This window comes from Hyperoodon ampullatus, assembly GCF_949752795.1.
Source record: "Hyperoodon ampullatus genome assembly, chromosome: 1".
NCBI lineage: Eukaryota > Metazoa > Chordata > Mammalia > Artiodactyla > Ziphiidae > Hyperoodon > Hyperoodon ampullatus.
In genome coordinates this window covers 134,609,598-134,681,686 of record NC_136914.1, presented here as the reverse complement: position 1 = coordinate 134,681,686, position 72,089 = coordinate 134,609,598, and the positions used below count along the sequence as shown (strand labels likewise).

Here is a 72,089-nt window from a genome sequence, read left to right as displayed (position 1 = left end):
GGATCCCGCGTGCCGCGGAGCAGCTAGGCCTGTGAGCCAGGGCTGCTGGGCCTGCGCGTCTGGAGCCTGTGCTCCACAGTGGGAGAGGCCACAACAATGAGAGGCCCGCGTACTGCAAAAAAAAAAAAAAAAAAGAGTGGACCCCGCTTACCACAACTAGAGAAAGCCTTCTCACAGAAATGAAGACCCAGCACAGCAAAAATTAATTAATTAATTAATAAACTCCTACCCCCAACATCTTCTTTAAAAAAAAAAAAAAAAAAAACAACTGGCAAAGACAAAATCAAAAAGAAAATTTATAGACTCATTTCACCTATGAACACTCGTGAGAAAACACTTAGCAAGTTTGTAAAGGTATCAACAGATGAATTATATAAAAAGGATAATACACCTAAATAGCTTGTATTTATACCAAGAAAGAAATGTTGCAAATTCATCTTTGTATTTTGCCATTTTAAGACACTAAAGGAGAAAAAAAAATCACATAAATATCTCAATACAGACAGGCAAATCACTTGTTAATGTTCAGTATTAATTCATTATAAAAATGTGAGAAAATTTTAAGAAAGAATTCCTTAAATCTAGAAGAATATCTAAAGTACTTTTGCATAGATACAATATTTAATTTTGAAAGTTTTCCCTTTGAAACTGGAAATAAGAAAACAATGCCCAATATAACTTCTAATGAACACTGTACTAGAATCTGCCATCAGTGTAGTAAGGTAAGAAGAAGTAATAAAATGTACACAAATTTTAAGAAAGATGATATGACTGTATTTAAAGAAAATGCCCAATAATTTATAGTTTAGTTATGTGAATCAGCAAGATTTTAGAATTGTGAATGAGAAAGAAAATAATTTTGTATATCATTAATATTAAAAGAAAATAAGGAACTGTCAAATTCCTAGTAATAAATCTAAAAACCATGGGTAAGATTTTAAAATTTTTATTAAGACACATGAAATAAGCAAATAAATCCAGATATACAGTATTTTAATGGACTAGAAAAAAGAATATTGTAGAAATGTCAATTCTCTCCCAAAAGTATAGACTGATTTAGTGCAGTCCTAAATTGAAATGTTAATAGTTTTTCGTGTGTGTAATGTGTGTGTGGACCCATATAATTAAAATATTTATGTGAAAATCAAAGAGGCAAGATATTTTAAAATAATCATAATACTGAGTAGTTTCTCTACCAGATATTAAGATGTATAATAAAGCCACAATAATTAAACAGTTTGGTTCTGGTAAAGAGATAGAAAAGGACCAAGGAAACAAAAATAGACCCATGCAGATATGGATATTTTACTTATGAAAAAGAGGCATTGTAGATTTGTGCGGAAAATATTGTAGGGAAATATCAGACTTTTCAAGAAATGGGATAATTAGATATCTACATGGAATAAACAAAATTGGACCATACCCATCACCCTAGGCAAAAAAATAACACCAGGTGGATTATAGACTTACATGTTAATACAAAACAAAACAACAACAAAAACCCTGCAAAGCTTTAATAGGATAACATAGTAACCTAGGAGAGTCTCTTTATAATCTTGGGGTTTTTTTTAAATAAAACACAAAAGCACTAACCATAAAGCAAAAACAAAACAAACCACAACAAACCAACAAAAAATCACAAAAAGCTCATGCACTTTAAAATGGTCATCAAAGATAACATGAAGAAAGTAAAGGAACATCACAGAATAGAAAAAGAGTTTGCAACATGTGAAACTGACAAAGGATTTATACTCAGAATACAAAATAAACTCCAAAATATCAATAAGAAAACACAGACAACACAATGAAGAAAAAAAAAAACTGGGCAAAACACCTGAATAGATACTTCACAGCAAGAAATATCCAAATGGCCTGTAAACATACAAACAACCCAAAGGCCCAAAATCAAATGGATTAATACACTGGAACATAATGCATATAGCGGGATTATTATGCAGTAATAAAAGGTAAAAGCTAAATCTACATGCAACAACCTGAACAAATTTTATAAGCATGTTATTTAGTGACAGTAACACCATACAAAATAATTCATACCACAAAATTCTGCCATGTAAAGTTCCTAAATAGGCAAAACCAAACCATATAGATTGTTTAGAGCTGCATACATAGATTTAAAAATTCTGAAAGCAGGAAAATTCTTCCCATTTCATGGGTGAATTTCAAGAAATGGAAACCAAGTAAAGGCAAAACTCTCTAAAAAAAAAAGGGAAAAAACCCAACAACAATGAATGCCTTGCATCACTTCCTCAATGATCACAACTACTTAATAACGTACCCAGGACTATCTGTGAGGGTAATAACTATTATAATTAATTTGTTTATAGTTTCTATCATATTTTTACCATGTGCTATAACAAAAAAATACTGTTATTTTTCTGAAATGAGTACCAAGACATGCATGGGTGCATGCTATCGTTTTCCTCCTCACACAAAAACTACCACAAAGCCTCCTACACTCATCTTTCTCAAGCAAATTAAAATGATAACTGGTATCTGAAATGAATTAACATGACGAGATGCTTTAAGATACAGTTATTATCATCTTAAAACCTTTTAAAGATTTCTACCAATGATGCAGATTTGACAGCTTTGTTGAAGCTGAAAGGAAAAGATTCTTTATGACTTTTCATAGCAATGTCACATAGGTTGAACAGAAAAGAACAACAAAAGAATCATGTCTGTTGGTAACCTCAAAGAGACCCAAGGTACTAGATGACCTAATATTTAAAATATTTAAACAATTTCCTTCATTGAAAGTATATGCAAAGGTCAGGCTACCTGGAATTCTTTCTTCTGTTTATCAAACATCTTAATTTGAGCATCACTTAAGCACCGTCTTGTGTATTCACTAGGACACTAATACCATTACTACGATCTTTTATGTCTATATGCATCATATTAACTACCCAAGTTTCTCCTTGGAGAAATAAAACTTGTGGTTTGTCACTGTTATGACAGCAACCTGATGAAGTCACTACCACTTGGTAACACTTGTTCTTTGATGGCAAAGAAATGGATTGTATCAGGAGAGGCCTTGCTTTCTCCTGCCTTTTTTCATAAATCTCAGGGATACAAGCATATCAGTAGACATGCGAGCAGGGCAAGGAGCATGATGATCACAGTAGTAAAACATCTGCCTTTCCTTCTAACTCGTATCACCCAGGGCCACGGCCCACAAGCTTACTTTTGGAATCTTCATATGAATCCTCCCTTTCCATATCCTCACATTCATCACTCCCTGTCTACAAGGGTAACAGTGCACCTCCTTCACCATTCGGAACTTTATATTTATGACATATGGATTGGATGTTGATTTTGAATCTCAGAAAATTTACTATTTAAAAATAAAAGGAAAATTACCCTGGAAATAACCTGTAAATACATTTCAAATCTTTCTTTTAGTTGAAACAAATGAAGTATATTTTTCATTCTTTGTCTGGTCTCAGTCAGTTGATATACAGAATAAATATAGCAAAGAAAGAAAATTACTAAAAGTGATGCTTCTTTTTTATTTGTCACCTAAGAAAAGCAACAGTCTCTGGGGGTTTCTCTCTTCTCTCTCCTTGGTTGCTTCTGTCAAATTTTATAATGAAATATATCACTAAAGTGAAAAACATATATTCTGTAAGAAAAGAAATACCTAAACTTTATGTTGTGTTTTGAGAATTACTTAGCTTGTATAATTTCTTTGACATTTAAGGAAAATAAGTACCCTGAAAATGTACTCTGAGATGATGCATAATTGCACATATTTTTACTTAATTTGATTTTAGAATTTGTTCGAGGGAACTTAGTAACCAAAAGGATTCCACCAACCACAAGGAATAAAGACTTTGATCCAAAGAACGTAGTGCTATTTTGTACCATTTTCTCTTCTATTCAATATATTTAGATTGCCTATTTGGACTCCTTCATTTTCCTATATTTTCACATAATCTCTCTATTTTAGTTTACTTTCAAAAACATGTTTGTTTCATTTTTCCTTCATTTCACATAGGGAGAATTTAGAAAAAAATCTGAAAAACCATAGGTTAGGGCTCAAAAACGTTCATTTTTTTAAATTAAAAAAAATAGAACATACTTCTTTAAAGGCACGACTTTGATATACAATTGATTTTTCTGTCCTTATATAATATATGCTGGTTTATAAACTTCACCAAGTGAGAGTTCATTCCAAAACTGACCTTTAATTTTGGCATTCTGTTAGTAATCCTATGCTTAAAAAATGAGCATTTTCCTGTTGGTTCAACTGTATGTATTTCAATACACTATTTAGCCACATTTTTCTTTTGGAGTTTAAAAGTGTACTCAGGCCTGCCATGAAGAGTGTCATTAGTCTGGGAATGGCAGAAAGGATTCATGAAACAAAATTTAGGACACTCCAAACACATTTCATCTGTGGGCAAACTGCTGTAGAATATTTTCCATTATAGACACATGCTGTCTTTAGTGAAAGACTGTTTTAAACTGACAGTATGTATTCATTCATGTGTGTACATTTTCCCCAAAAAAACATTGAAAGAGTGATTTATTATGTTATATCTTCAGCTGTAATAAAGAGCCTATAAATATTCAATTTACTTTAGGACATATTACAATTAAGGCATAAAGACTAAACTAATCAGGCCAGGCACAATTCACATCCAAAAGGGAATCAACCAGAATTTGGAACCACAGAATGCATTTTAAAGGCTTTGGCAGATTGCTTTGCATATTTTTTAAAGAATTACTATATTCATTTAAGATAATTAATTATGACCACACTAAAAAGAAATAATTATCTGGTATATTGAAAGGATATCTGTAAAAGAAAGCTTTATTGATATAACAAGAAAATAATTTATTATCCAAAAATTATAGAGCAAATCATATAATTTTATACTCACAATAGCTAGAGTTTTGGTGTTCAAATTCACTGTTTTCAAAATTATTAAAGATGCACCTTATGCATTTACTATACATTAACAATATATAGTAAGTATAATAAAATTATACTACTAAGCTATTAACCTTGAAGAATGTGTCATGTACTGGCATTCCATAAAGGAGTGAAGTCTTAGCCCTTACCTACCAAAGATGGGTTTAAGACTTCTAATCCCTTAAAGATGTTCTAGGAAATGTATTATTAGGCTACCTTCTATGTGAATTCTTAGAGCAATTCCTCAGGATTTCATTGGGAGAATAAAGCCAGAGTTCAGTTAAAATCCATGACTTTATGCTATTTAGGACTATGCACAAGGAAATTGAGGGGTTCTATGAATACACGGTGTGAACACAAAAGCAGCATAGGGAATTAATGACAAAGAGATGTACATATATAACCCACTCTGTACATTCACATATACACATGTATCATGTTTATAATGCTAAAAAATACTTTACAGTATTCAGAAACTAAAATTTAAAATGTATTTACAGGTGGAAATCATTGCAAAACACATTTCTGAAAGATCAGGTAGACTCTGCAGTGTAAAGAGAAAAACAAATGGTTGGGTTCACTTGAAACATCAACACACTTCTGAAGAACACCAAAATGAAGTGTGTGTGTGTATGTATATGTATGTGTGTGTGTGTGTGTATTTATATACTTCTTTTTTTTTTTTAATTTTTAAAGGGTTCCAGAGGTCCTCCTTATTCAGATTTCATTACTCAGAAACTCAGTCCTAAACAGTACCTACAGGTCTCCTGTAGGAACCAGAAGACCAAGGTTCTAATTGCCATTTTACCATTATTTCACTTTGTCACTTGAAACAAATCAATTAACCTGTCTAAATCTCAGCTACCTCCTTTTTAAAGTTAGGAACAAGATTAGATGATTTCTATGGTTGCCTCAATCTCTACCGGTCTATGATGCTGATTACATTCTGGCTGGAGACCAAAAATCTTTAGTGCAAGATAAGAGGCTACTGCTTAATGACACTGTGACCTTTATAAATGATATTCCCACAAATGTAAGAGGGACAAAAGCTTGAAGGCAGTAGGATGAAAGGCTTATTCTTCTCCAGGGAGCTACATGGTTCATCTCCTCGCTTCATTCAGGGCTCTGTTGAAATATCCTTTCATTAAAAAGGCCTTTTCTGAACACCCCATGTAACCATTCACCTACTGTTCTCTTCACATTACTATTTTTCATTTTTCTTTCTGGCAGCCCCGGACACCAAATATTTTACATTTTTAATATTCTCGATGTTTATAATCTCCCCACCAACATTAACTACAGGACAGCAGTTTTGTTTTGTATTTACTTTAATTCATGTTAGTGCTTCCAAGAGAATAGTGCCTAGTCTACCAAAGGTGCTCAATGAAAGTCTGTGATTGAATGATTTATACTTTCAACAGCGAGTACTTGGACATGACTGGATCACAGAGGCGCGTTGACACTGTGTAGAAGAAAATGACACTGGAAAAGTAAGCTGGAGCATGGCTATGGAAGGGTTAGTATAACGTTCTAAGGGAGAGCTGTCTAATAGAACTTTCTGTGATGATGTAAGTATTCTAGATGGCTGACATCCAATTCAGTAGTCACCATCAACGTGTGGCATTTAATTAATTTTACACTTAAGTGTAAATAGCCACATATGGCTAGTGGTTATTGTGTGGAGCTGTGTAGTTGCTAAGAAGTTTGAAACTTAACTCAAAAACAACAGGAATCAATGGAAGGTTTTCCAGCAGAAAAAATAATGGGATAAGAACTATATTTTTGAAAAATGATACTGAAAGTAACATTTAGAATGAACTGGAGGAGAGAGAAATTGGAAAGCAAAATGGCCAGATAGAAACCTGGAAAAATCTGGATGTTAGGAACTGAGGAAACCAGTTTGAACAGAAGGAGAAGAAATGACTGGGACATATCAAAGAGGCAAAATCAACAGGACTTCAGTGTTTTTAACTATGACCCCATGTTTGCAGTTATAGATGATTAGATGGATAACAATCCCACCAACAAAAGAATCCAGGTGGTGGAGAAAAACCGTACTTGTGCTAAGACACGTTCACTAACAAAAAATCAGCTCATTTTGAATATTTTTTAAATCCAGGTGCCTGCATCTCAATTATGGCCTGAAAAACATGCATCAGTCTTAAAAAGAAAAAAGAAAAATATTTGCTTGCTTTCCTAGTTTGCCAAAAAACAAGTCCAAAGAAAGTTCCTATCCCGTTTCATATTGGCACTAAATTGAAACTGTTTCTAACATTGAATATATATGTATGTGTGTTTGTATGTGTGTGCATATACATACATATATACACACACATACAAAATATACGTTTGTAGGCACATACATATATAGTTTGAAAAATAAATTAAGATCTAAGATGTTATCAAATAATCCACTTTGTTCCTCTTTCCTGTAGAAAGGCCACCTGGGACAAGCAGTGACATTTTTTTTTAATGGAGGAATACATTTTTTAGGGTCATGTCTCAACAGTGAATCCCTTTCTGTCACAACACAAGGAAGACTTCTCCCATATTGGTAACTGTTTTTATATGGTTGGCAGGTTTCAATGAGTCTAAGCATGAATAAAATCTAACCCCTCCACTGGATGAAAAGCTCATGAACTTCCACTTTTAAAGATGAAGTAGAAAATAACTGTCAGATATAAGAAAACCAAAGAGTGATTTATATTTCAAGAACAAAGAAGCCTTGACCCTTATCTGCACTATTAAAATCTTAATATAACAAAGTCATATAATGGGACAGTCAGAATTTAGAAGCAAATAAAGTTTCTTGGCAGATTAAGGATTTTTACCATCTGTATCTCAAAAGGAGAAGGAAACATACATTGTGTTCAGGCTCTGTAACAAGCATATGAAAGTCAAAGGTGTATCTGTATATCCCAAGCTAAGTAAAAATGAAAAGAAATGCCTGCAGGGCTCATGTTCTGAATAAAACTGTCTATATTTTGAGAAATTCCACTCTCTATGGACTTCTAATGATTACAACAGCAGGAGATGGAGCCAAAGAGACTCAAGGCAAACTGAGAAGCATGATTTTAAGAGAAACCCCCTAACACCCAGTAGAATGATAATACAGATTTACTCAGATTTCAATCTGTATCTAGTAGGAGACATATATTTGGACAAGAGCAGCATGACAGAATATAATTCATCTGAGAGACTGACACATACTGGCCACCTTTTCTATTTTTCTTCTTCTGAAAGAGATGTGATTATAATTATAAAGCACAAAAATTATTTTAAAGAAGTATATGTATGTAAACTAGGACTGCAAATCTAGGAACTACTAAAAATCTTCAAAATGAGAAATAATACTAAAAAATGACCATAGGTAGGAGAATGTACAGAAGATAGCTTATCACTTAGTAGGTTAATACAAGTCTGATGGATTCAATCTTATTTTGAATAATTAAATTTTCATTTAAATTCAGTATTCTATGGATAATATTATAATTGCTAAGAATTAAACAATAAATTGTTCATAGCCTTAGCTAGAAGGTAAATGGGAGTTAGAAAATCTCACAAGTCATCTGAAGGTATGTATTCATCTAGACATTGCATTTTCTTCAAAATTTATCAGCTCATTACTGTATTTTTATCTTTTTGTGATGAAAATATATCTTTGGCCAAAAGATCTATATTCCCACTTTTTTTAACACTTCCTTTGCCTATCTCATAACCTTAGACATGTAGCTCCCCTCACTGGTTTGGATCTAGTACAAAAGTTTGGAATCTGAGACTGTTTTTAAAGAAATATAAATCCAATAAAACTATGAAACTATTTTCAATATCACTGGTAATTAAGGGTACTTAAGTGAAAACTATCATGGATATGACTGCACACCTATGAAATCATCAGATAACTAAAATGTCAGCTGACACCATGAGCTATTAAACATGTGAGAGCAAAGGGAACTCACACAAACTGCTGATGAGGGTTATATTGCTACAACTGCCTTGAAAAACTGTCATCATCTAATAAGCATATATCTCATATAAAACTGCAGTTATACTAGAATATACAAAAATTTCATAACAACAGCATTTGTGATAGCCAATATATATATATATATATCACATATATGCAACAAAAGTAAAATGAATAACCAACTTGTAAAGAAAATGAACTAACTACAACCACTGTCAGTGATATATATGATTATTATAAGTATAATATTAATTAAAGGAAGCATAACATAAGATATATGTTTCATTTATATAAAATTCAAAAATATGTAAAACTGTATTATTTTACCACATGAGTACAATTTTAAAGAAAAGTGAGGAAGTGATTCCCATAAAGTCCAGATAATCCTAGTGAAGAGGGATGAGGAAATGATTATTAAAGGAAACAGTGCATTTTCAGAGTGCTGGGAATGTTCTTTGTCTCCATGCAGGTGGTGGTTACTCAGCTGATCACTTAATAATTATTAATTACATTGCATATTATGTATTTTTCTGTACTTTTCTTATATTTCATAATTTTAAAGCACTTTAAAAATTCATCCTTGACCACTGTAGTTGGTTAAATAGTGGTGCCCCAAAAGATATGTACACCCAGAAACTCATAATGTGATCTTATTTGGAATAAAGGGTTTTGTAAATATAATTAAGATAAGGATGTTGAGATGAGATCATCCTCGATTAGGGTGGGTCCTAAATCCAATGAGAAGAGTCTTTATAAGAGACAAAAAAAAGATGCAGACATAGAGTATGGACTTGAGGACAGGGGGAGGGGGAAGGGTAAGCTGGGATGAAGTGAGAGAGTGGCATGGACATATATACACTACCAAATGTAAAACAGATAGCTAGTGGGAAGCAGCCGCATAGCACAGGGAGATCAGGGGTGGGACAGGGAGGGTGGGAGGGAGGGAGGCGCAAGAGGGAAGAGATATGGGAACATATGTATATGTATAACTGATTCACTTTGTTCTAAAGCAGAAACTAACACAACATTGTAAAGCAATTATACTCCATTAAAGATGCTAAAAAAAAAAAAAAAAAAAAAAAAAAAAGAAGATCAAACTCCAAGTTTCTAAATCTAAACATTAATATGAAGCTGGGGACCAAAAATTTTCACAAAAAAAAAAAAAAGAGAGAGAGAAAAAGAAAAAAAAAAAGAGGAGAGACACAGAAACATAGGGAAGAAGGCCATCCAAAGATGTAGTTGGTAACTCGAGTTATGCTGGCAAAAGTCAAGGAAAACTGTAAGCCACCAGAAGCTGGAAAAGGCCAGAAGCCGTTAGAAGGAACCAACACCCTGATTTTGGACTTCTGGCCTCCACAACTGTGAGAGAACAAATTTTTGTTGTTTTAAGCCGCCAAGTCTGTGGTAATTTGTTAACAGCAGCCCTAGGAAACAAATATATGCATTCTGCAGACAACATTGTAGAGTGAGTCCTTTAGATTTCAGGCTGTGGAATTGGCCTTGGTTCCAATTCTGACTCAACCATTTACAAGCCTTGGACAATTCATAGTACCTTTTAACCTCAGTTTTCTCATCTGTATAATAAGAATATTATTATCAACTTGAAAATGTCACAGTAGGGCTTCCCTGTTGGTGCAGTGGTTGAGAGTCCACCTGCCAATGCAGGGGACATGGGTTCGTGCCCCAGTCCAGGAAGATCCCACACGCCGTGGAGCAGCTGGGCCCGTGAGCCATGGCTGCTGAGCCTGTGTGTCCGGAGCCTGTGCTCCGCAACGGGAGAGGCCACAACAGTGAGAGACCCGCGTACCGAAAAAAAAAAAAAAAAAAAGTCACAGTAAAGGGTAAATAAAAGTAATTTAAAAAGCTCAATACTGTCATATGTGCAGGGCCCACATAATTACACACATTTATACCCTCTCCTCACAATGAGCTACAAATAATGGACTGCTCTTGAGGTAAGACCATCGTATGAGGAGATGAACGCATTAGATAATTGTAGTGATGCTATAAAATTAAATTCAATTAACTTGCCTTAGACTCATTTCAGGAACACCAAACAACTGGTCCCAGCAGAGGCTTAACTCCATGAAATAAAAGGGCTTCTCTAGTCTAGTTTACACTTATTTGACCCTCTAGTGTAATAACATGGTTCTAAAGATTAAAACTGTCAGGTGGTTTTAATCTCTGCTCTGGTATTTAACAAATCTGTGTCTCAATTTAAGTTATTTAATATTTCTGGCCTAAGTTTATTCACCTAAAAAATGAAGATGGTAATAATGCCTACAGCAAATGGTTAGAGCATAGAAAAGCATTCAATTCAGCATCGACAGCATCACTTAACAAATATTAATTGGTCATCAGTCTTATCATGTCTTTCATTTTTGACTCACCTCAGCATTTTTTTTTTTTTTAGCTGAGTTTCAGTCTTGGAATTTATTTTTTAAACAAGAGAGGCATATTATATATTATAAGAAAACACAATATGTGAAAATTCAAAATTCCAAATTAAATATAGAGAAATACAGCATCTTACAAAAAGATTTGTTATAGAGCCTTTTTTTTTTTTTTTTTTTTTTTTTTGTGGTACGCAGGCCTCTCACTGTTGTGGCCTCTCCCGTTGTGGAGCACAGGCTCCGGACACACAGGCTCAGCAGCCATGGCTCACGGGCCCAGCTGCTCCACGGCGTGTGGGATCTTCCTGGACTGGGGCACGAACCCATGTCCCCTGCATTGGCAGGCAGACTCTCAACCACTGCGCTACCAGGGAAGTCCTGACTCACCTCTTTCTTTTCTTTTCTTTTTTTTTTTTTTTTTGTCTGCCTTCTTGGGTCTTCATTAGGGCAAGCAGGGGCCCCTCTTTGTTGCCGTGCACAGTCTTCTCACTGCAGTGGCTTTCTCTTGTTGAGGAGTACAGGTTTTAGGCACGTGGGCTCAGTAGTTGTGGCTTGTGGTCTCACAGAGCACAGGCTCAGTAGTCGTGGCACATGGACTTAGTTGCTCCATGGCATGTGGGATCTTCCCGGACCAGGAACCCATGTCCCCTGTATTGGCAGGCGGATTCTTAACCACTGCACCACCAGGGAAGTCCCGACTCACCTCTTTCTGAATTCACTTTACTGTCCTATCCCACAAAACCTAAACTTTGGGCCTACTGTCCTATCGCTCTCACCTTTCATCCAAGCTTCTTGAAGGATTTGTCTCTGTTTCTCTTTAGCGCCTCACCTATCATTCATTGCTCAATCCACAAAAATCTGACTTAAAAATAGGTTTTTAATACACATGCTGTGGTTCACACATATCCATATTTCCAAATGCCATCTATATATCAGTCACTTAATTTAGGACTGTGAGATGCATACTCCAGTCGCCATTCCCTTATTTTTATTTCAATATAGAAAGCCAATTTTTAGCCTTCCACATAACCACACAGAATAAAAGACCACATTTGCAGGGCTTCGTGGGAGCTTGATGAGATATGACTAAATTGTGGTGAAAGAGATGTAAACAGAATGGGTTTGAGGTTGACTAAGTCTCTTTCAAATGGAGGAGCTATGCTATCTTCCTCTCTTCCTGCATTTTGCTACTGGAGACACCACTGTGACAAAGCAACTACATCAGAAATGTTGGATTCTGTGGGAGGAATGCCACACCCTGGGATGGCAGAGTGAAGATCTCCTCAATGACGTTTTAGTGCTCATTTCAGCCTAAGGTGCCTTCCACCATGTTCTTCCACATGAGTGAAATAAATTTCTTATTTAAGCACCTGTGATATGGGAGTATTGCTGTTCTGTGTAGATAAGCTAATCCAGTCGATTCTATATATTTAGACCAAACCTCTGTGATGAGCTCCAGTCCTTTATTACAGGTTGCTATTTAATATTTCAAAAGAGCCTCAAGGTTAATGTATTTAAAACCAAATTCAACATTTGTCTCCTCCAAACTTCTTTCTTATATTTTATATCTCAATTAACCATGCCAAGATCTGCCTAATTCAAAGTCTGCATAGTCAAAGGGGAATTCCCCAGCCCATTTGTCTGCAAGAGATTAGAAGACTCTGCTCTATGAAAATTAGCCCAGGATAGATGATCTCTACACACTGATATTTAAGAATCCCCAATTAAATGACTCTCCATAATGTGAGGGAAGTACTCCATTCTCATGTTGACCTTTGCACACTGAGCATCCAGTCAGCCCTTTTATTCTGAGCATTAAATCAACATGTTAGTTTGGCATTTAAAACTGAATGGATGGAGACTTCCCTGGTGGTCCAGTGGTAAAGAATCCGCCTTACAATGCAGGGAACACAGGTTCCATCCCTGGTTAGGGAATTAAGATCCCACATGCCACTGGGCAACTAAGACCACACACCACAACTATGGAGCCTGTGCACCTCAACAAGAGAAGAGAAAACCTGCAGTCCACAACTAGAGAGAAGCCCATGTGGCAACAAAGAGCCCACATGCCAGAACTAAAGACCTGATGCAGCCAAAAATAAAAATAAATAAAAATCTTAAAAAAAAAAAAAACTAAATGAATGAGCATCACAGAAAAAATATCCCTCTCAAAGAAAAAGAGTGAACAAAATCAATAAACAGAAATCAAAGAGAAAAGCAAAGGGGATTTGGGGACAATGGATGATGATGAAAGAAAGTTCTCAATTGACAGCCATTGCAGAATGGAATAAGCAGCTGACAGTTTTAAAAAAAAAAAAACCTAGATTTCAATGTGTTCATACTAAGAGAATGTTATAGCACTTTTGGAGAATTTGGAGTGATAGGGATGTACAAATTAAACACATAATAAAACCAGTGATTAACTGCAGATAAAAAGAGTTGCATAAGAAAGCAATTATATTCATAGTATATAGCATTTAGCTCAGATAGAAACGAACTTACTTACTCATAATAATGTAACAACTGAATAATGTTTTAACCAAAAGTTATGATAAAAATCTAATGAAATAATGGAGGTAGAGAATATGTGTTTTTATAGGTATGAGCAGATTGTTAAAAAAGCTTCTACTCTGGGACATTAATGGATACATATAGTGTAAAACCGAGAAATCAAGAAATAGAAATATCAATAAGCCATTTAGATATATAAGTACAAATACCAAAAGAAAGAGCTTCCAGAGTTCAGATACTTGGCACTGATGATTGGGTATCTTGGGCGGGGAGAGTCGGAGCAGAAGAGCTCAATTTTTTGCACATTGTACTATTTGGTTAAGATGTATGCTAATTTATTACACTGAAAATATTAAATTAAAAAACAGTTATTTTTAAGAAACTGTAGTAACTTGAAATATGTTATCAAAAACAGACAACTATTTCTTAGGAAGATAAATGCTATAATTAATAAGTGAGCTGAAACTGTCATATCAAAGTGATTGAAAAATAATGCTTTGAACGTTTTCAACTATTTTTAAAACTTTGAAAACTGCTTGATCTCTAAGTGTGTATACTTTTCCTATCTAATTTTTTATGCTATTTATTTGTTTGGCATGCTTTTTTCCACTGTGTCACAAAAGTTCAATGTTAGACTCACATTTTCAGAAATTCTAAATTAATCAAGTGTGAATTAATTTATGATACATGCTAGACAGCATAATTCCAAATGCTGGCGTAAATTCTGCCTTTGAAACAATCACAACTGTAAAGTAGCAAAACTGAAAATAATCTCCGTAAAAGTCCAATGTTCTACAACATAAAACAATCACTATTAAGACAAAAAATAGTCTTCACTATCTATCTGAGGTTGAGGTAGGAAACACATAAACAAAATGTTCCCTCACTCTATCACTTATGCATTATCAAGAGACTTCAATTCTGCAATTTATATACCCCCAGTTGTGTGTTAATTTTACAAAGTTACTCTGGTTTTTACTAAAGTGAAAGGGAAATGAAAACCTTTCCGGGACTGGCCTAGTATAATGCATTTGTAAAGGTGAAACCTTAAAGTGAAGTGGAATGGGGCACAGGAAATCAAATGAGTTTAAGGATTTAACTATAACCAGGGAATAAAAGGTTACTCATTTCTGCAAAACTCAAAGTAGTCTCTGACGAGTCTAAGAGTCTAATTAATGAATAAAATTCTTGTTTCTTTTACAATAGACCTTTAAACTATTTCTACTCAGCAGTCTCAAAATAATTTCACTAGGAGGTACCAGAGTTATTGAGCTGAAATGGCAGCTGCTGTTTTTCTCAGTTTCCTTTATTCCATAAAAGGATTGGTAACTTACTTTTGGCTTCAAAACACTCTCCACTGGCAACTCCCCTGTGTTTTGTCTCTCCCCAAAAAGTTTAATCTAATTTAGAGTATTCAAAGAGGAAAGAATTAAGTCCTTTCTAAAAGTAATTAAAAGCATGATGCCTTTTATTCACTTGTTTCTAAATTAGGACTGCCCTTTCAAAGAAATATTAAGCTGAAACAGATAAAGTTCATCTTAGTAAATACTACAGTCATCTAGGGAAGGAAGGATCTATTTGTGAGCCAAGCTCTCCATACCTGTGGTTTAGCAATATCCACATGAAAAGAAGATTAAGCAGCTCTCAAACTGCATTTGAACTATTCAATAGATGTCAGCATATTAACTTCCTTACTCTTAAAGATCAACGAGATATATTTTCATATTTGAATACTTTCTTATCATAAAAATACATTCAATGCCTTGCTGGTAACAAAACAGGATTGATATTGATCCTAGATTTGACCATAGATTTATAGTCTTCAATAAAATATTACTTAGGAGAAATTATATAGTCTGGAATTTTTTAGTGAGTCATTTTGGAGAACAGAACTTAACCAAATAAGTGAGGAGAAATGTAAAAAGTGGAAAATGCTCTGAGTCAACTAACTAAGGGCAAGCTCCCTCAGACTTTTCACAACTAAAGATTCCTCTGAGGATACAAGTAGGCTAATTAAATAGGTACCTTTGTGCTTCTTAATTACTTTCATTTCTCCCAAAAAGGTATTATATGAAATTTCACAATCATTCTATAGAAACTACAATATAAAACTGAAGAAACTAAAACATTCCAACTCTATGGGATGAAATTTAGTTAGAAATTAGACATCCACAGCTAAGTATGTATAAAATAATTCTATATATGTTGTACAAAAGTAGAACTCATTGCATACAGGTGGAAGGATGATTTACACATCATTCTTTGAATGTTTAGAAGGATTAGATAATTAATTTCATTGCAACTCTATAAAGTATAAGAAATTCTTCACAGAAAGAAAACAGGTTTGCAGCAAACCAGTAAGATAAAATATACATGGAACAATTAAATAAATAGATTGAATAAAATCTGTAATGATATAATTTATCCATCCATGTCTAAAAATAAAATCATCCATTCAAAGTAATTTTCTTTACAAAAGAACTTTAAAAACTTTACAAACTACTTGAATATATAAATGTGAACAATTATTATCAATAATGTAATTTGTTTTTAACTTCACATAAAGGACCACTGTGTTGAAATAATTCTGAAATGTATTAAAATGCCTCTGCCTTATTAAGAGGAATAAAAGCAACAGCATGTAACATTTTCTCTTTGTCATCAGTATGACTGTCACATGTGTAGCACCTAATTGAATTAATCCAGTTTCTCTGCTTCCAAACCTAGTGACACTACTATCTATGTCTTCACTATCATCCATCTATCCTTTCCTAATCTATATACAGCTATAACCTAGAACTATTGGTTCTCAAGTTGCGTACTGTGACTAACAATACCACAGTCCCGCCTTTCACGTGAAAACATTTTTATCCAGATCTCTATAAGTACTTAGCACAATGTCCCAAACATAAAGGAGTTCAGTTCATATTTTTCTTAATAAGTGAGTAAATAAATGTGTGAAGTTAGTAAGCAAATAAATAAGCTTGGCAGATAGGCATACTGGTAAAAATCAAACAACGAAATTTTAGCAGGAGAAAATCATCCAGAGCACTACAAAAGTGAGCATTTTGCACTTACACGTTTTGCAAGGACAGAGGACATTACTTGTTCTAAGACCACTCTTCGTCTAACTATATAACAATGAGTTGAGAGAAACCCTATAAAGTGTGTACAGGCAGAACAACTATACTATTAGCAGATAGCACATTCTAGAAGAGTCCATCATACTGACATTTAGCATGTTTAAGCATTTTCATTACAACTTGAATGCAAGTCCTATTTTTGCAAAGGTCAATGGAGGTAGGCTCTTAGAGCAGTCACATTTGGCAAAGTTGTTTATCATCGGTTTCCCCGTGAAACGTACTTCCTCAAATAACAGCCACTAGATATTTCTTTGCTTTAATTTCTTTATTGTTATAATTGTTTAACTATTCACCATGGAAGATAGGGGTTTTATCGAGGCAACCAAGAAATTCTTCTAAAGTCTCCTGCTGGGGACTTAATATCCTAAATCCAAGTTTTGCTTCCACCAACACATCTGCTTAAATACTGCCTTATGTTTCTGGTGGGGAAAAAAAAAAAGCAACTATCAAAAAACTGAAACCAACTCGACATCCCACGTAGATATACCTTTACTTTAAAAACCTTCTTGTCATTAAATGACAGAGTTGTTTTAATGGTTCTCCCACTAATTCAGTGTTAGGGGCAAATTGCCTAGTGGGAAAATATTCAGTTTAGCAGCTAATGAGAAATCTACTTTAAAGCAACTCCTGAAAGAAAACTTAAAAAAAAAAAATGTAAAGTTATGCTTGTTTTCTCTTCTCATGGTGAAACAAACATGGGCACCTAGTAATAACCCACTCTACTTCATGTCGGAGTTCTATTACTCTCACAGATTTGAGGGGACAAAAGTCCTTAATTTTAAATTAAGAGGTCCTGTTAAACTGTTCTACTTTTCCTATTCTCCATGGAACTTTTCACCTTCTAAGATACTAGACTATTTATTTATTTATTTATTACACACACACACACACACACACACACACACACACACACACACACAAAGTTGAGAACATCTGTCTATTTTATTCATAATGTACTCCAAGCACTAAATACTAAGGTACATGGGTAAGTGCTCCATATGTATTTCTTGAATGAATAAATGAATTAATCAATCAACCAAAAGTTCTTGCCATTTTTCATTTCAAATTCAAGTTACATGGTGCATTACACATTATTAGCTTCTGGAGGGCCTTATAGTTAATAAATGTGAGTGCATAAAAAGTAAAAAGGTCTAAAATCTAGATTATAATATAGGTCTATGCAAGCACAACCTAAAGAAATGATCATTTTTTTCTCTTAGGCCCTAGCCAAATATGCAAAATAAGTCAGCTGTACTTATATTGCAATACCCACATCTTGAAGATGTTTATTTTTTATTAAACCTAAGCATCAACAGTGCGAAGGATTGATATCTCAACCAATATATTCTTAAAAACATTTTAGGAAGACATATCCAGTGGGATTAGGTTAGCTCTAAGCATATTTGTTTCAGGTTAAAGGATACTCATACTTAACTTGCTATTTCACTCAGAAGCTATCCAGGAGAGTAAATTATTCAAAAATAGGGAGGATAAAACCTGGGGCCCACTGCATTTCTCCAACCCAAAAAGGAGACCTTGGGTTAGTCTCCTATTTTAGCAGATTTTCATGGCTTCACTTTATTTTAAAGATGAACTTAGCTCAATACATTTAGCCAAAGTCTCCTTGGGTTTCTAAAGGTTTATTCCGTTTTTAAACTCCAAATGCCTAAGAGCGTTCGGACTTCCGAATGCTGGAGAACTTATACCTCATCAAAAAACAATAAATTTCCTTGGAAAGCACTTTAAAAACATTCAAGCTTAGAGAATTTATCTTATTGACCTTGGAAAAGTCAGGAAAAATGACATCTGAAGAAATAGTTTCTATCTGAATTTCTTTTTCTGCTTATTTCATATTGGAATTAATCATGCTTATATATCAGCTTGAGAGAACCAAATGATCCTAAAACAACTGGCCAGCAGTAATGCGAGCATATGCAAGCAAGCACATCTATTTGAAAATTATAAGCTACATATGGGCCAATAGTTGCAAAGTAATTGAGTGCATTAAGATGAATAAACAAATTATGATGGCAAAGAGGAAAAAGGCAACAAACAAATAAGAAATACAGGAGAAAACATAAATAGGAAGTTAAGACTGCTTACTTATCCATGGTAGTAATGTGTAATGTCAGCCCTACACTGATAATTACTGACTTGTCTCTGGGTAAGTGTCTGAATCTACTCAGCTCTCAATTTTCTCCTCTATACCTGAAGAATCTGGATTAGATAAAAGGATTTTAGTTTAAAAGGGAAAGGGGTGTGGTATTTCACAAAGTTCAATAAGTAAAACAAAACAGGAAAACTTGCTTGCCTCTTGGGCTCTCACTTCCACTGTCCCTGCCCATCCTCCACCCCTCCCTCACTTGTCTGTGGGTAACGTTCAGGAAACCCTGGGTGCACCTTGTGAAAGTCTCTGGAAGGAATGGTTTCAATGTACTGCTGTAATGCCTAACTTTCTTATTCTCCATGAGATGCCACAGTATGGCTATCGATCATCAATTTAACGTTTATTGTTTTGCTACCTCATTCATAATTGTATTATTGTTCTCATGAATATAATGCATTTCGAGTAGACAGCAGGCATGAAGAATAGCAATTTTGTACTTAACATTCTCAGAGATAGCTATCACACCTCAGGATATTAAATCAAGAAGGTATTGCATTTTTACCACTTAGCAGTCAAATCACATTTGCCTGTAACTTTTAAAACAGAAAAGGTAAAGAGACAGAATAAAAATTTCTCTGTCTTCGGTGTGAGATATAATTCTAAAATTCCTTTCAGCTTTAAAATTCTGATTTTAACATTAAATCAACTGGTCAGTGAATACTCTTTCTAATGTATCTTTATTTAATAATGTTAAAAAGAAACAAACTTCTTAACAATGTTTCAGAATAAACCTGGTACTTAAAATACTTCACAAGAGCCCTCTCTTATCTAAGGGAGTTTATTTTCATGTGCTTATATTAACAACAAAAAGGAAGGAGTAGTTTAAAATGGGGCTAAAATGACAAAAAGCTTAAATATAAAATTGTTAACCAACTGAAATATCTTCTATATACTTGCAATAAAACATGGAATTTAGCTGTGTATACTGCCACCTATAATTCACTGAAATATAACACATTCTTCTCAGATAGAAGGAAATGCACAGATGTTCCTGAACACAATAAAAATTCTACAGGGACTGTGTAACCATCAGCAATTTAATACAGCAGCACCATATTAAAATGATGTCCTTAAATGCCATAGCCTTTATTTTTTCCTTTATCTATTTTATTCATAATTATTAAAGTTGAAATAAAACTCTAACAGCAATAACATTTCTGCCTTTACATCTAAAGCTCATCTTCATATGTGGGCAAAATTTAAGAGCACAGAAATAAATAGAGGAGTTCTTGTTACAGTCTCTGATCTACGAATCAGATCTCATGTTCCCATGCATGTCTTCATTTTAAACATAAAAACAGTACATAAGTTATGAGAATGCCAGCTAAACCCAAACTACTCGCTTTATGGAGGAAGAAGAAGATCAGTTTTTTAAAGGGGCATTCATTTTAAAATTGTAAATAAATTTTCTCATCTCAACAGAGCTTATTTCAGATGTGCTTTTAAAAAAGAATCAGGATAACGAATAATAGATTTCAAAAATAAATCATATGTTCTAGGTTGATATCTACTCACTTTCTACCTTTCTGAGATAAACACAATTTTAAGAAATACAGTGATCAAATAAGGAACAATATACTAAAACATAAATTAGAAACAAAAAACTTTTAGAAAAATCCTAATGTGAACTTCAGTAAGAAACAACCATAAAACCTTTTTCCCCAATCAGAAGAGATTGTCAAAACTATCTATGCATGTTAGAAACATGTCAGCATTCCAAAAGGACTCTCCACTTGGAATCTGAAAAACAGGTCTCATTATTTAAGGACTCACCAACTGAAAGAAGCCTCTTCCTAGAGTTTCTAGAATCTCAATAACGAAAATAAGGATTATTTTTTTTTATCCTGCTAGTGAAGAATATACAGAAAAGCTAACAATCCTAATTCCCCCTCTTCCCACACCAATGTCAAAAGGGACTCACCTTGCAGTAACATAGATGTCCAAAACTTTCAAGCCTGGATTTCTCCTTCTAGACTCTCCATCTGTTGCCACCATCAGCAGTTTCAGTTGGTGGATGCTACCTATAGGAGTAGGTCCCGACTACTCTCCACTTGATGAGCTTCACATTTCTGCCGTCTGTTAGGGCTTTTTTTTTTTTTTTTTTTTTTTTTCTGCTTTCTGGAGTAGACCTGAACAACACAACGTTAAGCGCTTTTAAGAAACCTATCTGGATGGGTGTAAATATTCGACATGTGAAAGTATATTAAATGGAAAAGGAAGTTATGAAAAGGATAGTCTCACCAACATGCCCTCAGGAAAATAGAACATGAGTACTGAGAGACTGGTTTCCCATAAACGCCTGATTTGCATAAGACGGAAACATCTCCTGGCCAATGAACAGCCGCCATCAATCCCCGTCCATACTCAAGCCAATGAATTTACAGCTTGGACTCTGGCTGGATTCCCGCTCTTTGTGCTCCTTGCTCGTAAATGCGTCCCGCTTCAGACCCTCAACAGACATCCCTGTAGGTTGCTAAGGTCTGTGTTTTCCAATTGTAATCCTCTGCTATTCCCAAATGAACTCAATTCCTGGTAATTCAAGCTTGCCTCAGTTTACCTCTTTATTTCGGTTGCCAAATACTATTACAGATCTAGTTATGCCATGGGTTTATACTTAGAGTTAATGCTGAAATCCATTTGCTGTTCATTTTTGTATATTGTATGAGATGAAAAACTTTAACCTTTCCTTTCACAACAGACATGGAACTTTTCCACTGTAAATCAAGCAAACATATAGTATCCTTCAACTTTGATCTATCCTGTTTCACTGATATGTTAATATATTTTCTTATACGAAAAACATGGTTTTAACTACTGTTCTCTTTTTTTTCTTACGTGTGTGAACCTGTGTGTGTACTTTATATTTATACTTAAACCCTTTCATTCTGGTCAACTAATCCCGGTTTTATTAGCCTGTGAAAAACCTCTCAGATTACTCTGTTTTTTTTTTTTTTTTTTTTTTTTTTTTGCTGTATGCGGGCCTCTCACTGTTGTGGTCTCTCCCGTTGCGGAGCACAGGCTCCGGACGCGCAGGCTCAGTGGCCATGGTTCATGGGCCCAGCCGCTCTGCAGCATGTGGGATCTTCCCAGACCGGGGCACGGACCCGTGTTCCCTGCATCGGCAGGCGGACTCTCAACCACTGCGCCACCAGGGAAGCCCTCAGATTACTCTGCATGTATAAAATAATTACTAGTCTAATTACAGAATTATTTCTAAACTCCATAATATCTAAACCACAAACAATACAGGTCTGTTAGTTATGAAAAAGGAAGCTGGGGGATAAGAAAAGAAAAATATATGTATAGTATGGTGATCAACAGTCCTTTATTGGAACTGACATTCCTTCATTTCATGCAACTGAAGAACAGAGAAACTAGAATCAAGACAGTGTCCCCGGCTTTCCCTGGTGGCACAGTGGTTGAGAATCCACCTGCCAATGCAGGAGACACGGGTTCGAGCCCTGGTCCTGGAAGATCCCACATTCCGCGGAGCAACTAAGCCTGTGCACCACAACTACTGAGCCTGTGCTCTATGAGACTGCGAGCCACAACTACCGAGGCTGTGTGCCACAACTACTGAAGCCCATGCACCAGGAGCCCGAGCTCCGAAGTAAGAGAAGCCACCGCAATGAGAAGCCCGCGCACCGCAACTAAGAGTAGCCTCCACTCGCCACAACTAGAGAAAGCCCTCACGCAGCAACAAAGACCCAACACAGCCAAAAATAAATAAATAAATTTATTTATTTTAAAAAAAAGTGTCCGCTCTGGCTGAAAATTCAGGACATTACTTTGAATCTATCAAGTCAATCAACCTTTCTTTTTAACTTAACCCTGAAACACTCCTAAATTATATCTCCTGATTCTACCTAAGGCAGCAAATGACCTTCCATATCAGCCATATTTACTTTTAACATCTAACATTCTAATTGCAGAAGACTCCTTCTTAGCTTGTCATTCTGACCTTATAAAAGGAATAAAACAATTCAGAATACTGGCCATTGTACTTACTCTGGTCATAGTTATACAGTCAACATAGTATATATGAAAGAAGATGAAAACTAGAAAACAAAGAACATTATAATATGGTACATCACTTTTGAATACTAGCAGTTCAGAGAGAGAAGGAATGCATTTCATGAGTTGTAAGTGAGAGATCAAGTGTTTTGAACACACTTGTAATGTACAGTGGATTTTCCATTTTAAGTAAGGTTTCTTTGAAATAACCAACTTAAAAGACCTTTCTCAAATACAGATTATTAAAAGTATAGCCTTTGGAATTGAGTATAATATCTTAGACATATTTTTTTTTTTTTTTTTTTTTTTTTTTTTTTTTTTTTTTTTTTTTTTTTGCGGTACGCGGGCCTCTCACTGTTGTGGCCTCTCCCGTTGCAGAGCACAGGCTCCGGACGCGCAGGCTCAGCGGCCATGGCTCACGGGCCCAGCCGCTCCGCGGTATATGGGATCTTCCCAGACCGGGGCACGAACCCGTATCCCCTGCATTGGCAGGCAGACTCTCAACCACTGCGCCACCAGGGAAGCCCAGACATATTTTTAAGATGAATAGTAGTGGAAAGTTAAAAAGTCAAGCATTCATTCATTTAGTCAGCACGTCTTTATTAAGCATTGATTATGCAGCCAACAAATCTATCAAAAGTGTGACTGTTCACCTGAATGTTTGTTAGGTTCATTGGGCTTAAGCAATACTTCTCTCCTTTATTCTGCCCAGCAGAATGAAAATATGTTCTTGTTACATTAGATACTTGGTTAGGTAGTCTAATCAGACAAGATTCTAAAAATATTTTGAGAAAAGCAGCTATCATCACTTCACCATTAAATTAGAAGCAGCAGCCAAGATTCTCAAATATATATGCTAATGAACAAGCAATGATATTAGGTTTTATCATAATTCTAAGGCTGAGCATTGGCCGTTAGCCCAATCCATACCAAAAGTATTACTCAGGTGTGAATGCTAAATGAGAATATCACCCATCTCTGCTGACCTTAAATCTGACCACGTTCTTGAGGGTGAGGATGGGGAGCAATAAATACAATGAAACAAAATTGAAGCTGCCTGGCATCATAGATTTAAGTAACTAGGTCCGAAGTCAGGATATTGGCCTGTAATTGAAAAGCTTAATTTGCTGTTCTTATGATCTCCATAGAAAAACTTTTTGCTATCACTGTTTTCACTTCTTTACTGTGCAAGTTCCTTTAACCTGTTTCAGATATTTCTTTCTGCTAATCTGTAGTACTATTGCCCTTAAAATCGTTAACACAAACTGCCCTTTTCTGGAAATCTTTGCTTAATTAAATGTTTTTATTCTAGTCTTTTCTTTACTCCCCATGAACTCAGCATTCATAGTCATTATATATTTAAATGTATTTTCCATGCTGTTTAATGAAGTTATTAAAACATTTTTATGCATATTCTTTATTTATCAAATTGAGGATGAATTCTGGAGAAATATATCCATGATTTACCTTGTTTTCCATTCTTTCAGTATCCCTACAGCTAGCTGTGCTCCCATCACACAAGCACCAATGTATGTTTTTGTTTCTAAAAGTATAAGAAGCTACCAAGGAGAATACTAATAATGGCAATGCTAGACAGAAATATAGCAAAGAGAATGCTGAAGAGAAAGTCAAATACATTTGAGGCTTGAGGCTCAGAACTGGTTATTCTAATAAATTCATTCTACTTTAAGTGATTTTCACCAATTCGGTTTTTTTGTGGGTTTTTTTTGTTTGTTTGTGTGTTTGTTTTTTGCGATATGCGGGCCTCTCACTGTTGTGGCCTCTCCCGTTGTGGAGAACAGGCTCCGGACGTGCAGGCTCAACGGCCATGGCTCACGGGCCCAGCCGCTCCGCGGCATGTGGGATCTACCCGGATCGGGGCACGAACCCGTGTCCCCTGCATCAGCAGGCGGACTTTCAACCACTGCGCCACCAGGGAAGCCCCACCAATTCGTTTTTAATTTTGAGAATTTTAGTACTCATCAGCATGAACATAGTAGTAGGCATTAAGACTCTACATCAAGGAACTGGAGGAAAAATCATGACTATGTCAAATAAGAGTCCTTTAATCCTAAAATTTTGATATAGAAATTAAAAAATGGTATTTTACATTGAAACACCATGTTTTCATTAAAATGATTTTATAAATCTACACATAAGTTTTATCATATAAATTAAAACTTACAGAAAATTTAAACTTACCTAGAAGAAAATAAAAGTGTTAAAGCAACATGATTATGAAGAAAAGCTCATTGATTTTTATGTTTTGATGCTTAATTAAAATTTAGTTAGATTGGTCTTCTTCGTTTATTATTTACATTCTCTTTAAAATTATAATCTCCTGCAAAATAAGGACAATGTAAATTTGTCCTCAAAGTAAATACTTTAGTTTGTGTTTCATGAAGAAAATAAAACCACCAGGAAAATCAATACTAATTATTTGCAATAAATATCTTAGTTAAGGACTATCTCATTCAAAAAATCTTGCTATGATAATAGTTAATATTTATTGAAAGGCTACTATGGACTGAGAATTTTACATATATCATTTCAGTTTAAGTCTCACAATGACTCAACAAGGTAAATATATCATCATATTCTAACAGATGTTTAGAGCGTTTAACACACTTTGACAGTGTTTCAAAGAAGTTAAGTAATTTGGCCAAGTTCAAATATTTGGAGAAGCAGGGATTTGAGCCCAATTTGGTTTAATTCTTCATAATTTACTGTATCATCACCTGCCACAGTTGGGTGCCTTCAGAAATGAGCCAGATATAGAACCTAACTTACAGGGCCTACATTACACATATTCTGAATAATTGGGCACACTTCTAGAAGAAATATGATATTTTTCTTCTGTCAGTACTTACTACCAAAACAATAATACATATTTTACTTATAGTAAGTAAATAAGATTCCATAATCATCTTCCTTTGGTTAATTCTTTCCATATTTAAAAATGTTTTTAAGTCATTTCCTTTCATTTCCTGCTGGCACAAGATCGTCACATAAATTTAATTGTTTAATTTGCAGCAATTTCAAATTAACACAATTTTTTCAGAGTAACATTGAAGAAATTAGTATAAAATGATGGTTGAAATTTTGCTTAACAAAACAGTTTCCCTTTTAAAGACCAGTTCAGAAATATATTAAGAAAACACTAATATTTGCTTTGTGTAAAATGGGTACACTTCTTAGTTTTTGCTGTTAACAATCTCTAATAAACTAAATGAACAAGTCAATACTTCTTGGGCCATTGATCAACATGGTGTGTTTCAGGAATGGATAAAGCAGAGGTGCCTTCCTTTTGGACATGTTTGTTTTATCAATTTCCATTTTCAGTCATTAAAATCCCTATGATTCCCATGCCAGGCACTTCAGCATGAGAAAGAGATGGATGGTTTGTAATCTCTTTCACTTGTAAGAAAATGTATTCAAGTTTTGGTTTCCTAATAAAACCTCAAAAGAAAAAAAAAAAAAACCTCCTCAAATATATTTATGAATTCCTTCATGGCTCAACTCAGTAAGGTACCAGCCATTTTGACTAGCATAAAATCAGTACTTCTGTTAGTACAAAAGCTGGATGAACTCCATCTTTTTTTTTTTTTTTTTTTTTTTTTTTTTGCGGTACACGGGTCTCTTACTGTTGTGGCCTCTCCCATTGCGGAGCACAGGTTCTGGACAGGCAGGCTCAGTGGCCATGGCTCACGGGCCCAGCCACTCCGCAGCATGTGGGATCTTCCCAGACCGGGGCACAAACCCGTGTCCCCTGCATCGGCAGGCGGACTCTCAACCACTGCGCCACCAGGGAAGCCCTGAACTCCATCTTTAATCTCTAAATTAATTCATTTTTTGTTTTACCTCCTAAGTAAATTCAATCAGATAGACTAGGAAAACATCATGGTGTAGTAAAACGAGACTCAACCTGAGCATCAAAAAGCCTGGATCTGAATTTTGTATTAATTTGGTGAGATATTTAAATTCTGAACATCCTAGTATCCTTACCTATAATGTTGGGATGATATTACCTGTAGACATGGGGGAAAATACCACAACTTATCTAAGAATGCTTGGCATATACTAGCTGTTTAAAAACCATGAGTCACTTTCACCTAAAAAACCCCAAGAAACTGCAATCAAATAAAGCATTTTACAGTATAGCATTGCCAAGTCTATTTAAATAAGACATCATAGAAATCAAGTTTCTTATAGAGTTATAGTAACTAGCCAAACTGAGAGAGATACCTTTTTTAACTGAAGTATCTGCTTTACTATTTGTTCTGTTTACTATCGTAATTCTAATTACTAATGTAATTCTCACTCTATGTTGCATATTCTTTCCATGGTGCCTGTCTCCAATAACGTTTTTCAAACCCTTCAGAAAATAATGCTATAACTTGTAACCCTAATCACGATTTGAGTAATCTCATTCTGTATTCATAAAATCAAGGGGCTTCCCCTTAAGAAAACAATTTATACTTTCCAGACAAACACTAATATTATGTTGACTGTATCACTGTCAAATAAGAAGCAAACTCCCTGGGGAAGAAAAAAGAGAGATTTCTAGACATCTTTTCTCTTACTCATATAAACTTAAACAGGGCTTGCAATTAATTTTTGAAATTGTTCTATATCGACCTTAATGTTTAAAGCTTCATTTCTACCTCTGGGCCCCATCAGTAAAACCCATACATCATCCCTGTTAGCAAAGCAGCTGGCTTTTTAAATGTGATGTCTTGTAGTTCTTATTTACAATCCTAATCACATCATTGATTCCAGTAATCTTCAGTAAGAGTAATTATTAATGCTCTCAAAAGCAGAGGTTGGGATTCAATTTTTTCTTTTCTTTTTTTAAATAAACCTGGGTCATTAAGATTAAGGCTAATAATGTGACTCTAGAGGCCTCTGGGTAATTAGAAGTTTCCTCCGGTTGAGTATGTAATACAGTAAGGACAATGTCTTCACTTAAAATTCTACACACACCCAAAATATTTAGTTATATAAGCCACAAATGATTAAATAAAAATGCTAGGAGTAGTCACTCATCATAACACAGAAGTAACTAAAATTTTTTCAGACAGGCACCACACAAAATTTTATCTGATTGAGTATTTTTCTGTAATTTAAGACAGCCATAGATCTATTCTGTCTACTAATGCCAAAAAAACTAAGGCACATGACATTTTTACTCACTCAGGTGTGTCTTTAACACGCTAAGGAATTAAACAATGTTCTAAAAAAAAGACAGGATAAACCAATATGAAGAGGATAAGAGACATTTTGGAGAAATCAGATATTTCACTATCCAAAGCAATTTTTAAGAAAAGGATAAGATGAGGTAATGCATTTTGATTTTCAGAAAAAGAGGTCATGATGTAATAAAGATTGTCATTCCATATCAGATCTCTTTATTTACATGCTGAAATAAGGTGTGGAACAGAACATAAGTTTCCAAAGGACTACCTATTTGTCACTAAAAGACACAATATGTGAGGGAGCCGACAAGAATGTTACTGTGTCAATGTTGATCACCCACCCCATACTCAGGAAACATATATGTATTTGGAACCAGTATCAAACACCGTTGCCTAATTTAAAAATACTCCTGGACTTCTTACTGATCAATATCTCTTATAGAAAGGATAAGAGTATAAAGCATCTGAAACAGTATTATTAGAAAATGATATCGTGAGCATTTAGGATGTATAATTCATGTTGCTTTCATTTGCTCAGACCATTGTAAAAATCCATAAATCATTTTCTTGTTCATGTATTGCTTAAGTGCAATTTGTCATTTTGCATTAAAGGGCTGCTTCAGCTCATCAGTGTTTTTAATTCACTGGTTAGAGTTTAACAAAATGCTGGCCCTGTCTGATAATCGAAAAGACACTGAAATGTGAAGCCACACCAATATTAATAAGGTTAAACAAAATGGAGAAGAACGGTTCTACTTCAAATATCAAGTAACAGTTAAGAGCTGGTATTCTCAGCCCGCGAAACGTGGTTTGGTTTGTTCTGTTGGGTCCAAAGGATTAGAACACAGTAACAAAAGAGTTACCTGAATGCTTACAATAGCATGTATATGCTATAAATCTTTTCCAGAAACTCTAGTCAACACTCACTCTACTGTAGATGAACAAGAACGACCAGTGTGGCATTGGCTCCAAAGCCTTGCCTCCCCACCTCTTAAGTTAGGTTACATCACTACAAATAAACTGATTTCATGGTTACCCATTAGAGATGCAATACACTCCAGGTACTTTGCATTTGCTCTCTGCACTGTGCTTGCTGGGAATGACAAGTGCCAGGAACCACTCAGCTCAACCCTGGCAGGGGCCTGGCATTTGAAAGACTCCTTATTGACAATTTAAATTTTTTTCTTCCATTTCTTAAAAAAAAATTTTTTTTTTCTCTCAAAGCTCTGGGCACACTGCAATAATAAGAGGATTTAGAAACAAATTGCTTTCAAGTCAAATTAAATCACTGCAAACACTCATTCATCCAAACGCTGGTTAACAAACTTGTTTCCCTCCCGCCTTTTACAGAAAAGGGTTGGGAAGAAAGCAGCCCGGTTAGCTGCTTTCAAAGTTTGTAACTATGTACTTAAAACGCGACGGTGAGACCCTTAGCGCCCCCCCTCCCCATTCGGCTGCCCTTAGAGGACAATGAAATAGACGAGGGTGCATAAACACTCACACACCTACCAGGATTTTTTATGAAAATTGATTTTGATAACCCCCTCCAAATAATAATAGCTACTTTCCCCATCTGCTTTAGGATACGATTTGTCTGGGCCCAGATAGTTGGCGCCCCTGGAGGGGGCGTGGGATGTGGGGGAGGGATACGTTAGGAATTGGTTCTCCAGGTCGGTTTCAATAATTGGGGGTGAGAGGGTCGACGTACGCTGCATTGCACTGTATTCTGAACTTCAAAGAGGTCGTCCACCCCCCCACCCCACCCCCCACCCCCCCGCCGAAGCTGCTATCTAAGTAATCACGGCCTCACTACATTCTGGGGTCCGCCGAGTGAAAAAGGAGAAGGGGGGAAATCTGCTGGATTGACACAGCAAAGAAAAAAGTACACGGGTTTCATTTCAAAAAGCATTTTTAAAGGCAGATTTAAAGTGTGGTTTTGTTTCGTGGGTGACGGGGGTGGGGGTGGGGGACGGGCTCTTTAAGGTTCCAGAGTAAGGAGGCAAGTAAGGCAGTAAGGGTGCTGATGCCAACGTCTGAATCTTGGCCCGGGACAAAATACTCTTGCAATTGCCCTTGGCCGGAGCTACCCAGACGCAGGCGGACGGCCAGGCTCGCGTCTGCTCTCCCAGGCGGAAGACCCCCGTCGTCACCCCGCCGATACCACGGCGCCTCGGAGACTAGAAGTCAGAGGCGAGACCTCTAGAGGACCCCGGCCGGCGTCGCCGGCGTCGCCGGCGTGAATGCAGGCCTCTGCGACCCAAGAAATCCTGAAGAGCCCCCAACAGGCCAGCCCTGTCGAATGAGAGCTCCAAAGCGAAATTCTCCGGCTTGCCCTGTGTTGCTTTCGCCGCTAGGAGACGCCTGTAACCCACGTTTGCGGCGAGAGTTCCCCTTTCAAACTCACCGCTACCAAAAAAAAAAAAAAAAAAAAAAAAAAAAAAAAAAATGCAGCTCAAGCGTTAACAGTGGATGTAGTGATTATTTACAGGCAAATCTGCCATCTCTCCACGTTCTCATCTCACCTCGGAAGCTCTCTGGCTCTCAGCGAACGTCCAAAGTCGGCTCAAACTTCATCTACATCTTGAGAGCACAAACCGTCTCCGGAAACAATTTCCGGATCTGCATTGTCATTCAGCCGCATGTCTCTCACACTCAAACATGCGCGCACACGGGCACACACACAAGTGTTTCGTATGTACAAATGAAATATTAGAAAATACCGTCATTTAAAAAATGCTCCAGGATTCTGATGAGTCAGCCTGAGACCTCAAAACGTGTCATTTCAATCCTTCAGATCTAAAGAAAAACAGGAGGGGAGGGGTGGAAAGTACAGATGCAATGCCGTTATTAATATTCAGATACACTATAATCTCCTTTTCATTGATCCACAGGTCCTTTTATAAACTGACGCTCCATTCGCAGCCGCAGAACGTGATGCTAAAATCATTTCAACTGCAGCGGTTTTCGCTTGGCTTTGGCCAATCGTCAATTTACTGCAGCTGAAAAGGATTAGCCATTTTTGCTGGCATCCTTTCCTCCTAACAGCTCAAAGGCAGGACCCATCTCCATGAAAGAGCCAAGGGGGGCGGGGGGCTAGGGCAGCAGACACGCACTCGCAGGGACATGCCTCAGTCTATAATCACGTCCATGGCCACTCGCCCTCCTTAATTCCCCGCCAGGAGGGAATGGCAACGTACCTCGGCGTCGGGGAAACGACTCTCCTTTTCACGCAGGTTGTGGCGGTGTTGCTCTCAGGTCATTCATTACCAGGAAGCCCAAGGGACCTTCCATCCTGTGGCATAAGAAGGAAACTGAACAAGGGCTGCTTGCGTTTGAATAAACAACCCTTACAGCCCACTAATTAATACAAAATTATGTTTTGTGGTTTGTTTTTTTTTAAATCTTTTCTTGGAGAATTAACATTCAATCGACTCTCTCGCATTGAGAGTTCGCGCTCTATTTCAACTTCACAGGACTGGGTGCGTTTACGCGCCGCTTTGCCCCGCGCGCTCAGGAGTGAGCCCTCGGAGCTCGTCAAGCGCATCCTTCGCGACCCAGGAGGAGGGGTGGAGGGTACTCCGTTGGGGCTTACACAGCTGTGCGCTGGACCAGGAAGGATGGATGCGAGCACCGTGAATGTGCAAGCGCGTTCGCAGATACCCCGCAGCGACACACACTCTGGCCCCGCGTGTGCAGCGACCCAGCCCATGCACCCACCCCCGCCTCCGCCCGCGCCCGCGTTCGCCGCCGCCCATCTGCCCTCATCCAGCGGTCTTGCCCCAAGCTGGCAAGAATCAGTGCTCTGGTCTAGCAGAGGGCGGAGGGGGAAGCTCTCCTATTGTCAGAATAAGCAGAAAAAAGCCTGTGCGCGCCGGGCGTCGCACTTGGCCGGAGGGACGCGCAGGGATATCCGCGGTGCCTTGCAGCGAACAAGCCTGAGGCCCGCGAGGCCGGCGTTAGGCGGGCGGGCTCCAAAGCGAAGCTCAGATGAAACTCCTCAGTCACTGATCAAAGCGTTCACAGCTCAAACCGGGTCCCCAGCGCATTAATCTATTTGGTAGAATATTGTGGATGTACGTTTAGGAAGGAAGAGGTAAGTCTAACGCAGCCGCACGTCTATAGCAGCCGCCAGCCCTCAACCCTGGGCTTGATCCCGCGGCTTTTCAGGACCCACCTAAGCTTCACCCCTTCCTACACGGCCCCTTCAGACCCTCACACTTAGTTTGACACAGTCCTTATCGTATCTGTTTTTTAAAAGTCCTGCCAATCTCCACCAGAGTCCCTTAATTAGGTAACCCCTGCCAATTAGTGGCCCCTCTGCAACTTTTTCCTGTTTCTCGGTGACTTATTTCCACGACCAGTAGCAAGGAAAATACCTTAAGGAAAAAGAATGCTAGCGTCATTGGAAACCCCGCTCCTGGGAGAGGATACCGCTGCTGCTATTATGTTTTCGCATTTGCTGATGCAAACAGGGGAACCTCTCTATTCCCTCGCCATTACCTGCGGCCGGGGACTGGGAACCTCCATGGCAGAGTCCCAGCTAGCGCCTCGGACCTGCCGGGCTGTGGTCGCGCTCACACTCACAACTCACCCCGGCAGCCCGGGCGCGGGTTGCATCCCGCCCGGCCGGTTGCTTGCGTGACGCGCCTGCTTGACGGTCAGGTTGTCCAATTAGCGGTGGCTCGGTGGGTGGTGCTCCTCAGCGATTGGTTGGCAGAATGAGGGCGCTGCGCAAAAACAGAGAAGCGGAGCGCTCGGAGCTCAGAAACTGCCAGCAGAGATCGCAGGCTCTGGGGCTGAGGCAGGAGGAGGGAAGGACTGGAAAGAAGAGAGACGGGTTAGAGGGAAGAAGAGGCTTGGGAAGGAAACAGCAAGAAAGAAACTGCTCTTCACACTTCCAGAGAGGCAGACGACGGTGGAGATGAGGACAGAGAGAAAGACTATGAAAGCCAAAAAATACAAATAGAGCGAAAGAGGAAAAAATGCCAAGAAGAACATCCAGCCGGAGAAATGAAGAGAATGAAAGTTTTATGCTGCAGAACCGTTCTATGCTTTTTCGGCACAAAATTCTCTCGCCGTTTTTAAGCTCTTTTGCATTTGCCAGCCGTTGACGTTAAGAGGCATGTTCAGCGGTGCCAACAGCATCTCCTCTTCCTCTTCATCTTCCTCCTCATTCTTCTCCTCCCATCAGCAAGAAGACAAACCGAGGACAGTCTTGAAATATCGAAATTTCCTCCTTGAGCTTTGCCAGCACCGCGTTGCGCCAAGACTGTCGGAATAAAGGACGCTGACTATTGTTATTATTTTATTAATTGGTCAGTGGGAAGATTACAGATGAGGAAAGGGGACGCCTGTCACCCTTCCTGCGCTAAGACTGAAAAATTAGGCTGAACTGGGGGAAACCCTAAAATGAGGCAAAAGGAATTAGATTTTTAAGGACAGAAAGCCACAAGATAGCCCCCCCACACACACACACACACAGCGCACTTTTATTTGAGATTTTTTTTTTTTTTTTCGTGGTGGCTGGGGAGGCGATTGGGTGGCTGGCTGGCTGCGGGAAGCTGCTTCCTTTCCCTTTGGAGATGATTGTGCTATTATTCTTCGTCTTGCTCTGGATGGTGGAAGGAGTCTTTTCCCAGCTTCACTACACGGTCCAGGAGGAGCAGGAACATGGCACTTTCGTGGGGAATATCGCTGAAGATCTGGGCTTGGACATTACAAAACTTTCGGCTCGCGGGTTTCAAACGGCGCCCAACTCTCGGACCCCTTACTTGGACCTCAACCTGGAGACCGGGGTGCTGTACGTGAACGAGAAGATTGACCGCGAGCAAATCTGCAAGCAGAGCCCCTCCTGCGTCCTGCACCTGGAGGTCTTCCTGGAAAACCCCCTGGAGCTGTTCCGGGTGGAGATCGAGGTGTTGGACATCAATGACAACCCCCCCTCCTTCCCGGAGCCGGACCTGACCGTGGAGATCTCTGAGAGCGCCACGCCGGGCACCCGCTTCCCCTTGGAGAGCGCATTCGATCCAGACGTGGGCACCAACTCCTTGCGCGACTACGAGATCACCCCCAACAGCTACTTCTCCCTGGACGTGCAGACCCAGGGGGATGGCAACCGATTCGCCGAGCTGGTGCTGGAGAAGCCGCTGGACCGAGAGCAGCAAGCGGTGCACCGCTACGTGCTGACCGCGGTGGACGGGGGAGGAGGGGCCGGAGGAGGCGGCGCGGGAGGGGGCCTGCTCCCCCAGCAGCAGCGCACCGGCACGGCCCTACTGACCATCCGAGTGCTGGACTCCAACGACAATGTGCCCGCCTTCGACCAACCCGTCTACACTGTGTCCCTCCCAGAGAACTCGCCGCCGGGCACGCTCGTGATCCAGCTTAACGCCACGGACCCAGATGAGGGCCAGAATGGCGAGGTCGTGTACTCCTTCAGCAGCCACATTTCGCCCCGGGCGCGGGAGCTCTTCGGTCTCTCTCCTCGCACTGGCCGACTGGAGGTGAGCGGCGAGCTGGACTACGAAGAGAGCCCGGTGTACCAAGTGTACGTACAAGCCAAGGACCTGGGCCCCAACGCCGTGCCCGCGCATTGCAAGGTGATCGTGAGAGTGCTGGATGCTAACGACAACGCGCCGGAGATCAGCTTCAGCACCGTGAAGGAGGCGGTGAGCGAGGGCGCGGCGCCCGGCACGGTGGTGGCCTTGTTCAGCGTGACCGACCGCGACTCGGAGGAGAATGGGCAGGTGCAGTGCGAGCTGCTGGGAGATGTGCCGTTCCGCCTCAAGTCTTCCTTCAAAAACTACTATACCATCGTGACCGAGGCCCCTCTGGACCGAGAGGCGGGGGACTCCTACACCCTGACCGTGGTGGCTCGGGACCGGGGCGAGCCTGCGCTCTCCACCAGCAAGTCGATCCAGGTGCAGGTGTCCGATGTGAACGACAACGCACCGCGATTCAGCCAGCCGGTCTACGACGTGTATGTGACCGAAAACAATGTGCCGGGCGCCTACATCTACGCAGTGAGTGCCACAGACCGTGACGAGGGCGCCAACGCCCAGCTAGCCTACTCTATCCTCGAGTGCCAGATCCAGGGCATGAGCGTCTTCACTTACGTATCCATCAACTCCGAGAACGGCTACTTGTACGCCCTGCGCTCCTTCGACCACGAGCAGCTCAAGGACTTCAGCTTCCAGGTGGAAGCCCGGGACGCCGGCAGCCCCCAGGCGCTGGCTGGCAACGCCACTGTCAACATCCTCATCGTGGATCAGAACGACAACGCCCCTGCCATAGTGGCGCCCCTTCCAGGGCGCAACGGGACTCCGGCGCGCGAGGTGCTGCCCCGCTCGGCGGAGCCCGGTTACCTGCTGACCCGCGTAGCCGCGGTGGACGCGGACGACGGCGAGAACGCCCGGCTCACCTACAGCATTGTGCGGGGTAACGAAATGAACCTCTTCCGCATGGATTGGCGCACCGGGGAGCTCCGCACGGCGCGCCGGGTGCCGGCCAAGCGCGACCCCCAGCGGCCTTACGAGCTGGTGATCGAGGTGCGCGACCACGGGCAACCTCCCCTGTCCTCCACCGCCACCCTGGTGGTGCAGCTGGTGGATGGCGCTGTCGAGCCCCAGGGCGGGGGCGGGGGCGGGGGCGGGGGGTCAGGGGAGCACCAGCGCCCCAGCCGCTCCGGCGGCGGGGAGACCTCGCTGGACCTCACCCTCATCCTCATCATCGCGCTGGGCTCGGTGTCCTTCATCTTCCTGCTGGCCATGATCGTGCTTGCCGTGCGTTGCCAAAAGGAGAAGAAGCTCAACATCTACACGTGTCTGGCCAGCGACTGCTGCCTCTGCTGCTGCTGCTGCAGCGGGGGCGGCTCGACCTGCTGCGGCCGCCAAGCCCGGGCGCGCAAGAAGAAACTCAGCAAGTCGGACATCATGCTGGTGCAAAGCTCCAACGTACCCAGTAACCCGGCCCAAGTGCCGGTGGAGGAGTCCGGGGGCTTTGGCTCCCATCATCACAACCAGAATTACTGCTACCAGGTCTGCCTGACCCCCGAGTCTGCCAAGACCGACCTGATGTTCCTTAAACCCTGCAGCCCTTCGCGGAGTACGGACACTGAGCACAACCCTTGCGGGGCCATCGTCACCGGCTACACAGACCAGCAGCCCGACATCATCTCCAACGGAAGCATTTTGTCCAACGAGGTAAGGCTGAAGCGCCAGGACCACCATCTCTCATCTCCTCCATCCGAAAGCCTCCTCTAGCCCGGCCCTTGTATCTCTGGTGCACTGTGTATTTATTTTTAGGATATTAGCTCACTTGTATTTTTATGGAGGCAGGAATGGGGAGTCACCTCTCCCACCCTTTTGTGTGTAACTAAAACTTCTTGTTGTCCCCAATTTTCTGCGCTCCACCCCTCCACGTTTATTTTCATTCCCCTCCTTTGGTGCTTTGCCATCTTGGACCTTCCCTCTTCCCTCTGGCATCTTTCCTTTAAAATCCCAACCCCCCTCTCAGTCTTTTCCCTTCTTAGAAATCTAGGGGGAAAGGGGAAAGTGCGCGGCGGGGAGAGGGAAATGCGGTGGAGGGACCTTTTGGCGCTGGCAAAGGTCTTTTTTTTTCTCTTTGCATTTGTCCCAGGCGTTAATAAAGTTCATTGTTTTGCTTTGTTTATCGATGCTTTCAGTCGCGTGTAAAAGTAAGCTATAGATTGTTTAACTTTGCACAGTTGTCTAAACTCGAATGCATGTTTTAGTGAATGAGTTATCAGATCTTTGTCCTTTGAACTCGGGTTGCAAAAAAGCCTTCAGTTCTGCTCTGGACAGCATTTACAGACGCTCTTGAAGCCGAACGCCCACACAGTGTGAATTTGAATGAAGTTGCTTTGGCACAAACCCCTGCAAGCGTAAACTAACGAAAGGCTTAAACAATTGTTGTCTTGAGTATATCTTTTAGCTAATAATTACCTTCTTGCCACCGTTTTGGATAAATCACTGCTGTTGGCTTTCTTCATCCAAGAATTTGGCTTGTCAATTCCGATTTCTTTTTATAAGATGGAGAAGTAGCGAAGTTGAAAGGAGGGAGGGAGGGGGAGAACGGAGTTGATTTCTGTAAAAGAAAGTTTGGACCGGAAAAGGCGTGTGGGTGCTGGAGGCGGGGAGGAGAATGCAGGGGGAGTTTGGAGGGGGAAAAGAATTGGGGCCAGGAGGGAAGGGAGGATTATGAACTCCTTTCTTGGCAGGTTATTTCATTTATTTTGAGTCTTAGATATTATTAATTGACTTTCATGAATATTTGTACAGCTCATTTGTATCTTAAGCACATTTTGAAAATAAACAACAAAATAATTCCATAAAATATCCAAACTTTTTGCTTATTGAGCGTGCTGTTTTTCTTGTGTCAACCAGTATGCACCTAAACACTTTTTTAGGCCACTGAAAAAGAAAGACTGCAGCATATATAACTAGGTTGACCCTATTGGAGACAATAGTTTATGAGCCCCAGCTATGAGGTCATTTGCATTCTCTCCTTAAAACACACACACACACACACACACACACACACACACTTAAAATTGGCCTTTTATCTCTGCATTTTTTTTTAAACCTTTACTGAAAATCTAGATTGAAGTGTCTCTGCATATCTTCTTGCCTTTACCCAGCAATCACTAGTCTGAGGTTTTAGGACAGCTTAGAAATGAATAAAAATGTACACAATTACTTAAGCTAGAATTAGTTCCTAACTTCAAAAGCAGACTGTTAGTTAAACCCTTAGCATTCAACTGCTCTTGATTTATTTATTTTTTTTCTAGACTAAACACCAGCGAGCAGAGCTCAGCTATCTAGTTGACAGACCTCGCCGAGTTAACAGGTATGGACTCCTTTTTTTTTTTCCTAGCTTGGTGTATTGGACAAATTACTACCTACTAAAAATAGGAATTAGGTATATTATTCAATATCAAAATAGAAAATGATAAAGTATTTCCAATTAGAGCAGGACATAAATACTGATTGCATGAGGTTTCCTAGACAATAAACTTTAAAAATATTGGTGTGTTTCATTTACATACAACCACTAAGTACACTTGAATATTTTGTCAGTTTACACTCCTACACTGCTTCTAATAATCTTCCTAGCTGTTCCAGGTATATACATATATATATCTTCTATGAAATGATATAAACATATGCTTAGTTCCAATCAGAGAATAATGGCTAAACTTTACATGCCTTAACGGCTCCAACTAACTACTAATGTTTAATTTTAGAGAGTTAGGCTTAAGGTTATGAAAACTAGCTTTAAGCAGAAATAAAGCCACCTGAGAGCTCTAGGCATCTGCAGCACCATCAGTGACCATGTGGTGGCAGAAGAATGTTTTCTGTGTTTCATCACCTTTTTATTCTAATATTCACATTTTTGTACTTCTAGTTCTGCATTCCAGGAAGCCGACATAGTAAGCTCTAAAGACAGTGGCCATGGAGACAGTGAACAGGGAGATAGTGATCACGATGCCACCAACCGCGGCCAGTCAGCTGGTAAGTGTGATCAAAGGGCAATGCTGACTTTTATAGTGTTTTTCAAAAATCAATCCTGAAAGGATGATGTTCTAGGTAATTTTTAGTGTTAGTAAATCTACAGAAGAATGGTGCCATCCTATATCGACAATTGTATACTCGAAGAGGGTTGTAATATTTAATGTTCCTTCAGAGAATGAAAGTTAGAAATTCATTGTGGAATATGTTAGACTATGAAGCATTTCTTTTTTATGTAATGTTCTTTCCTGGAATTATACTGCATACAAAAGCCATGGATTTCTCACGTGGTCCAGTGCTCAGTCTTCAGTCAATTAAGATATTATTAGACTTGCTTACGGATGAGGTAACTGAAGGTGAATGAAATTGGTTGACCTGCACAAGGTCACAAGAGGATGAGTGGATGATTGGGGACCAGAATCCAAATTTCTCCATTTCCAGAGCAATGCCTTTTACATGTCAACAAATATTGAATGAGAGAAGGAATGGTGATTAAAATCATGAATAGGTTGAAAGCAGGATTTCCAATCCCGGGTTCTTAGGCTTCAGGACACTAGTTAACATTTGATAATGTGTATTTTCTGAAGCATCCTATGTTCCCTCATATTTTCAATGGATCCATGTTCAAAAGTTGAACTCTAGGCATATTTGTATGCGGGCTTAATGGTATTCACTGATGGGGGTTGCAATGTGATACATATTTTTTACTTTGTTTTACTTTATCTTACTTTACTTTTTCTATATAAATTTACCCTTTAAGTTTTATAGGATCCTGATAACTCTAATTACTAATAATTAAAGAAAATCCTTAAAAGAAATAAAATATGTACCTTAAAATAATGAAAACAGTTTCACAAGGTTTGGGTTTTCTTTCCACTTAATTTGCATTTCAACCATGAAGGGTGCTTGTTGTTTTTTTTTTTTTTTTTTTGCTTTTGCTTTTTCAATTGAGTTTTGTGTTTATCTGACACATAAAGAAAGGCAAAGGCAAGCTAACTTTTATAACTTCTAAGACGCCCATCATTGGACTGTCTCGAGGTCCAACTTCATTCACTTGAGCTTTGAGCTTTATTTTGGTTAGTGATTAAGTGTAGGGTGATAGGGTTCTCATTTTCAAGGTACCATTGATCCTCGAGAGCACCCATTCCTTAACACGCTCCCTGGGCCTCTGAACGGTGCTGAGGCAGTGTGTCAAAGGGCAGTATCAGCCCCACGGTCGCCTGGCAGCAGTGGTGGCTGCAAGCCTCTCACTTGGCTTATGTGTGCCGTGTCTGAGGCTGCCTTAGCCTTGGGAAACGCAGGCAGGAGGAGGGGAAGAAAAGGCTGCTCAAGGGTCTCTTTATATTGCTGCAAGTCATTAATATGCAGACCTAATGAGACTTGAGAACTGCCAAGAATCCCCGGAGGTCCCTGCCCCTTGCGGGCCTTCACGCTAAGTGAACAGAGCATCTATTTAGTGTCTGGGAACCTGACAACAAACCAGATCTTGCCAGAAGTTTATATTTGAGTACAAAGTCCCTTTCATTTTTGGCCTATATATGACATATGATTTATTGTTATCTTTTAAAAGGTATATGTTTATAATTGCTCATTCCTAGTCCTTTTTCAGAGTTTCTAATTTAATAGTCCGCCTTTTAAAACTTTTGAAACAAAATGTTTAATATTTAAAAAAAAAAAGAGTATCCACTGCTGCATGTTTCCTTGGGTGCACTTTATTCCTTTCCCACTCCCCCCTACTTTGTTTTTTTTAGTTTTTTGGGGTTTTTTCTGTAGCACTCCAATCTCAATGAACATTTCAATTAGTTTAGTTCCCTCAGACATAATGAGCCATAATAACCTAACTGAAGAAAGAGAAATGAATAAACATCTGCAAAAAGTGTTAAATTTGGAACATGGATGGGAATACATTCTTATCAGTGCGCCTTCCCACTAGCTCTTTTATTTCACAGGCGCTCAATGTTGCCATTTTGGTAATGTTTGTTTTAAATTATTTGAGATGTCAAAACATTAAAAGGAAATTTTAAATGCTAAATTGTGTTCGGAAAACATATTTAAAAGCAGGCAGTTTGTCTTATCAAAATGGCAAATTCTTTTTTCTATCTTTAAGTTCTTAAACATGTAAAAGTATTACAGAATTAACAATCTACTTCATTCGCAGTTATAGAGCTTCCACCACATACTGGGCACAATGATAGCTGTTTTCAAATTGTAATAACACACTCATATTAAGAAGTAATTATACCTTCGTGTGCTGAATTTAAGTCAGATTTAATATGTCTAATTTTATTGTAAAAATGGTTTTGAAGTGTTTACCTTGTAAAGTATAAAACCCTAAATGCAGAGAATTAATATGCATATACTTAATGACTTTTTCCTGTCCATTCTTTGTTGTGTACTATAAACTTTACACCAAGTAGCTACAGTATTTCCAAAAAGTTAAGCCTATTTCAGGTAAATAAGTATATCTGCTTTATTTCCTTCTAAAACCAGGTATTGTTGATCTTCCAATTTTGCAATATTTAGAGAATATTCTTCATATATTTCCAGGTTTAGAATATGAAAAACTTTTGTGCTAATAAGCACATCCCACTGAGCTAGGTTATAAAGGGGGAAAGTTAGACTATCAAGGAAAAACAGCACTGAAAAGAAATAGATTCTGAATTCTTTAGTTTGTACCTCATTTCATATTACATTATATACACTGTTTAGCTTAGTGCTTCACCTGTTTAAACTTCCTAAGTTCTTATTTATTCCCACTTTCTTTTTCTATGTTAACATTAGCTTGTATTTATTTATTTGGATATTCCTTCTATTTATTCTTCTATGAATAGTTTTCCTTTTTGTTCTTTCTCCTCCCTCTCCCCCTTGCTTTTCTCCTTTCTAAGCCATTTGCAGTCACCAATCTTGTTCATAGAAGGGCTTTAAACACGGAGGCAGCTGCACAGAGAATCACATAAGCTTTTTCAGTTTTCCACTGCACCTGGCTCCATGTGTGAAATTCTTCGGCTTGACCACTGCTCTGTGGCACTTACTTTCTATAGCCTTGTCAAGGTGCTTTCCGTTTTTTTCAGTGCACTATTGATGTATTGGTTAGATATGGCAGAAGTCCAAGGAGATGTGGTAAATGCTTACATAAACCATCACAAGGGGAGAAACTGATTAATCACAGCTTAAATAGCAAAACAAAAAAAGAAGATAAAAAAAAATAAAATGAACTTAAAACCAATATATTTTTAATTTTATAATACCATTAGATTAAAAGATAGAATTTTTGTCTAATTTAAATACTGATACAACATTTTTAGTTGTATATTCTTAAACATTTTAATATTATTGGCAGTAGATCTAAGGCAATCTATTTAATTGTGAGAAATGTTTTTCCATTTATTAAATACTTACAATGTGCATACTAGGATTAATTATGAACTTATTTTTAATAATTGTGCCTTCTTAAAATATGTATTGAAGAAGAAAACCCTAGTAAGTGATGATTCAGTTAATGTTACTTGTTATATTTACCTGAAATTTTTCAAATTTTTCTTCTTGTAAATTTTTCTTTTAGTTATAAGGGAACTTAGCTTCTAAATGTGTCAATTTCTTAACTAATTATCATGAGATTTATACATGACACATGGTCAAAACTTGGCTATAAATTTTAAAAATTAAGTGATTCGTATTATTGGTATTTTCATACTAGTAGATAAAAGTATATCATGAAATGCATTAAGCCACTGCACTACTACTACAATGTCAATAAGAGAATTCTTGGTTTATCATAAAACACAATTTTCCCTTTCCTGACTCCAATAAGAATTTAGATACTGGCAATTAGTTTCTGGCTTTATAAATAAAGTGAATTCATACCATTGCCTGAATAAGCAAAAACTTTCTGTTAAGGTTTCTGGTGAAAATGTGAGCTACAACTTGATAATAAGGAGACATTTACAATTAGAAAAAATATAAGACAAATGTTAAGAGAAAATGGAGAAAACTATAAACATTTTGAAAGATAAGTAAGAAGAAAATTTTGATGTTCATGTTTTGATTTTTTTCATGGGTGAATTATGTTGTTAAATCTCTGCTCTCAAACCAAATTTTCCTAAAACTTATAGCAATTTTTATGGTTAGAGTTAATAGCTCTAATTTCTCCAGTGTTAAATAATTAAAGGAAGACTTGAAATTTCCTCCAAAACTTGAGTGTTGATTTTTTAAATTATTTATCATATTTGGAAAAAAAATACCCACATTTTTTCTGAAGGCTTGGTACGTGAGAGAGGAATAAGCATGTAACTTTATAGTATTACATACATCAGAAAACGGCACAAATTGAATACAGATACATTTTTGGAATCAGTTTGTTCTCAGTGGTAATATCAATGCCTCTGACTGTAAGGGATCAAGTTACTTGCCAGTTAAAAAAGATGTATTTTAAAATTTGTCTGAATATATCTTTGCATAACAGGCAGTCTATCACTTCAGCTGTCATGCATTGTAAAACAGACATTTTTGAGAAGTGGAAAAAATAAATAAATAGGATAAGAAATTGTAAATAAAATATGTGTGTTGAAATGTTTCTTAGGAATTACCAAAACTTCAAAACTCAGGCTTGGCCTGTATTTGTCTGCTATACAAATTCCACAGGTTCTAAAGTAAGGGCATTTGAACAAGAAGAAAAAAAAAAAAAAGAAGAAGTTAAACTTATTTTCTCTTGGGACTTCAGTTTGTGCTGTTAAAAAATTCCGAAAGCAATGTGAAAGGTATGCATTTTTAAGTGTCCCATGTACTGAAATAACTGACATTCCTGTCCTTCGTGCAGTCATTTACCACCACAAAACTTAAATATGCCTCTGATTATCTGGTCATTAAAATAATATATTTAGGGGCTTCCCTGGTGGCACAGTGGTTGAGAGTCCACTTTCCGATGCAGGGCACACGGGTTCATGCCCCGGTCCGGGAGGATCCCACATGCCGCAGAGCGGCTGGGCCCGTGAGCCATGGCCACTGAGCCTGCGCGTCCGGAGCCTGTGCTCCGCAACAGGAGAGGCCACAACAGTGAGAGGCCCGTGTACAGAAAAAATAAATAAATAAATAAATAAATAAATAATATATTTAATGGGATTAGTGATATATAAAAAAAAAGATAAAATAATTTTAGTTAATGGCTCCCTAAGGTGAGGACCAGTAAATGGGCAAGATGTATTTGGTTCTCAAACTATATATCTAAGACAAATGAAAAAAAAAAAAAAACCATTTTCAGTGAATGTTTCTAAAACTTATTTGAAATTTATTGATGTACTATTTATATGATTTTTAAAAATTGTTTCTATGTCTGATATTTTCCTCATGAGAAATTAGTATACATTTTTTATCAGTAAAAGAGGTCAAACATCTACATGCAGAATGTGTGCCATATTCCCTTTCCTTGTAGTCATATAAAGCTGTGTTATCACTATGGGGATCCCACTTTAAAAGGAGTAGCTCATAAATTTATTAAGAACATTCTTTACAAGTGTTGTTACCCTTTCAGGTAAGTAACAGTGTTCTTCCAACAGAAAACTTTATCAAATTCCTCACTTTTCTTGTTATGCACATGATATGTTTTGTTGTACAGGTTCTCAATTCATGAGGCTTTTACTTCATCATCTAAGGGAATTTTAACTAGCCTCTAATAAGTCAAAGAGGCAGAAAAACATATACTTCGAGAGAAGAAAATGGGCACAATTGAATATAAACTACCCATAAAAACAAATTCTACTATAAGTACCCTCTAACATAGGCAAACATCTTAATGATAATGTTGAGAGACTAGATTATTAAAATTTTTCTCTGTGGTTATCATTTTCAAAATTATAAGAATACTTGGGTACAGTGCTCAAACAGATGTGAAAGATTGTTAATGGTCTCAGGAGGTATATTTGAAAGGGTTTGATCAGTTATGTGATGAAAAACTGTATTAATATCAAATTTTGCATTAGTACCCATCTTTATCAGGATCCAATAAAACAATTCTATCTTAAAATTTGAATTTTTTATCAACTTCAAATTTAATGACATGCATTTATTTTTAAAATATATAATTGCTCATCATTTACTATTAATGGTAGTTCCACCTATCAAAAAGGACTTTTATTCCTTATCACACTATAAGTAGGGAGCATTTAGAGTACAGTGCCTCAAAAAGAGATGTCTCTTGTTCTCTAGCTTCTACCTAGCTCGTATGTCAGTGTGCATCAGGAATATTCTCCTTCCCTTCCTCTTTTTTTTTTTTTTAATACCTATCTCCTTACAGTCATAGGATAACTGAACTTCCCTGGTGTCTAGAGAAAAATTGACATGTTTTACATGCTGTTCTTAGTCTGATTCCTTATCTCGGCTTCAGCTCATGTTTACGTTCCTCAACAGTTCACTGATCAGTAATTTACTTACAGGCTTATGCATCAATTATCAATGGAATGTTAGAATTGAAGTCAGACTTAGCATTATACATAGTTTAATTTAAAATAAAAAAGTCATTATAAAGTGAGATTAATATATGATAAGAAGCTTGGTGTTATTTCTTAAAACATAATATATATAATTAACTGTTCTTAACTCCAAAATACTTGAGGATAATCTGGAGGGTTAATAATTGTGAAAAATTGATTTCTTTATATTATATAGAGAGGTGTTAAAATATACACACAAAAACTAAATTAGTACTAGTAGAATACCATTAGGAATTTGCAAACTAAAACTTGCTCAAGAGCTCAAATCACTCATAACATTTAAAGAAAAAAAAATCAAGTGTGTTCATGACATAAATATTACTCTGTTGGTCAAAAACATAATCCCTAGTTTTTCCATACCAGGCATTTCATGCATTTGAGAGTTTCTGACATACGGACTAATCACACTTGGTTATTTCAAATTGATCCTGTTTTTAAACATATTTAATAAATGTGTTGCTCTGTTTAGAAACACGTTAAAATGCGATTCTGTTTATGTACTTATTTTTTCACCTACTGCTAGTTATTAAAATGAATAACAAATAGTATTCTATAGTGTCCCCAAATTGTTACGTTTTCTTAAGAAAGTGAGTGAGCTTTCTTGAGTCATAAATAATGTTTAATATTCTTGTCAATCTATGGGAGACAATGAAACTTGAAGATGTCATTTGAAATCTTGGTATTCTATCTAGGATTAGTAAGCAAACAGTTCTGTGCTGTCTAGGACAAGTGTTCTCCAATATAGAACAAGTAATAAAGTATTTGTCAATAGCATCTGCAGATGACTCACACTGCACTTGTTACCTTGGTTTCACTAATTACAGTCATTTGTTCTGGGCTTGTCTAAGGTGGTAAATGATAAGTGGTTTGTAGTAATATGGACTATGAGAGTGTCACTGAAAAATAACTTTTAGGAAGTCATTGTCTAGGAAGCTAAGAAAGCATGCTCTTGGCCGCTCACGAAAACTTATTTTGTTCTTGTTATTTACTGATGTATCAGTATGTATGCCATGTTTCTGTTGAATTTCACTTTTTCTTTCATGTCCAGATTTTATAATCTAAATGTCATCACTAGTACTTCCCATATTTCTTCCCTTTTTGTCTCTAAGAAAAAAAAATATCAGATGACAACGTCATTAGAGATTATGGATAACGAAGGCTTTACACTTCAGTTTTTTCTCTGTTATGAACTTCATGAGAGATTTTTTAAAATATTCATTCTCACTATTTTCTAGTTATTTAAATAATTTAGAGCCAACATTTCCCCCCCCCCCCCGATATCCTGAGTAGTTTAGAAACATCTATCTCAGAGGCCTCTTTGCCAAAAGTCTTACCCTTTATAAAATAATGTAAAGCGATTTTTGGCTCCTGTCAGGTTAAAACAAGAAAAAAATTGTTAAGATACCTTCACCCATTACTCTTTATGCTGCCTGTAACTTTTCACTTCTAAGTAGCTGGTCATGTTGGTGAAGCCTCCCTCCATAGCTTCTGTGTTTTCTGCTCGCAGGTATGGATCTCTTCTCCAACTGCACCGAGGAATGTAAAGCCCTGGGCCACTCAGATCGGTGCTGGATGCCTTCATTTGTCCCTTCTGATGGACGCCAGGCTGCTGATTATCGTAGCAATCTGCATGTTCCTGGCATGGACTCTGTTCCAGACACTGAGGTGTTTGAAACTCCAGAAGCCCAGCCTGGGGCGGAGAGGTCCTTCTCCACCTTCGGCAAAGAGAAGGCCCTTCACAGCACCCTGGAGAGGAAAGAGCTGGATGGACTGCTGTCTAATACACGAGCGCCTTACAAACCACCATATTTGAGTAAGTATTCCGTAAAAGGCTGTAGCAAAGTATTCCCTTTCAGGAAATAAAGTTCAACATGCCATTCTTCTTAGTAAAAAGAGAGTTCAGGTTGTTTTCAGAAACAAGGATAAAAGTGACTCTTGGATGCAGACAGCACTTTACAATCGAAAAATGGATATACTTAACAAGAAGACAAATTTCTGGGTTAGGACATGGCTGTTGGCAACAATCAAAGATAATTTTTGATGTTGAAAACATTTTTCAAATGATCTCCCTATTTCCTTTGAATACTGCTCACCTGCTGACTTGATTTCCATGTGTTTTGAATGGCTTAATTAAGGTGGAAAAATATCTCTTCACAGTTAAGTCACCAAGAGATCTCGTTTTCTTATTGATTACCAGCATTATCACTTAATCATCCTTTTCCCACAATGACATTAAACACATTAGGCTAAATTCAGAAATCATTGCAGCCATCAGTTTGATCATTCTATGTGATTTAGTAATATGTTGGCATGGATACACGTTGCTTATCAGAATCAGAGGAACTACGTGATCAAAGCATATCAACACAGCAATATTATTCATTTATTTAAAATAGTAGGTTCTCCTAACATTGAGACATTGATAATTGTAGTCAGCTCTTTCGATATTGGGACCATAGTCTCGAAGTGGATAATTTTATACAACCGCTCTGAAAAACAAAAATGCTTTGAGATTTTTTAGTATATACTTATTAAAGTAGCCTAAATCAAATTTTAATAAATAAAGACTATGATTCAGTCTTTGCCCCTCAAACTAAATTCTGGATTTAAAATTTTATTCATTCTTTCTGGATTTAAAGTTTTACTTATTATCAAAAACCAAACTTTTCCAAATTTTACACAACATATTCTCACTAGTGTTTCACTTAAAGTAATAATATACATTATAGAAGTACATTATCAATAATTTCAAGGTAAAAATTCAAAGGGCATATGATTCAGAGTAATTCAAATTTGTATTTCTAAATAAATACAAATATTTCCTGTTAGCATATATTAACTGGTAAATCTACATCAAATATAGTGAAAAATCAGTTCAACCTCTTTAACTCTTAGTATCAACCTTGATGAAATTTCACTTACATTATAGAACTGAAATTTTGAACATCTACAAATGTCTTTTCCCTACTGACTAGTTTTTCTTTTTAATTTTAAGAATCATGGTAACAATTTTTGTTGATAAAAATATTAATGCTACATATATTTTAATGCAAATTTCTCTATTTTTTAAGAATCTAATATTTCATTTAGATCCCTGATTTCAGGGATTATAAAATATGTTATCAAATATATGTGCTGCTAGAAATCAAAGAATGCATCTATTGTTTTACCAAGAAAATTAAGATTTGTGTGCATATTATTCCAGATGTGTATTATAATTAATTAATTTTGAATAACAATTACCGTCTTCTGTTTTAGCCAGCTCAACTCACACTGCTCAAAATTTAGGGTTTGGGATAAAGTGTGGACGGGATGAAAAAGAAGCAGAAAAATAGTATTTTGTTGGTTTTATTTATACTCTCCTCAGTTCTTCATATAACTTTAATCATGTCTGAATTTTTGTTTAACTTCTAGTGTTTAATGTCATCTTAGTCTCACACAGTTACCTTTAAAATTACTTCCTAGCTCTGATTTAATAGGCATAGTCAATTTTATGGTTAATCTAACTGTATAAGCTAAACCAAAACCCTCCATTCCGGACAATTTTGCCCCCCAAATTCACATGGTGGTAGTTGTTAATACGCGTATCATTTATCATCAGGAATGGAAATATTCTCATCTTCTAAATTGAAAAGCACTTCCCTTATGTAATTAAAGAAGCTAAAATTTAGCACTAATTACCTTTATTTAAAATCAGAATGTTTAAATAATTATTGAGGAAACAGTTTTTCTTTTGCTAAACATGCATTTTGTTTTTTAATGAACATAATGCACATTTTAGGAAAAGTAACTGTATATTTAGTTATTTTTGTAAATCCCTAAAAAAAGCCTAATGAGGCTACCACTGTCATTTATAAAATGATGACAGGGAAATGGCGCTACGCTTAATAATACAAATGAGATCATTGTCTACACCCAAGAACTTTCCATTTCTACACCTCTGATTGCTAAAGTTAAACTTAAAAATTGTAAGAAAACAACTTTTACACAAAAGTGCATGTATGCACATTAAGAACAATATACTTTGTGTTTCTAAAAAAATACCTATATACAATTATATTTCTTCTTTTTTAATGTATAAGAAAAGATCCATGAAGAATATACATAATGCATTTAATGAAATGGAACTTATTTTTTTAATCAGGAGAAATTTTCAGCATATCTCTTAAACCTTGTCTCATTAGTCATGAGCTCTTTACAAGCATGCCTCCTCTTATTTTTGTCATAATGTTGTATATTGCTAATACTCTGCTAAGGACCAAAGGGATACACTGAAAGATGGAGGAAATAAATTTAAACATGTAGGATATGGTCATATAGTCAAAATATAGTGTTTAGGTTTATCTTAAAATGTTAATAAATTTTAGCTTAGCTTTAACTGTAATTTTTATTAAAGTAATAAAAAATATGAAAATACTTTGTCTTAATAAAAATCAATAATTGTTTTCAACACATTAAAATGAACTAAAATTATTCTCTGGAGTTTAAAAATAGTTATATTTTTCATACAGGATTCAAGAATTTCTTTAAAATTACTGACATGTTATTTAAAATTACTGAGTCTTTCAACTGACACAGTAAGTTATACATAAAACATCTAGATAGTCTGAAAAAATAAAGATCATAAAAATAATTAAAGTTCAAGAATATAACTGGTAAAAGTTATAGCATTAATGTAATTTAGAAAAGCCCAAAAGTTAAAACAACATGTTTAATATTATTTTTGTAATCATTCTTGCTTATGATTTTGGTTTCACATTTTGTACATTATCTCTTCAGATTTTTTTGTCTGGAAACAAGCATACCTTTCCGTTTAAATCAGCCTAAACAATACAGTACTAAAGGTATGAGAATTTGTTATTTGGAAACCGATTGATTTCTTGTCAAAAACTTAGTCATTCCCTAAGAATTGAAGACAATCATAAGATAAAAGGCCAATGAAATTTCATCTAAAATGTATGTGTGAAATCTTTCTTTCATTTGTTTAAAGGGTCATACAATAATAAATTCTATTGAATAAAGTGAAAAAAACCTACATGGACATCATGATTTTTAAATCCTAAATCCATGAAATTTTCTACAGTCATAGGACTGTAGGAAACCATTTATTGAAAAGTGTTACAATTGATTCTGCTTTCATAGCATACAACATTTAGACTAGTCCAAGTGTGTCAAAAAATCAGCTGTCTCCTGACCTAACTTTGTTTTTGCCTACTTTTGAGCCTTTTTGAAATTTCAACCCAACTCATGCATATCATAACGTAAGAAAAGATGTCAGAACTTTGAAACATTGCATTTAAAATGCTGCTGACACTTTAGACAGACTTCTTTTCAGTAACCCTCATTTTAGGAACATTCTTTTTGGCATCTATATTATTTCTACCTAACACTTCAAGTTTTTACTTGTTTGAAATCATAGAGTGTGTTTTGTTGAGTCACACCTCTTCCAATTCCTTCATTATCTTAGTCGGCCCTCTAAGTTTTCATAATTTGTTGAAGTCAAGATAGTATCGGAGCATATACAGTATTCAAAATAAAATGATTTTTCTTACTGGTACAGATTACCCTCATACTTATGTACCCGTGTGTAGTGTTTTCTCTGGAATTTGTATATTCCTCTAATGTCATAAGCATAGCATCACTTTATCGAATATTAAATTCCACAGAAAGTATTTTTATAGGTGGCCTTTTAACATTTTTGTCTGTTAGGTCCATATGTTACTAAATGAATGGACATCTTTTTCAGTATTTTTTCCTTTTTTAATAGGTATGTTTGTTTCTGTTCACTTTTCCTCCAAGTTGTGCTACTTTTTTAAAAAAATAATATCCTATTTCTGAGATTTTTGTTCTCTCACTTGTCTTTATAAGAATACCTCTAGATTTGTGAATCTAACTAATTTTCTTACTTTTTTAGTTTATCTCTTTGTGACAAATCTCTGGTTTTTGAATCACACCAGTATTTCTATTTTTCCATTAAATTATTTTATTCTGTAATTATGAATTAATCTCTCATAATCAAAATAGTTTACTCACATCAACTCTGTGAGCAAGAAACAAATGACGGCTCAGGATCAGAAAAAACCTGACCCCAGTTCATATTCTCCATATATCTACTGTTAGAATTAAATGTTCACTGAATTTTACAATATTTCACTTCTTTGAAAAATGGTAATCTATTCACAATTTATGTGATTACTCCAGTTAACTGGTGCAGTAGCTGACTGGAACCTTTGTATACTCTAGATAAATGAGATATCATAAGACTATCTTGTTTCTTCTCCTTTAGTTGTTGAGCAATGGTCTTCCTCAACTAATAGGATTTAAATGAAAGCTATAAAAATCGTTCTGAGGTGAAGATATGAAACAGAACTGTTCATTTTACATCTATACATCTGGCAGTTTCTGTAGGCAGTTTGTGTTTTACTTATTCAGACAGTAGTGCTTCTCTGTGACTTATCACATATCATTTAAAATTTGTGCCTTTGGGTGCATTGAAACTAGTTAATATCCAATACTCTCTTGGCATATTTAGACTCATAACCCAGCCATACATATTATAAATGCAAAATAATTATGTGATAGAAAATGAATTAATGGACGAATGAGTGTTTTTAAAACACCCAAACTTTCTTTAATGCTGTCATCATACTTTAATTTACACACACATCTACACACAGTTTTTGATATCTCTAGGCAAACTCTCTTCTTTTCTTCCAATTAAAAATACATGTTTTAAATTAGTTGTATTTCTCTCTAGATAGTACCTACAAGGTTTTATGAGGGAAGATAGATATTGAACTCATTCAGAATATTGAATTACACCTAACCAAGGTGTTTTGTGAAATATGATGGTGTTTTTCAGTACTTTAAGATTTTAAACTTCTTTTTTTTTTTTTTTTTTTGCGGTATGCGGGCCTCTCACTGTTGTGGCCTCTCCCGTTGCGGAGCACAGGCTCCGGACGTGCAGGCTCAGCGGCCATGGCTCACGGGCCCAGCCGCTCCGCGGCATGTGAGATCTTCCTGGACCGGGGCACAAACCCGTGTCCCCTGCATCGGCAGGCGGACTCTCAACCACTGCGCCACCAGGGAAGGGAAGCCCCCAAACTTCTTTTGATTTGTTCAAGGGACTTACTTCATATTTTAAGGGGGAATTAAATTTGTTTTTAATTTCTTAACTCTCTTAGAATGTTAATTGCCCACCTTTCTTACCAGGTCTGTAAAACAATCTTTTACATGTTTTATTTACTAATAAAGCTTTCATACTTTAGCTCTCATCCTTCACATTTTTATAAAGCTAATATATATACATATATACATTTTCTTCATTATGGTCACTTATATTTCTTATTTAGTTCCCAGGTAGGAGTTATTTATTTGTATGTTATTAATTACATTTTTGAGTTCATGGATACATGGTTAAATAAAACATTTAAGGTCATATGGAGAAGACAATTGGTTAAAGTAATTTTTATATTTTTCAGTGTTTTACACTGCTTAGTAAATGATTCTTCATCTACATAAAGCAGTTTATTTTGTGCACACTTTGCATTTTATTGAATCAACATTTAGCATATTAATATATTTATATACCTCATTTTATATTACAGATCATTTTCATCCTCTTTCTTATTTTGTACATTGGAAGTAAATCCATATAAGCATTTGTGCATCATGTGAGCCTAACAAAGGAAGATTATCAATTAAAATATAAATAGAATTTTTCAGTGAAAAGAAATATCTACTTGGGAATTTTTCCTGCCTCATCATACTGAAGATTTTTGGGTCAAAATTTATAAGATTATAAAGGTATTGTAAATAAGTCTGGAATATACAAATTCAATTGCTTATAAATATTATTAAACATTGTTCAATACTCAACGTGCCAGACTTTTTTTGAGTGAGTCTGTGTCTTCTGAAATCCTTTAAATAGGAATTAGTATCATTTAGACAATATAGCTTGGAAACTGTTTCGGACGAAAAGGTTCATTGTTCAAGATTAGATAATACTACTGAATCAGGACTAAACTCAGCATAATGTGAGTCCATTTAATGTTTCCTAAATTATAATAAAAAATCTTAAAAGTTTTATATCTAGGTCTAATAAGACTCCCTAATTACTGTGTTAGTGATTTCTGATTAACTACATCAGATTAGGTGGAGACAGTATAGAAGCTTTGAAAGATTGAACCCCCAAATATAATTACATACAAAAGGACATGGATAAAAACAAATTGTAAGCTGGAAAATTTACAGATAAAAATCAGGATTTTATTTCTGATTTTTTAATTGTTACAGTATATGACATTATATTTATACATTATGTCTAGGCACTTAACCATATTCTTTTTCCTAGAGATACATTTCTTTTAACTGTAGGGATTGAAAAGATTATATGTGAAATTTATTTCAATAAAATTTTTATAACCTGTACTTTTAAGTGTTTTCTAAATTATCAAAGATAGTTTTTAAATCATTGAGTTCAACAAGTGATTATAAATATATATTCTGTGTTCTATTTTAATGATCCTGTTGTATGGATAGAGTTGTGCATATATGCAACCCATAGAGAAGCATTATGTTTTTAATTTAGTTTAATTTTTAATTATATCTATCAATTACCAGAGAAAGAACAGACAGAGATTATGCTTAACATAAGAGTAAATTTATTTAACTAATGGCTACTTCATTATCGGAAGCTGTTAACATGATAATATGGTGCTTTTTGAGAAACCGATAAGTAATACAATCAATTTTGGTTGTTCCTTTATTTTTGGGGGTCCTGGTTGTACTTTCCGAGGACGAGTTCATATTGCGTAATATAACAAAATTAACCATGACACTGTAGAGGAAATAGATTTCTGTATTATGAGGAAGACATTATTTTTACTGCTTGTAAAAGTGTTGTAATCAGTAGGGCTTTTTTTTCTCTTTTAATGTTGGTGTTAGCTGGAACCCTACACAAGATTCTAATATTACTTGTGTTGGACATTTAATTGTATATTTTACACAAATTGGAAAATTGACATTAGTTTGTCATCAGGTGTTCCAAGGTTCATATTTATGCCAATAACTATGTTTCAGCTGAAAATTGGATAATTACTACATTATTCCATAAAAAAACATATCTGTAAATGTTTTTGTCAAAATAAGTGTTTGGGAAAAAAAAAAGTCCTAAGCCGAGAAGTAATACATAAATAAAATCAATATCAAACGTATATTTCCTGGGTTAAATTTTGAATCACCCTGGATAAAGAAATAGCCAGGGCAGAAAGCTTCTCTCATATCTAACTAAACATCACTGGGCTTTGTCTCAAAGGGCAACATATTGGTAAAAATTTCTGAGTCAAAAAATGGCAACAGTAGATAAAATAAATGTAATAAGTTGTCTTGATGATGTACACCTGATGGTGTGTTTAAAATGAAATACTTCACATGTAGGTTTAATCAAAATGGTGGTAGGAGTAATAAGTCCATAGATATGAGAGTTAACATTATAGTTTGACAGTTGCTATCATTTTATTCTAAAAAATATATGTGGAAAACCTTAAAACTGACCTGTAAAATTAGTATAAAGTTATTGTACCTTTTTCTTTCACTATTAATAATTCTGATGCCAGAACCAATCCCCTTGCTAGTCACTAGTAGTGTGGTTTAAATGTTTACTTGCCATAGAATTATTCATCAGATGATTACATTGGAGGTCATGAAATCTAGATATGTTTTGGTGAATATATATTGAGTCTTGACTTACCTCAATCTTTTTGGTAAGAACAACGGTAATAGGGAACAATATTATGTACAGCACATACATGCTACTAAGTTATATTTTTAAACATTTTTTAAATGATGGATAATTTCAAGCTTATTCAAAAAATAGAATAGTTTACGAAACTCTCCACTTAAACAATTATCAATTCTTGACAAATTTGTTTCATCCAAAAGCTAATACACTTCCTCTTCTTTCATATTTTTAAAGCAAACCCAGAAACCCTACTGTTTAATTCATTAATATTTCAGCATGTTTATTAAAGATAAAGTTGAACATAACCACAGGAATAATATTCCTCCTAAAAAATTTTTCTTGCTATCGTTGATTTGTTATTGTTCAAATTTCCATAATTTTCTCATAACTATTATTTACAATTAATTTGATTCATGATTAAAATAAGGTTTGTTGATAGCAACACATTTTTATTTTAAAACTTTTGATTAATGTACAGTATGCATATAGACAAGTACAAAAATCACAAACGTATAACTCAAGAAATTTTCACAAAAGGAACACACCTGTGTAATCAGTGACCACATTAACTGGGTACTGTGTCCAGTAGCCAAAACATTACTAGTATCTCAAAAAGTCCACCATTCTGTCCCTTTTCAGTTACTACCACCCAAAGTGTTACCACTGTCCTGGGCTCTAACCAAAGATTAATTTTTCTGGTTTTAAAAATTTATATAGTTTGAATAAATGAACTAGTGCAATATATTTGAGTTTAACTAAAATGTAATGGCTGGTTAGTCTCTCTGATAATATAGGGAAAGAAAATATCATAGCTAAAACATATCAGTGTGTAAGCTTAAAAAAGATAATTTAGTTAGGATGTGTTCTCCTTGGATATGATTTCTCTTACTATCTTTGGAGTTCATATAATGTCTAGTATTTCAGAAATGCTTGATACTTGTCATTATATCTTCTCTTTGATTGAAACATAATCTTCTGTTAACTTAGTGGTGTTTTACAGAAACAAATACTTAAATATATTGATTTGAGTACCAGATTATAACAAAAGAGTAGAAAAATTGAAATATGTCTATTTCACATTTCTTTGAGCCTAGATTAGAGGATTGTGGCAAACTGGAGACTATGGTGCTTAAAGGAGACTCTGAATAAAGAGATTAACATTGTGGAAAATAACGTATCTGAAGAGACTCTAAAGGATTGAGGGACTGTGAATTAAGAAGAAAAGGGGAGAGGTGACAAAACAAATGTTAAGTGTTTAAACAAATATTACACAGATAAATATCCTGACCTTGACATTGGTATTTGCTCCTAAGAGAAATGGAAGCACATTACCTAGAAAGCTTTACAAACTACAAACGTATGCATACGCCAACTGTAATTTGGTGGAATAGCACTTTCTAGGCCTGTGATGTATTCCCACAGAATGCTTTTCTAATACTGGGGCTGATTTAAAGGAGTGAAGGAAGGGGCTCAGTTTTACTAGGGGAAAAGGAAAGGCAATTGAGAAAGCTTGGATTTTTATATATTTCCTTTCCTTCCTGTTTCTACACGGATGACTTCTTATCTTTCATATTTTGGAATTTGGGGAAGGAAACATTTGGTTTCTTAAATCCTTTTTTTCCCTCTCTCACACTGAATTGCAATGGATGATTAAATGTCTAGGAACAGAAATTTAAAAATCCTAGTTTTAGAAGGAAATTTGGGAAAATATATATAGTGCAAAAGCTGAGTATGAAAAAGTCTAGTATATTTTATATATGCAATAAGTACCATAGAGTATGTCTATGAAAAGTATGCATTATAACTTAAAGATTTAAGACTTCATATTATATATAATAATTTATAAAAGACATGACTATAGATTTTAAATATCTATATGAAGATATCTTAAATATTTTAAATATATTCATCAAATATTGAATCTTTTCTTTATTGAGTTGGCTTATTTCTCTTATAATAAGAATTTTCCATTTTGGCATCATATTATCCTCTGCTGAATTTTAAGTAAAATCCTTGGTGTCAGTTACTGTGAAATGACTTACAAATAAAAATGCAGCAGTCATCATTAGTGATTCAGGGTCAAGTGGCCTACTTTCCTTAAACCTAGTGGTGATATATGCTTTCTTAATTATTTTGGAGGATATAGCAAATAGGCTATATATGATGATTATATCTTAGATTGATATTTTGGAGGGTAAATTAAAGTGTAGCATTAGCTTGGTAAGGGTGGAGGCATGAATTAATCACACACTTAAGAAAGGGAAAATAGTCAAATGGGAGAATGCTGTTAGCTAAACATTAATGCTTGATTTAATAATAGTAGCTACTACTGAGTGCCTATTTTATAGGCATGAGAAGATGCAATGACACACTACAATTTCATAAATATACAACCAGTGTTACAAAGTGATAGTTCTTCTCATCAATTAAAGGTCATGAAATAAGCTCTATGAATTTCAGATTATAGTAAATAATTTTAGAAATGTTTGAGAATATTTTATGATTATATAAATATACTCAATTTTATATAGGTAAAGGGGTTTTTGGTAGTAGACAATGTAGAAATGCCTTTTATTGATAAACTGGAGTGAATTTTAACTCCTTTGAAGTTGAATTAAAGCTAAGGATTTGAGAAATCTATATTTTTAAATTATATTATGAAACGGTGGGAAGATAATTATTTCTCAAATTATAACAACAAAATATTGACTCTATTGAAATGTGACTGGGAAAGGTATATATTTTTTAATGCAGGCTTACTTTAGAATTGTTTTTAGGCAAATACTTGACACTGAATAATTTTATTTTCGTCTCTCAGACTTAAAATTGACCTTGAAATATAGAAACATAATCCTTAAGAACTTAAATTGCTTGCCTTGTAGGAATTCTTCATAGGAATTGTGATTTCTTAATGCTTATAAAAGGTGTGCTAAAATATCCAATATGGGGGAATATTACCTTTGCTTTAAATAAAAGTATTTAACATAATTTACAAAGGGTATATTATATTGTTTTGAAATTAATTTTAAATCTATGTCTTTTTAAAAATCTATTAAAGTTTTTCACATTTCAACTACTTTCTAATTCTGAGGGGTAAATATCAATAAGTCCTATTGTTTATAATACTATTCTTTATTGTAAAGTAGTACTATGGTAGTTTGAAACTGTAAAAAGGTTTTTAACCAGCTGTTTTAAACAGACCTTCCCAAGCTACTGACAAAAACAGTGTGACCCACATTCAAGAAAACTTATTATTGAAGACGTACTATATTGTAGGCATGGTGGCCTTCAGTTTTGTTTGCCATAGATCTAGATTATATAAATGTTCTCAAGGCCAGCCATATAGGAAAATGATTCTGGCTCATGAACTTATCACAGACTGATGTGAAAATAGGATCAATATCTTAATTTAAAATACAGATGTAATAACAATCAACTGAAATACTCCTGGAGATATCCAGGGGAAAAGTAGAAATACTATGAGAACTCTGGTTGAGAAGGTGTAAAGGACATCAGATCAACTTCATTACTAGTAATCACACAAAGCCTCAGGCATCCTCTTCTTATAAGGATACTATACCTCCTGCACAGATCAAAACAACTCGGATCAAGTCATCTCAGTGTCATCTGATCTGGCCCGTGCTAGAAACATGCAAAAGCATTTTCAATTATTGATATCTCTCCACTCCATACCTCATAATATCTATACAAACTTCCTTTGAAATAGTTTTGAAAAAAATGAAGAAACCAACCTCGGACATATTACAATACCAGTGAAAAGTTTTCCTCTTCCTTTACGATGTATATGGAGTACAACCGGCTTGCCTACTTGGATTGTGGTGTCCTTAGTAAATATTTAAAAAAGATTCTAGTCATTATTTTCAGGATAGGTTTTCCTAAGCATCACTAATTTTATTCATTTTGACTTTACGATAGCTTGGAACATTTAATTTCACAAGACCTCATTTTCTGATTTTGTTCTCAAAGTATGCATGTACTTCCTTTGGACATATAGCCTGCTACAGAATAACAAGAGTGAGTCTCTATACCGGTCCTCACATCAGAGAAGTGATGTGTAGTTAAGCGCTCCAGTTATAGAACCAATCTGCAAATCTGCCATGGTTCAAATACTGATCCAGTCAGTTACTAGCTGTGTGACCTCTGTAATTTCTTTAATCTTCCTGTAACCCATTTTCCTTATCTGTGACATAGATCCTCAAAAGCTCATTGTGGAGATTAAATTATTTAACATATTTAAAGCCATGAGTGCTTGGCCCAAAGGAAGCACTCATTAGGTGTTCAGGGCAACCATATATTCAGTTAAAATTGGAACAATGACATCAGCCTGAGTATGGAGAAAATTTAAATTCTGGGTTTAAATAGAACTAATTATGCTTTCTTTTACTCCCAGAGAAAAATCAGACTCCAAATGTTCTTTTCATGATATATCACTATTTTACATCTGCAGTGTATATTCTTTCACATAATACATATGCTTTAAAAGTACGGTATCCCTATTTTTCTTTTTCATCTGCGAAACCAATGAAATGGATAGATGAGAACCAAAGTTATAATGCCCAGTAAAGACTAAGCTTTATTTGTTTTATAAGATGTTAGTCATGAAGCATGATTATAACTTTAAACATTTTGTATTCTCGTTATTTTACTTAACTTGTGCATGTCCAATGAGTGGAGATATTTGATTATGAGCAATAAACAGTAAAAATAAACTGATAAAGAATACTCTTTTTTGAAACAGCTGATTTTTATTTCATATAGAAAGCAGCATATTATATTTGATGATTGTAGAAAAATAAAGACTATTTCTTCAGGTCAAAAATTTTAAAAAGTGATACAAATAGATGTCCATATCAAATTTGACTTAATCTACATTTTGACAATTGTACTAACCCTTTAGAGAAAGTCTGGCCTTAGGCAAGATATTGTTACTCCAAAGAGTTCTGATATCCCTGTGTGAGAGACACAAATGCCCTAAAATTATCACAAAAAGTAAATGTAAAGAGTCTATTAGACACACAAATGCCCTAAAATTATCACAAAAAAGAGTCTATTAGTGTAGAAAATTGGGTTTTTCTATAAGATATACCAAAGATATCTATGTCTGCCATAAATCAGTCTTTACACGCAGAAGCCCAAAGATTTTTCTGCCTCCTTTTACTTCCCTAAAACCCTATTATCTGATAAACCCGATTCTTTCAGTTAGCCTTATATTTATATTTTTGTACTTTTGTCTTTCAAAGTCAGAAAGAACTAGCAAATGATGTCACAAGCCCTTCTGAGAAACGCCTGAAAAACTGCCCAAATTTTACTTTTTTGTTTATGCCTTATTCATTGAACTCTCTGAGGTGTAATTCTCATGATTTTATGATGCTCTGTTTTCTGTCTTCTACCTTACCATCAGTTCTGCATAGGTATCATGATTTTGCCTAGAAAACAAGAGGCCTAACAACTAAGTTCCAGTGCCCAGTTGCATGCATTATATATGCTTATTTCTTTTTATCTTTATGACTATTTAGAAGGAAGTCAGTAAGGATTTGTTACATGGGGTTTAATTTTTGTTTTTGGTTTACTAGCAGAGCATTACTGCAGTTGTCAATCTTTGTGGTAATAAGTGCCCAATGGAGAATGATAGGGGAAGGATCAGAGACATTCTGAAAAAAAAATTATAGTATTAGAATTATAAATGTAAGAATAAAAGTCAAAGAAAGTAGTTATCAAGGATGGTTCTCAGGTCTTGAGACTGGATGATTGGGAGAAGACTGCATCCCCAATCTCACAATTAGCTGTGAGACAGTGTAAAAAAACAAGTGTGCTTTCTTTTTTAAAATTAAGATTTTTAGAAGTAAAAAGTAGATACTAGGGAAGACGATAACTGAAAATACTAGTAGATCGAGATACAACGGGAGTTATTTTTGGATAGGGAAGATTTGATCAAATGTATGTGACATTTAATCACTTTAAATACATTATTTTAAATGCCATGATTAAATTTGTCCCTGTGTCTTCACCATTTCTCTGAGTTGCAGACCAGATGTTCCTAGGTTGAGATTTACTTGTGAGTGTCTCTCTGTGAAAAAAAAAATAAACCCTGAAGCAGTATTTTATTTAAAAAAAAAAGATTCATATAAAAATCTTACATAAATCATATATAAATCTTATACAGTGTATTTAATATTTGTGATCATTATATGCCTTATTTTTCTTTGTTAAAATTTGTGGAAAAAAATGTCCCATCTTTTCTACGGGTTCCTGGCTTTAATTGCTGCTGACAGAACCTGAGGCTTGAGACAGTGGGATAGAATCACTTCCTTGAGCAGCTCATATCACTGCTTTTTTTCTGTCACAATTATCCTTAGAATTGAGTTATCAACCACAAAACATCCAGGCAGTCATTTTGACTGCAGAACACTTTGTGACTTTTGGAAGATTTAGGGTGATGGAATGCAAACTATTTCCAGATGTGTAAAGTATAAACCCTGGCTCCTCGACTGGACTCTGTGAGAAGACACAGGCGTACTTTCTTTTTTGCATTCCCAGAACCCAGTCATTTCTTCCTAATCCACCAAAATTAATGAAAACCCCTCTACTTCTCTGTCTGCCTTCCACTGTCAAATAATTAGAGAATTTATTTATATTCACAGACATTTGACTTTAATATGTTCCTCTTTAAAAATCTTGAAAGGCTTTCTCTTTCGGCTGCAATAACGTTCACACTTTTATTAGCTTTAAAAGTTTTTTGTTTAAACCCTGCCTACATTTTTTAGTTTCATGCCATTCAGTGATTGTAGGCTTCTTGATACACTGTTTTGCCCAGGCCCTTGCACTTTGACATTCCATTCTCCCTCTGGAATGCTCTCTCGCTGAAGAAACCACTCCCACCCCATCTGCTTGGCCATCTCCTACGCATCCATCAAGATTCAAGTCCTTTTACCTTTAATGGGAAGCCTTCCCAGACAAAGAGATATATACGATCTTCTTGTAACTTCTTATAGATTTTATATGTAATTGCTATTGTTACACTATCCTAGAAAACAATTGTTAGCCTATTGGACTGGTAGATCTTTTAGAGGAGAATCCATGTGTATTCATTTTATAGTTTCAAATCCCAGAACTTTGTCTGGAGCAAAGTAAATACCCATAAAGCCATACTAGACTACATCAATTAATCAATAAATGAACCATCCTGAAACCAAGGAAGCGAGTGCATTTTTTTTCTCCTTAGTTATTTAGGCATCTTCCTAATTTACATAAATTAATATAATTATAGTAATCTCTGAATGGCAAAACAAACAAACAACCTCCCAAAACCTAACCATTTCCACTCCTAACATACACTCTCCTGGATTTCATCACCTTTCAACCTTCCTTGATTTTCATGTTCTTTTATTCTGGCCTTACATCTACTTACTATTAGCTCTTTTATTTTTTATTTATTTATTTTTTTCTGATTGATTGCTTTCTCTTTAATAACTCCTTAGTCCTTATATTCCAATATCACCAACTGCTAATTTCACAGTCTATTTCTTTTCAGTTGTCTGTCGCATATAATTCAGAAACATATACATAACCATTAAGTAAAAATGAGGTAATCTTATACATGAACATAAAGTGGGATCCACTGTAGATATATGAGTATAAGCAGGAGATTGTTGTAATACAGGATAACTATGGCTAGAGGTAACTTATCTGGCTTTCCTTTGGGTTTCTGGGGTTTTCATGTAACAGTTTTTAAGCCTTTGGTATTTTTGTTTATCATCAGTATTGCATAAGTTATTTTCAGATTTTTTCTTTATGGCATTATGGCAACTAAAGAGTATCTCAGATGCTTTCTTTAAAACAAGGCTACAACATTTTTATTTTGTTCTGTGAGAACTTTATTACGAGACATGTAGGTACGTTTGTACTTTAGTCATATTTTAATAATGATGTAGATATGTTATATATAAATATACATTGTCAATACTATTTAACCTGGTTAATTATTTAAACAAATACTGGCCTTAACAAAGGTTAATTATTTAAAACTTGAACTTTTCCTAGATTTATTGTGATACTTTTCATAAATAGTAAATGTATAACATGACTTTTATTGACTTTATTAGGTGGTTAAATATTTGCAGTAATTAGGAAAAACCCTAATCAAACACAAAGTTTAAAGTTATGGAATGTAATATAACTGTGTAAGGATTTAACTCATTTAATTAGAACATAACTAATGTTTAACAAGCATGGTAGTGATCTTATTTTAACAATTTTGCATTTTTGTGATGTTTTTAAAGCTGAGTTTGATTCACTGCTTATCAGTTTTCAAATCTCTAATTATCTGATTCTAGATTAAATTGAAAGGCCAAGAGGGAGGTTGTTTAATGAGTTTCTACAATAGAACTAAAATTAGAATGTATATTTAGATTTAAATTTTAGAATAAATAATTAAAAATTATGGTTCTTATGCAAAGAAGAAAGAACATTTTATCAAATATGCTATATCTACCTCACAAAAACAAATACTTCAATCGAAATCAAGGTTAAAATTTAATCATAATACAAAAAAATTTAAATGACTAGATTGTGTTCATCTATGATAATAGATAACTGATTTTTTATATTTTATCTCCTTTTGAATTCTTACATCTTAATTTTAAAATCATTTTACATGGAAATATGTACAAAATTTATTATATGAACTACACTTCTACAAATTAATTAGAGAATATAGTGTAATATATTTCTAGGAAAAACAGCATAACATTCTCCTCAGTGGTAACTAGTATCATCTGTGCTATCATGTAGCTGATATCTTGAGGATAGGGTTGCCAGATTTAACAAATAAAAATACATGACACCCAAATGTTACATGGGGGGTATGTATACTAACTAATTATTCACTGTTTATCTGAAATTGAACTGTAACTGGACACCCTGTATTTTATCTGGCAACCCTGCTTAAGAAGTTATTGGCACCTGTAGTCTTGGGTTCCTAACCTGTTGAGTGTGGGGATGTTTTGCTCGATACAGAAAACCAGTGGTTAGCTTTCATTTTTCAGTGTGTCAGCATTTCAACTCCCGTCTGAGCCTGCAGTTCCTGTTATTAATCTATTTGCTTTGACATAGAAGCAACTGAATGATGTTAGGGAAAGTCAGATCATCAAGCATATTAAATAAATAGCCATACTTCTACACACCGTTTCTATGTCATGTGTGTTTTGTCTCTTTTTTGAAAATAACCTTGTAAAAATTGTGCTGTTAGTATTTTATTTACAAGCCCAGAAGATTTTCCACTTATTTTCATGGCTTAGTTATCTAAAGTGTTAGTTGAATTATTTTGAAATCTTATCACTATTTAAGTAGGCTATTAGTGGTTAATAAATTAGATACATGGCTCTGTATGTTTTAAATGAAGATCTTATGTATTTATTCTTAAGTTTTCCCTATCTTTCATTGCTGGAATTTCTCTGCTTGGTTTTCATATAGAAGAAAAAGTTGTGCATGTCATTAGTAGTTGGTTTAATATTGTGATACAGTGATGTTGTTTGTTGCAAATAAGTCTAAACAGGTATAACATCCCTATACTTAGAGGAATAACTAATGCCTTGCAGGAATTTTCCAAACCTTTACTTGGAAAATTAATGCTAATTTCAACCTTACAGGGAAGTAACTAATTTGATCTCCTTATAATATTGTTTTGAAGGAAACTACTAGAAATATAAGTAACTAAATGTCAGTAAATATTATCAGCTCCATAATTCTCAAAGAAAAAGAAAGGAACCATTTATTCTTTAAAGAAGCATATGGATGTCTTTTTAGAATTTAGAGACACATGATCATGGTATTTGTCTAAGTTAAATGAAAGATCTTTTGTCATTATTAAAGTAAGAGTTAAATGAGTGGATTGTCTTCAAAAGAAATTTCAAGGGTATTTCTTTATTGCCATGTAAAGAATGCAATTTTCAAATAGTTGTGGAACAAATCACAGTTTCCATATTTTAGTGCATTATGGTAAAGAATTCCAGAAATTTTTTCAATGATATTATAAACATGGAGAGCAATATGTGTTAGAGAGTTCCATTTCCTAAATATATGCCAATGTAGGGGTGGAGCATTTAAAAATAATTCGGTCTCCAGACGTGATTTTAAGATACCATTCAGGCAAGGGGGTTTTGTTTGTCAAAGAGAGCCTGGATGGTGACCAATGTGTTCTTAGTAGGGTCATGTCCTTTTACTTTTTTTGCCCTCAGGGAAAATTTGTTAAGCTTACAAGGCATAATTTTTGACATTTCTAGGTAAGTTTGGAATACATCCATTCAATCTATAAAATGCAAGTACATTGTCATGCTAAGTTTTTTTAAACAAATATTTTAATATAAAAGTTTATATTTTAGCATTTAAAAACAGATATTTAGAATATTGACAATTTTTGTGTCTAGATGATTATCATGTGTTTTTTGATATCTTGCTTAAATCAATTCAGATAATGATAATAATCAAAGTATATTGTCTAATTAAAGGAGTTAATATACTATCACTGGTTTTTGTTGTAGATTTTAAAGCACTCTTAATTAAAGTAATTAATTAGAGACAAAGATTTTTAAACCAAACAAAACTGAGTGACTATAATTACACCTACCCTGTTAATACACAGCACAGGGAGACCAGCTTAGTGCTTTGTGACCACCTAGAGGGGTGGGATAGGGAGGGTGGGAGGGAGATGCAAGAGGGGGGGGATATGGGGATATATGTACACATATAGCTGATTCACTTTGTTATACAGCAGAAACTAACACAAGACTGTAAAGCAATTATACTCCAATAAAGATGTTAAAAAATATATATATTAATGGTAGTTGACAAGGTTGCAGTAACCCATAGAGTAGATAGTTCTTGGTGAATGTACTATTGCCTTAATAAGAAGGTAGTTTTAAATCACACATATTCACATACACACAAACACATACAAGTATACAGAAATTTATAAAAACCTATGGATTTTCTATCTACAAGAAATTCATGATGTTTTGGGAGACACTTGCTCAAACAAAGCTATGTGAAGGTAATGGTATTCTGTCATACTTTTGGATTCTACTTGTAGACAGATAGAAGTCCCTATTTTCAAGGCTATGAAGTCTTCTAACTAACAACAAAATGTGGTTTAAAAATAAGCTCCATTTGTAATACTAAATACTGTAATTTTCACAGGTGGTACATACAGGGCTTTGCACAGTGCATCAACACTGCTTGATCTCAAGGGTAACTTCCAGCTTATGAAATTAATTCTGTCTTTGCCCACACCATTCTTAGTAAGCAAATGAAGTCCAATTCATTTCTATTTTGTGACCTCAGTTCATATACAGTCTCCATCGCAACTAAAAAATAACAGTTTTGGTAACTAGGTTCTTGAGCAAGGTCTCAGGGATGCCAGAATTTCTAGAGCTAGAATGTTTATAAAGAGAATATTATGCTCAATATGTTTGTCTCCTATCTTAGAAATGATCCATTTATTGATGTACATTTCTAATCCACAAAACTACACTTACCGATTTCTTATCCCTTAAAATACCCATGGATTTATCTTTTAATTTAATAGGCATTTAATAATTGCAAATTATGTTGTAAGCATTGCGTGCATATATAGACTAAACTAAAAATAAACACTTGGTTTTATGATGTATTTCTTAGGTGAGTGGTCTGAAGTCTTGTTTGAGTCATTTATTTCCAAACGTTTCCTTTCTAAAAAACTAATCAAGTTTACAAATAGGAATCACCTCCTCCAAATGAACTCTTGCTTTCTAGATATATTCTATAATCTCTTAACTCTGTCAAACTAGAATAAAAAGGCATATTGTTTGATGAAAGGAAATTTAACATGAGGATGCTGTGAACATTATGCAATAAATATAAGAATGCAAGTTTATATTGCTCTGAGCTACTATTATTAGACAGAAAGACAATCTATATTATACTAACAGAAGGCTTTCAGTCTTTATAATTCCACAGCATGTAATTTTTAAAATTATATACATATTTAATTTCAAATATTTTTGTAATTTTTTGAGAGGAGGGAAACATTTACAATATGAACAATATACAACTATATTTAAAAATAAAAGCAAATATAAGGGCGTTCAAGTAGGAAGATCAAAGACAAAGCAGCGACCCACTTTTAATAGTTAACACAACTATGCTCATTTCAGAACTTTAGGGTTAAACAGAAAAAAAGTTCTTTAGAGACATTTTTGAAGAGAATCTTCAAAAATCGTTCAAGAATAAGACAGAGGAAAGTTAAAAGAACTGATTATTCGCTGGACAGATCTCTAATGGGGCTTACTTTTAAATGATCTTTCAGTTTATGATGTGCTTTCACAAAGGGAACAGAGAGTAGGTGTTTCTGACTCCTACAAGGGGTAATGGGCTTAAACTCTTGTACCGTAAGTTCACTTTATACATAAAGAAGTGTCCTGACCCTGAGACTCAGGAAACATTTGAATGACTTCCCGAGTAGCTTACTGATCTCAGCTTCTAGAAGTTTTTCACTGTAGTGGAGAGTCTCGATCATCTGGGATATTTGAACGCTGTTCTTTCTTTCAGTGGCAGAAATAGATTAGATCACTTCATAAGCTTTATTTATTACTTTAGCTTCTGTGATTTATGCTGTCATAAAGTATAAAGAGTATTATGCTTCCTGCTACGCAAGTAGAGGAATGTGAATATTCAAATGATTAAATTGTCATTTTAATATATTATACAAAATTATTTTTCACCAGATTTTTAGTAAACTATAGTATGTTGAAGAAATAGAATATCGCTGGTGATGTTTTTCAATTATTTTTTGCAACATACATATTTACAGGCAGTCTTCTTAAGTCATTCATCAGAATTTTTAAATGTCCAACAGTTTAATATCATACTTTACAAATTACCAAAGGCAGTAACACGATTCCACAGTATAAGGAAAAATATGCATCATGGAACTTTCATTAAAATAGTATGTATATGCTGAAAATATACATACATATACATGTTAAATATATACACACATATATATGCTAAATTATAAAAGGTAGATATTTGAATCTCTTCTCCATTAATAGTAATTTTTCATCTGTAGTTCAGGCAGTAAGATAAATGTGTTAAATATAAAATTTATATGACTCACTTTGAAGAATAAATGCAGTGAATGAATAAATAGAGGTAAAAACAAACAAACAAACAAATAAATAAATTAAATAACATTCCAGTAATCTGGAATCACAGTATCTGGAAAGATAGTCACAAAGTTGTTAGCAGCAGTTATCATTTTTTGGGTATTTTTGAGTGCTTTTATTCTTATTTGGCTTTTTCTGTGCTGTTTGAATTTTAAATTTTTAATGAATTTTATTTTATTTTTGAATTTTTAAAGTAAATATGTGTAATTCTACAAAATATATATATTTTGTAAATACTTATAAGTACAGCTTTTTAAAAACATATAATTAAGGAAGAATTGAAATAGTTTAAAAAAAAGGAATACTAATAGTCCTTTTTCTATTACTTTTGACTTGAATAAAAATAAAATATTTTATTCATATCAAGTAACAAAGTCCCTATACATGCTGATGAATAGCTAAGGAAAAATGCATTTATGAAATGAAAAGAAAAAGCAGAAATTCTCCAACTATGCTTTGATAATTCCAAAACATATACAGAATACATCAGAAAGCATGAAGATTCAATGTATTTGACCCATACTCTCTAGCCTCAAATGCTTAACAAATGCATGACCATAATCGTTAATACTGTGGAATAACTGTCCTTGGTACGGACTCTAAAATGTAATAGCGTCAATTTTTCTCTTATATTTGTGTGCTACTTCCAACATTAATCCATATATCCCCCAAAGAACAATGATTTTTCAGTATTCAGACTCACCTTTTAAAAGCCTTGAAACAGGGTCTTCCCTGGTGGTGCAGTGGCTAAGAGTCCGCCTGCCGATGTAGGGAACACGGGTTCGTGCCCCGGTCCGGGAAGATCCCACATGCCGCGGAGCAGCTAGGCCTGTGGGGAAAAAAAAAAAAAAAAAAAGCCTTGAAACAAAATGTATATGACTGTAACTTTAGTAATAATATATTTTATTTTCTCTAGTTTGTCTAGCAATCCTTAACATTCAGGAAATTAGCTTTTGAAATAAAGGAAATCTTTCCTCTCCATTCTAATTTGTTCTGACCTTCAACTTCAGCCCTTACACTTGTCCTATTCAGATTTGCATTCCTGAATTAACAGATAGATGAGAAGAGGTAAATGTAACGAAAGGTGATTATATTATTCGGAGGACTACTGAAATAGGTGCAATTTAAATAAAATCAGCACACATGTAAGCCTAAGCAGTAATAAAATATACCTTTTAAGCTTGTGTTTATATTTCAGATATTGAGTATATTATATGCTAAACGTCTGTGTTCTTGTAACGTGAACCACTTTAATAACACGATTTCTTTCTATATCCTAATTAAATCAAATGAACATATAATACCTATGCTAATAACTTATTTTATAAGTAATCTTTTAACCTAATTAGAAATATTTTACTCATTTAAACATGTGTTAGGTTGACTAATCTCTGCATTTACACTAAGAAGTAGCTTTTCAGTGTATTCATTTTTTTCACATAATGAGTTAGTTTATACGTTGAGTATAGGTCATTCCTGAGTTTCTTTTTAATTTTGAACTAGTAGAATGATGTTTCCTAAAAATCAGTAGTTTCTGATTTATACTGTTTAAGAAAAACTTCAAACTGTAAGTAATATCTCCAACTTATTTTGAAAAAAATTATATTATTTGTAAGATGATGATATTTTCTGGGTTGTCCAGAAAAGTGCAAGATTACACCTTGTGTAGTTATTAATAGTGCTTCCTTTCAGCTACACAATTGTTCAGTTTAGACAATACATTATTTGATCACTATAATTAGTTGTTCCAATTCATTTTATAAACCCGAGTTTCTGCGATGGCTAAATATTTTAATTTACTTGAGAATTTTAAATCCTGATTGATATAAACAAAATGTAAATCATTCATATTTATCAAGTTTATCACAAAGCATAGAATTTGAATTCAAAGGCAGAGGAAAATAAGATTCGATTATTTTAAAAGAGTGAAGTTTCTATTTGCTTATACATTAGAATACTCTTTGTAGCATTATGACCAGGTAAGTTATAATAGCTACCATGTGGTCCCCTGTTATAGCTAATTCATTTTATAATTCATGATATTATATGATATTATAAAAATATATTTTGCTTATTTTCAGTACTGGTTACTACACAGAAGATGTATATAGTCATTTTCACTTTGATTTCGGTCAGTGGTGATACCTGACTTTTACAATTTTAATTGATGTATCTTTGCTAAAAGGTGAACTAATGAAGAAATGCTTGATGGTCTGGTCAGAAACTGAGTTTGTGAGGAAAAATAAATGAGAGTATCAGGGAAAATAAATTTAAAAATATATATAACTAGAAAATCTACTTGAAATGAGTGGAAATACCGTAGGAGAAGAATTGAACTCATCAGCATGTTCTTACATTCGTAGAAAACAACAAAAAAAGTAACTTTTCACCAGTTTGAAACAATTCAGTTATGCTACTTAGTGTTGTTCTTATTTTTTACAGAGATACACATATATGTGTTTTTTAATCACAATTGAACCATCTTGATTTTTAGCTCATTTTTATTATACATCTCTTATGTCCCAGATACTGATCTAGGAGATGCAGTTTCTGTTCTCATTCTGCTCATCGTCAAATATTACAAAGATTATGAATAGGTGGGGAGAAATATCCTTTATCATTATAAATAAAATACTTAAAATCATAAATTCTGAATGATTGAATCTGGACATCCTGCTTCATAATTCATTTTATAAGACTGGACCACATTCAATAATATCTTTTTCTCCCCTTCGCCTATTCCCACCTTAGAAGAAAACTGATTCCTTTCAGGGGATACATTTACCTTTCAAAATTATAGGCCATAAAAAGATTTGGTTTTTATATAATTCTTAAAAAATTAGATAAAATAAACCTCAAAAATGTGAATCATCCTTTAATTTTTAACTACATGAACACTTCCTGGTACAGTTTTCTCCTATTATATGTAGATTTAATACATGTGACTTAGAGCTTGTTAAATTAAATATATAACCACTTATCATATATATTCTAAAGACTTGTTCTAGAAATGAAAGGACCACAAATTTTTCCTCTATTCTGATTGTGCATAAATAGTGAAGTAGGGATTGTTTTGTAGATAACTTTAAAAAGTTAATCGCATAATTGAGGGTTGGTATATAAAGCTCATATTTCCCATGCAAAACTGATTTGTATAAATGTCAAAACTGTCATTTTCAGAAATCCAAACAACAGAATGACTGTGACTATTAGAAGCCAAGGTGACACAGAAATATCTTGCCACTACCTGGGTCTGGTAGGGGGATACAACTTGTCTCCAGCCGTATTTGCTTCTTTTACAATACTGTGCAATTCTAATCACCAACAGTCAGGCTGTTTCTCTTAGAGTATTTTTCTTTTCTTTTTCACAGCACGGAAAAGGATATGCTAGTCAATTCTACAGGACTTACCTGAAGCAGCATGATTTGCACAAAGTCGACCAACAAAAGCATCAACTTTTCAACTTCATTATCTTGGCCATCCAGTTAGTTGTGTGTAACTGAGTATTAGATTGCCAGCGGAGTCATTACGGCCAATTATAGGACCTAATTGCTCTCAGCAGGCCTGAGAAATGAGTTGAAATGTGCAGAACTGTAGAAACTTTAGGCAACTGATTTTGCCTCTCCGATCAGTGTGTGCCTGTTTACAGCACTATATATCTTTCTCTCTCCAAATGTCACTGAGCCCTTTAGATGTTTATATTCACCACGAGAAGCCAGTTATAAAGATAAAGGAAATTTGTGCATTATAAATGCAATATCACTGTTTTAAACTTGACTGTTTTATA

At 35.5% G+C, this 72,089-nt stretch overlaps 1 protein-coding gene across 2 annotated transcripts; it reads left to right on the top strand.

The window, feature by feature from the left end:
* Positions 1-33,911: 33,911 nt before the first annotated feature.
* PCDH10 (protocadherin 10) lies at positions 33,912-52,988 on the top strand (the record flags this gene model as incomplete). Of its 2 annotated transcripts, XM_079702174.1 has the most annotated exons (5): positions 33,912-36,527; positions 38,135-38,193; positions 38,752-38,858; positions 46,848-47,153; positions 52,948-52,988. In XM_079702174.1, 5 exons carry the CDS (start codon positions 33,912-33,914, stop codon positions 52,986-52,988), a joined length of 3,129 nt encoding a protein of 1,042 aa, XP_079558300.1. The 2 variants fall into 2 exon arrangements, with proteins under 2 accessions (XP_079558300.1, XP_079558299.1); XM_079702173.1 differs by lacking the exon at positions 52,948-52,988 and having other exon boundaries at positions 46,848-47,203.
* Between the last annotated feature and the right edge of the window lie 19,101 nt (positions 52,989-72,089).